At 35.0% G+C, this 68,392-nt stretch overlaps 1 pseudogene; it reads right to left on the bottom strand.

Moving 5' to 3' along the window:
• Positions 1-32,262: 32,262 nt before the first annotated feature.
• LOC149559104 (pectate lyase 1 pseudogene) lies at positions 32,263-34,281 on the bottom strand (annotated as a pseudogene).
• Between the last annotated feature and the right edge of the window lie 34,111 nt (positions 34,282-68,392).

The following is a 68,392-nucleotide window of genomic DNA, read 5'->3' as shown; positions in this document are numbered from 1 at the left end:
TGTGTTACTCGTGGTCAAGCTTGTGATGTGGCTTTTGGTGGGGCTCCTATTGTGCCTCATTGTAGGGCTTGTCATGGGGATCATGTTGCAACTCCTAGTGTGTCTCCAAGTTGTGTAGGTCTTGGTGTGGCTCCTCTTGGAGGTCCTACACTTGCAACTCCTGCTAGAGGTCCTACACCTACAAGTCCTATTGCACCACCTCCATGAATCGATATTGATGCATTATTTGCATTTTTAGAGAAGGAGGTTGCTAGATTACAATAGTCTATATTGTTCTCTCATGATGGTCTATGTAGAGACATATATGCTACTATATGGAGGAGTTTATAGAATTTGACTAGTAGATTTAGAGCTCACCATTTATTTACCCCTAACATATTAGCTTCCATATCTAGGGAGCTTAGCGTTGAGATTTTAGGAGATGCATCTTTTGATGATGTCAAGAGGGTAGATCCCAAAGATATCATCAAATGACATCTCTTTCCATCATATGAGTGTTCACACAGTAGGGTGAGAGGCTACCAAGTTACAAATTGCAGAGATCCTATTATTGCTACCATAAATATCTATCCTCATTTTTTAGTTGCACATTATCATTATCCTCATAATGACTAGATACCTCTTTATTTTGTACAATAGTTGTATGTTGAGTTCTACATAGGGCTCAACATCAACTACTTAGACATTCTAGATTATTATAGACAGGGGCATGGTCAGATTGTAGATTGTGCCCTGTATCACAGTGCACAACATATGACACCTCCAAATGTGAGACAGTTCGTTGGATAGAGACTACCTCTAGTGACTCTAGCACATGTGCCTATTGTAGATAGAGTTGTCATTACTTCCTAGAGGGGAGAAATTGACAGTATTGGACACATTGCATCTATAGTTGCTACTATGACATCTACTTCTCTTGGTCATTATATTCACAGTCGACGGAGTCATCCAGGTCAACCATCTTTAGAGGCATCTAGTAGCACTTTAGGCACCTCCTATAATGAAGCATGTAGAGCTGCTGGATTACTAGTACTAGGTGATGTTAATTATCTTTTAGGATAGCATACACATATAGATTTATCACTATATTTTTTGGAGGATCTATTGCACAGTATCAGTTATATTTTAGATACATAGGGGATGCCAGTTCACTTAGTGATGGATGCCATTAGGCACCATTAGAGCCCCATAGTTCCACAGGCATAGACCACACCAATGATAGAAGATACACCTATGCATAGCTCATAGCATTCTGCACCAGGCTCATGACACTACAAATGGATTCAACATATGAGTTGTAGATGTTAGGATTATGGCTGAGGGCCTTGATGAATTTAGTGAGTAGTTATGAGGGCCTTCTGAGATTGATACCAGTTTGAGCATGGGATTATCATCATACATGGACATGTTATTTGGACCGAACACTTATTCTACACCATTATCCAGCCAGTTACATAGTCCACTTCACTCATCATTACTAGCAGTTGGAGATTGTGGTGCTGAGGATGGTTCAATATGTGTCAAAGTTTCAAGAGATGATGTTAGAGTATTAGGATGCATTGATGTTTTAGGAAATAGAGGTGCATCGATAGATGATATGATGAAGTCTGCTTCAGATCATCCTCCACGTCTGGAGACCCAGGTACACACACAGGCGCACACACACACACACACACACATATATATATGTATATATATGTACATATATATATATATATGTGTGTATATATATATGTACATATATATGTATATATATGTACATGTACATATATATGTATATATATATGTACATGTACATATATATATGTATATATATGTACATGTACATATATATGTATATATATGTACATGTACATATATATACATATATATATGTATATATATGTACATGTACATATATATGTACATGTACATATATATACATATATATATGTACATGTACATATATATACATATATATGTACATATATATATTTATATATGTATATATATATGTACATATATATATTTATATATGTATATATATGTACATGTACATATATATATGTATATATATATATGTATATATATGTACATGTACATATATATGTATATATATGTATATATATACATATATATATATGTATATATGTACATATATATATGTATATATGTACATATATATATATATATATATATATAATTTATTTTTAAATTTAAATATATGAAATTAAATAATTCAGCTCAGATAGATATTAAATTTAAGAACTATAATAATCATGTAGGCACAGGTTACTAAGCACATGATTACATCTAGTGTTGGGTCAGGGCATGTACATTGGAGAAATGATTCTATTGAGGCACCCAGTAGTGCTCAGCTACAAGTTTCAAATAGTTTGTGAAGTTATTTATGTTTCAAACTAGATATATGATATATGCACTCATATTTTTTTTGTGTGTGTATATGTGTATGTGTGTGTGTGTGTGTGTGTAGGGCTCAATTGATGTGCCTCGTCCATAGGATGTACAGGAGACTTGATTAGAAGGTCATTCTATTTGTATGCATCTTGAAGGGTTCGTCTAGTAGTAGTAGATTTATAAATTACATGCATGTATTTATATATTGGAGACTTACATACACATGTGTATTTGAGTACCTCGATGGCATACATACATGTTTCACTATTTATTTGACTATTTAGTACTTCAGTACTTCACTTTTTTATATTTTGTTACATGTATACATGTTTATTCAAGACTTACAGTTTGCATTATGTATGCATTCCAATATCTAGTCTATATTAGATGTAGATGTTTATTCTTGAGACATACATGTATGTGTATATTTTTTAAATTTTAGTAGAACATTCTTCATCAATTAGATTATAGATTTTAAACTTCAGATTTTATTGTGATCATTATAAAACTTTATTGTGAACATATTTAAACTTTAGATTTTAGATTTTATTGTGATCATTATAAAATAATCAAATAATCAAATTTGTTAAATCAATTAGTACGAAGTTAGAGGGATACATATTTGTTAAATTAAATTATCAATTAGCAGGGCTAAAGATAAATATTAGTTATATGTGGATAAAAATATGCTCTAGAACTAGGTAAGCTAGTACATTATTTTAAACAAAATTACAAAATATAATATTTAAAAACACATTAGTAAACTAATTTAAACTAAGAGTATGACCCTACAATAAACTAACATTAATATTTAGAAACTAATGATAACTAAGAACTTAAAATTTTAAAAACACATTTAATTCAAGATGAAATTCAATAGTTTGAAAAGAAGTTGATAAAATATTTTTTGCAAAAACGTATAAAATTATGTTTGATACATATCTATCTAATGATTGTGTAAGTTTTGGACAACTAACTTACATAGATGATGCCTATTTAGATTAAGTTATTATTAAATTCATCCATGGTATGCAATTAATATTATTAATTTATATAGTTTTTTAATAAACTAATGATAACTAAGAGTATGATCATACAATTAAAAACACATTTAATTCAAGATGAAATTCAATAGTTTGAAAAGAAGTTGATATTTAAGAATTCTAACATATTAAATCATCTTTGATACATATATATCTATGATTGTGTGAGTTCCATCTAACTTGTATAGCCTATTTATATTAAGTTGTTATTATTAAATTCATCCATGGTAATTGATATTATTAAAATATATGTACATTTAAAAAAACATTAATAAACTAATGAACTAAGAGTTATGACCTTGTACAGTAAACTAACAACTTTAAATTAATTCAAATTATTATAAAATAAATCGCAAAGGTCAGTTCAACCATGATGTACACTTATAACATGTAACATCTTCTCATGATCTTCGCTTCCTAGTCTCCACTTGCGATGTACACACTTATGTTTGACTAGATGTAGACAAAGCCTAGTAGCAATGACCAAGTAGTTGTATTGTAAAACCTTGTTGTTAAGTTGATAATAAACAAAGTGTATTCCATGTTGGACTATGTTATCTTGCTTCAAATATGTTCCCTCTATCACAACAAAACCTTCACCACAAATTTAAATATTTTTAAATTATATATATATATATATATATATTCATTCATATGTGTACATGCACACATGTATGTATGTATAATACCTATGGGGAATAACATTTCATCACTTTCTTGGAGATCATATAACTTTTTCCTCTCTACAGTACATCGCAATGAATAATAATTGATACCTTCATGATTTCTAGGCTCAGCAATCACTGCAAAGACATCTCCTGCATAACAAGTATACATACATGTGTATAGTATATATAAGATAGTTCAAATTGATAATTAAATAGCATGTTGAAATTAACTAACAAGTTGAGATTAATTTTTATGATACTTAACCACTTTTACCATCTAGAGATATGATTATAATCATTGGAAATCAATGGAATATCATGAAAATTTTCATCATCTTTATCAAATATATCGGTAACATCAAGTGGTACTGAAATCCATGCACCTGTATATCCATATGTTTGATTGATGCATTCTTGATAGACTTCATCAATGCAACTATCACAAAAACATGAGTATTCTCTAGTCTTCAATATCCAATTGCAATTATCTATACTCATGACTGAATGTAAGGAAAGTTTCTTTTCTATCCTATTGCAACCATGCTTGGTTTTTCTATTAACAGTTGAAAGTTCATTAAATTAAAAATATGGACAAATTAAATTTAAACTTCAATGAATTGAAAGATAAAACTCAACAATAAAATTTTATAACTTAGTTTCATAAAATTTAAACAGATGTACACATCCATATCTGTTATCTCCCAAAAGACTCTATATGGTACCTGTTGACTTGTTGTTGATGATGTCCTAACCTTGTTTGATGCAAAATGTGTCTTACACCATTCAAAAACATCATGTGCATCATTCATGCAAACTCCTTGATAATTAATTTGATACTTTTGCATAGCACATTTGATGAAAACTCTAGTACCATCATGTTCACCTTTTCAATGGCGACTCTCAAAAAAATTATGTATGTGTTTTATATTCTCATTGCGATGATATCTACATAATGCATAAAATTGTCTAGATGATTTGAACTATGCGGCACATCCATCAAACCAAACATAATGTCTATCAACATTTATGTTTCTTTGTTTCAAATAAGAAAAGAACATATTGAAGTGATGTTCTACATAGTGAATGTCATGTTCTTTATCATCACTTATATAAAAATGATATTCCTTTTTAATTACTTGTGCTTGAATTGTACTTTGAACACCATCCAAATATAATTGTGCATGTCTATAACAAACATGTACCATAATAGTGACCTACTTATAAAAGAAACAATCTATTTGAATTGCTTTCTGATGAACAAAGGAATAATTCTCTACAAATCAACAACCAAAACAATCATCCCAAGTGGGAAATTATCTCTCAAAGTTTGAAACTATTGTGCGTGCTAGTTTGCAAAATATGTATGATGAATATAAGGTTGAATCAAATTCTTAAATCTATCCATAAGTGATAGAATAGGTAACTCCTCTTCAACATATTCCAACCTTTTTGTCTCTTTCCCCAACTTTGTTTCATTCTTCACATAATTGTAACTTTTGCAATTAAATTTTTTTCTTACATCAATATTTTCAATTTTCAAAGGAAATAGAGCCAATTCACCAAATGTTTCACATAATCCTTTGATGCAATTTATTTGATCAACTGGATCATCTATTTTGTCACATAGAACGAATGATATAAACTCAATTCTCCTACTAGGAGGAGCAACATGAAAACCATATGTGTCTTCTAAAAACTTTTGAAATGCCTAATAGTGGAGATCAAACTCAATATGATGATGACAACATGTTTCAAACACTTTGTTTGACCTCACAAACTATTGCTTCAACTTTTCAAATAATGTTTGCCCAACTTTTACATTAGGATGTTCACTACAAATAGACACATATAACTCATGTTGTGTTGTGTCCAACCAATGTTTTTTATGATTTTTATATCAACCAGATGCAATCCTATGCCTGATAACATCTCTGCTACTCAAGGACAAGTGTTATCAATCCAAAATGATATGACTAATTTTTTTAATAAGTCTTCAATCCTATTAGAATGAGGTGCTCTAAACATGATTGTCCAATTGCCCTCCATAGTACTATCATCCATAATTAATCTTTTCTTAATATATTCTCTCATTTTTTTCCTACTACAACCAATTTTAGATGAAAATGAAGATATTTGTCTATTTTGAGGCATATTCTTATTTACAACAGACATCAACATCACTTTTCTTGTCATAGACTTATCTTTAGCTTGAGAGTATTTTCCTATGTTTCTCAAACCTTGTTTAACATTTTCAATCAAATCAGTTTACATGTTAGAAAATCTTCTCTTCTTTGATGCTGTGTCTACGCCTAACGATTTCAATGCATCTTGCAACTTCTTTTGTGTAAGCAAAAGTGAAAGCAACTAATCTTGTTCAACGGTTTTAGTGTTATCAAATTTAGTCATAATTTCTCTTATCTACTTATTCTTTGACCTTTTCTTAGACAAACATAAGGGTTGAATAGTAGCTACAAGTCTTCTCAATTTATCCACATCCATTTTAAGTAAATGATCTAAATTTGTATGAGAAATAAAATTCTTTTTAGATTGAGCAATATTTAGGAGTTCATCCATACCACTTCCTGCAACTAATCTTGGCCCTTCTTTGACTTTTATTACTAGAATTTCTATAGGGAGCGATCTTGAGCCTTCTCCAACATTCATTGTTTGAGATTTTGTAGGGAAAGATTCTGACCGTTCTCTGACTTCCATTATTTGAACCTCTGTAGGGAGTGATCTTTAACCTTCTTCAACATTTATTATTTTTAATTCCATAGGGAGTGTTCCCGATCTTTCTCCCATATGCACTTCTTCTACTTCTATTGAGCATTTTTCAATATTTTCTTCACATTGTTGATTATCTACAAAAATTTACAAATAAATCAAATTAGATTAAAAAAAAAAAAGATTGAAACATAATTAAATTTAAGACTATAAAAAAAAATTAATATATATATAATTACATACCTTGCTTAATTCGATGATAATTACATACCTTATTTAATATATATAATTACATATGTTGTTTAATTTGATGGTAATGTGCAACAATCTTCTGAAGATTTCTTTGTTCTACTTCATCGGATCTCTTCCTTGGATATTTGTTTTGCCTTCCTTTCTTGTTTCACATTATAAAATCATTAAAAAAAATTTACCACTTGCCTCAAGATAATTTTTGTGCAATAAATATATAAAAATGTTCCCTGGTATGGCTTCATAGTATGGCTTCACATTATTTTAAAACTGACCTATCTACTGCTACCATTTTTTCGAATGTTGGCACAAACATCAATAATGTGATATGTTTAGGTGAACATGTTAAACTGAATTTTTAGTAGTCAAAAAAATTAGGGGTGTGTGTTTGCTGTGAACACATGTTCACAGTGAACCCATAAAATATTTCCATAGAGAACATGTCAAATTACAAATTTTTTACCCTCTTTTCTGAAAAATATTGCCTCTTTTGATGCCCAAAATTGAAAATGATTAATCTGCTACTGTAAAATAAAAAATACCAATTTGTGCTATTGGAAGCAAGCTTTCCAATGACTATAACTATAATACAAATGATATTCATTAAGAATTTCAAATATGATCTTAACTCAATATAGGTTCATTACTAATTGAACATCAACTGACTTCGACACTTCCAAAAAATTAGTCAATTAGGTTAATTTTTTTGAAAAATATCTAAGAAATAGAATATCGAGATAGCTTTCTATTAGAAAAATAAATAGATTTATCATAAATTGAGTTCAAGTTATTTGTGTGAAAATGAATGTACATCTGAAATACTATTGGTGTCACTTTAAAACTTCATAAACTATACAATATTCAACCAAATTGAATCAAACCAAATGCATCTCTAAGATATTGATGTTACAAATCCAACACTGAAAGAATTACCTCATTATCTTTTCTAGAAAAAAATTTATTTGTGTCAAATGGACTATCACTCTTTAAAATATTGAATTTTACCATGTACCACTTTTTCGAAGGAGAAGAAAAAATTGATATAAATAACATTTTTTTTAAATTAAAAAATATGGTTACAAAGTATGAATTGAGTACTACAAATCACTAGTTGATGTCATCTTTAAATTATTCATAGTTTTAGAGATATAGTCACTCAAACATGAGATTTATTTCAAAAATATTGATTTTAGTGTCAAAATTGATCAAAAAGTGAAACCCATTATTGTGGGATCACCCACCTACCTAATATGAGATCAGCATCTCCTTGCATTGGTCGTTCTTTCTTCCCTTTTCTTGAGGTAGGATCTAACTACTTGTTATAAATGCTTTCGAACAACTAAGATGGGGGGGGGGGGGGGGGGGGAGGGCTGAATAATTTATTCAAGGTCCAAATGTCCTATTCAAAGTTTTCACTAAGTATAGTGAGCACCATTAGTAACATGCTACTCAATTCTCACTCTTCTAAAGTGACACTCTATGAAAAGCCTTCCCTATTAAACGCTTACAACACACTACTAAATGTGACCTTGTTGGAGGATTTAACCACCCTGATAGAAATGGGCCTAGTTAGAGGACTTTAGAACATTCACTTGGAATGCTACCCTATTAAAGGATTTACAAATGGATGTTAGGCCAACCTAAGTCCATAGCATTTTCATATCTAATACAATTGCTAGAGGGTATTAGAAAATCTTGACCTAACTACAACATACAACTTAACTTTTAGATCTCAGATCACTTCTCAACTCATACCATTGTCTGGTCTTCAATAACTGCAACTCTGACAGCTTGTCCTCTTTTCAAGCTTAGTCTCCTTAAGTCTCCATGCTCAATGTACCAGTGCAATCATCTCTTCATGACCACTTCTAGAAGTAGAGCCTCTGTGATCTTCCTTCTCCTAGATGTCTTCTCCTTGACATCCTTCTAACCACTTTATAGTTTGGCACTTATGCAGCAATAGTGTCAAGAACATTTGCTTCTTGGTCTATAACTCCTTAAATAGAAGTCTTGGAGTTCCTTTCTCACTCGATTCTTCCATTATTTAATTTCAATTCATATGAATTAGCTAGGATTCATTGCATCTAACCCATATTTTGTTTCCTCTAGAAACTTCTTGAATAATCCTCTTAAATTTGCCTAAAAATAGTTTACATAGAATTATGTGCAACCAACTCATCATCCTTATCTTCCAACTTGTTCACAAACTTCAAGGTAACCTCTTTGTCACCTCAGATTTGGTGAATCTTCATCATTTGAAATAATATAGTAGCTCAGCACTATTGAAATTTTGGTGCTCAGTACATACTATGTTACTCAACATCAACTATGTTTTTCCTAATGCTTGGCACCTAAAGATCACTCAGCACCAACTAATATTTTTCTGATGCTCGACACCTGATCTTCACTCAACACCTAAAGCTCACTTGGCACACACTAGAATTTTCTATTACTCAGCTCCAACTGAGAATTTTCTTGACTTAAACTAACTTGCTAGGCACCCACTAATGATCTTTGTTTGAGCTTTGTAGCCAACCTTGTTACAACTTCTTCCTCCAATGTTTCTAAGTGTGAATAACATCTATACCTTTGAGTATGTTATCAATACATCATATAACCGTTATCTTAACTAATCCTTGCATTCATTACAACATCATAACTCAACCCTTCTCTTAGGTGCTCTTGTTACATCTTGTTGATCAAATCATCTTCATCAATCAACTAAGTGATAGTACTTGGATCTTATAAGAAAATGTCATTCCTATAAATAGTAGGTTTGACATCAATGACAAAACAATGATTGAAAATAATAATATTCTTACTTTGTAACAATCTCCCTCTTTGATCTTCAACAATGAGCTTTTTAATCAGATTTCCAACAATCTCCCTCTTTGATCTTCAACAATGAGTTTTTTAATTAAATCCAACAATCTCCCTCTTTGATCTTCAATGATGATTTTTTTAATCAAATCCGACAATCTCCCTCTTTGGCATTGATGGCAAACCAAACTAATCAACCATCAGACTAAACTATTTAACCAAATGCTAACTAGGTTAGAACAATAAGTCAAATGCCAAAAACTAATTGTATTACCATTAGTTCTCACATCTCCTTCTTCTATCTTGATTGCTTCATTTTTTCTTCTCCCTCTTAGCTATTGTATCCTTGTCCTTTATTTCTCTCCTTCTATATTGCTCATTTTCTACTATTCTGATCAACCTTTTCCTTCTATCTTCATTTGATTAGTACCTCCATCATACATTTGATTACATGCTATTGATCAGTTTTTGACAGTGTCTCCCTCTTTGAAAATAATGCCAACGATGTAGTGCTTGCCCCTAGTTCGCATTTTTGCTAACATTGTTGAACTGTTTTAGGGCTAGTATTATGTTGATGGTTTGTAGCACTGTTTTGAGACTATCAAATATTGTGCTATGGATTCAGTTGATATGTGATGAGATTACTTGGTACTTTATATTTCATGTATGCATGATGATTATTCAAGTGATTTTAGTTATTGATGATTAGTAAGATGATTTATTATCACATGTGTTTTTTTATGGATACTTACCCCATACTTGCATGTGTATAGTGTGCATGTTTGCTATTATGTATGGCATGTTTGATATGGTTAAGTAAGGGAGTCGTAGTCACCTGCTAGTCGGGATCTACACGATGCACCACTTCTTGCCATTGCCTTTTTAGTTTAGTATATATTGTGCTTGTACATGTGTGGGTTTATGTAGGTTGCAGGTATCGGGCATCGACTTCCCTGAATTGTTAGGATGAGAGTACCCTATCACATCATCTCAATGATAAGAGAGGGGAGATAAATTCTCAAGTCCAAATCCCAACCCTTTAAGCCATTTGTCCTAAATAGAAAATTAGGACAAGTATCTGAGTTGAGTACCCTCCAAATATGTCGGATAATGTAATTCGTGATATTAACCCTTGGTTTGATTTTGTATGTATTTTGGCTATGATGGTTTGCCTATTTTTACCTTGAGAGTCTTTGATGTATTTTCTATTAATTAAGCCTAATTAAAAGATTTAATTAATGTTTTAATTTAATGGAAAATTAATATGATATTTTAATATTTATTTTATTTAATTAACTGGGAAATTAATTAAATAAAATAATTAAATTTGAAAATAAAAGTTTAAAGTTTAAATTTGGAATGTGACAATATTTATTTTAATAATAATATATATTGGAGTTCATTTTTAAATAAATGACTAAATAATATTATTATTAAAGATAATAAATATTTTAGCAATTAAGTTTTGGAAAATGAAATTTAAAAGTGGAAAATATATTTAAAATTATTAAAAGATTCTAGATTTCATGTGATTAAAATATATATATTAAGACTTAAAAAGTGGAATTATTAAAGTTAGTGCATGAGATTTAATAATAAATAAATTAAATTGGAAAGACTAAATTAAATATTATATTAATGATTGTGCATTATTTTAATATTTGCTCACATAGGAGTTGGCAAATTCTCGAGAGTTGTCATGTAGACAACACAAAAGTTTGCACTCTAAGAATGCACTAGTTGTCTACACTTAGGAGTTAGCATTTTATTTGAGCACATGGTGTCTACAACCTTAAGACTCATCTAGAAGGTTGGATAAGACTCATACTTGGTTGTCATGCTTATCTTCTAGTTGTTTCTAGAGACACTCTAGATGCATCTTAGAGGCTTTTAAATAGAGGCTCTCCTAGTGTGTTTGTACAAGCCTAAATGAAAGCTTAAATGGAAGCTACAAGCTACAAGCTAAAATGAAAGCTTCAAAGCTTACATGCATTGAGAAGCTCATATGATTCTACATGCTCATATATTTTTTACTTGCTCCTATGCTTCTTCTAGCACTTCTAGTCACTTGGAGTTTTTTGGTTGGCTTGGATCTTGGAGGAATTGCGAATGATGGAGAAGGAAGGGATTTTCTATGGACTTCTGAGGCATGGAAAGTTAGCATCAGTGTCCAAGTGCACTCGTGATATTCTCATATTCCCTTTTCACTCTTTCTCTTTTTGTCTTCATCATGTCTGTTATATGTGTCTGAATCTTCTCTATGTTTGAATATATCATTTGATATTGGAATCTAGATATGTATGGTTGCAAAGAAAACAATAGAAAACCCTAGATCCAATTAAGGAAGGAATTAGATTTGAATCGAGTTTGGGTTTAAATTAGAATCAAATTGATAAATAGATTTGAAAATGGTTTCTAAATCTATTGTCGAACCTATTAGAAAAAATTAATGGTTAAATTTAGAGAACAATTATTTTAGAAAGAAAACTCTTAATTTATAGATTTAGAAAATCTTGTATATGTTCTCTTTATATAAATCTGCATATATGTATATATAATATGTATATATACATATATGCTGTAATAATTTAAAATAGTCCACATATATATATATATGTATGTATGTATGTATGTACATATATGTATATGTAGATACACATATACATATATGTACATACATATACATATATATACATATATGTATATACATATATATATATATATATATATATACATATATATATATATATATATACATATATATATATATATATATATACACATATACATTTATATTTAAACTGCAGTGGAAATTTATTAGTTTGGTATCGCATAAAGCGTTATTGAAAAATGCTATTTAAAACTATTTTTTATAAACAAAATATATAAAGCAACTTTTATGTGTTGGGGTGGGTGGGGTTTATACCCACCACACCCACTCACCTCTTACCGGCGGTCTCCCTTTGCATTAGCACTGCGATCGCAGTGTACCCGACTGCAGAGGTTGCGACCGCACAACGACTTAATAGCCCGGCGATGGCATACTGTGCAGACCTGCAATGTATTCACACTATTTCAGCTTGCAGTGGTAGTTAAATAAAAACATTTTTACAATATGATAATAAAGTCATATGAATTCATATGAGATTTTAAGATTGTTTAATATTATTAAGTTTAAATGGTATAGTAATACAATGCGCCGGTAGTAATATATGTATATATTATTTAATATATAAACATTCGCTAATTAATATAAATATTTGTCATTTATAAATATTAGATGTTATTTAATATTTTAATGTTAATTATTGTTAGATTAACAATGTTATCATTTTTATTTAATAATAGTTTGTCAACTATTGTTCAATTGAATTGAGATATTGAAAATCATTTGATTAATGGGAAAACTATTATCATAGATTTATAACTTGTTATTAGTAATTAACAAGTTATTATTAATTTATTAATGAGTGTAGTTGATTTTATATTACGAAATTATTGATTATCAATTGCTAATAATGGAGTGGCTAATATAGTTATGTAATTGTTAATATAGTTATAATTAATTAATCTTTAATTGTAACGACTATCAATTATATAGGTTAATTGGAAAGAGATATTAATGTTTAAATGATATTCATCAAATGGTTGAATGAACGATGAATCCGATTCAAATATTGATCATTGTAATTAAATAATAAAATTATTAATGAATAATAAGTATAATTAGTTTTATATAACTACTAATTAATTCAATTAAATCTTAATGTTAGGAGATGGTTTTAGGGATATTGATTGATGACACTGATTTTGAGGAAGAATGCAAATGTTATAGGCAAGTAATTATTTTCAAGGAAATTATAAATTATTTATAAGTCTTATCTTAATGATTCGTGTAATGGGAAATGTTTCTTAAGGAAGCTATATTTAGTCACTAATGACATTGTTGTTAGCAAATAAAGGGAATCTGCTATCGTGAATTTATTTTAATATAACTTGTTATTAGCCATTAAATTATTATCAACTCAAAATGAAATATAGTTGATTATCAATAATACGGGTTTGTTAAGAACACGTTAGTATACTTTTAAAGAAAGATGAATGTGGTCATTACAGAATTATTATTAAGATTTTGAATATAGCTTGTTATTAAATATTAACAAGTTATTATTATTGAATTATTAATATGATCATTTGAGTATTGAATTATAGTTGACTTTTATCTTAAAGAATTCTAGTTAGTTACTAGTCAACTGACATTAATTAGAACGTTGCTATGATTATGTAATTATTAATTAAATCAATTAATGAGAGTTAATTAGATTTAATTAATAATTAAGTTATGTAATAGAGATTTAATTGATATAATTCTTTTAGCGAGATTGTAAAAAAATTGATATCAAGTTGATATTAGAACTATGATATTAATAATTAAGTTATGTAATTATTGATTAAATTAATTAATTGGAGTTAATTAGATTTAATTAATAATTTATGAATTAAGTTTTAATTGATATGCTAATATCATTTTCTCTAGCGAAATTGTTAGGTATTTACATCAAGGTTGATAAGTCGTACTCTTATGGCTAGAATAACGACTTTAGATATTTTAATGGTGAAGACTTCGTAATATTTAATTGAGAACTATTAGAATGTTGATAGGTCATGGATGGTGTACCTATGTTAATTGATTGATTAAATTGATCATTTTAATAAAATTTATAATCTTCTTATTCAAAGATTGATAATTGGCTTTCTTATATTTTAACGATTAATGATCCTTGATTTATGTTGGAAGTTGAAGTAACATTAAAGGAGAGTTAATCAATTAGAATATGTATCATAGTTAAATAAAGAGAACAAGTTAATTAAAGGTCAAAGATGATCAGTTTAGTGAATAATTATCCTTGAGTTATTCTTAGAAAGTTATTTTGAATAATGAAAGGATAATGCTATCGGGGAAACAAATGGGTGTACGTGTAGGTCAAATGGTAAATCCTATACACTTGAAGTATACTTGCAAATAGATAACTAGAAACCTCTACACTTAACTCATCCATGTGATATTAGTAAACCAAAACATGTGTTCGCATTGTGTATTCTCTGTGCTATTTGTTTTGGGTTTTTGGGTTGACTAGTGTTGACCAGTCCTAGGTTGTTACCAGAGGCTCAGGGTTATGAGATGTGATGGCATGTTGATTTTATTTGGTCTCGATCTTTATAAGCCCAACCATGGTAATGTGATCGTATGCTCTATGAAATGTTTGTATTACTAATTGTTATTGTTCATCAATCTTCATGTGTGAAGCTGAGATGTATGTGTATGAGACAATTGAGCTAATCATTTTTGAGTCATCGATCAGTTATCCTTGGATTATTTTCTAGTCACCATGATGGGACTAAAATGTGGATTTATTTCTTGATGATTTCATGTTGTGACATGTTTGACTCAACCATTTTCGAGTCTTCGATCAGTATGATTTTGAGATATTCTTGGTTACTTGTTGAGAACCAATGGATATTGTGATTTATTTTGAGATATATTTTGGTTATTGAGAACCAATGATTATTATGATTATCAGTGATGCTTTCAGTTGCCAATAGAGAACTGTTGTGGTCATGATTTTCTATGGATGCTTTTCCAAATCCTCATGGAGATTTCATGATTCTTATTATGGATATTTGATGCTTTTATTGTGGATATTTGATGATTTTTTTTATGGATTATCTTTTGGATTTTCTTTACAGTCACTTGTATAGGATTGTGGTGATTTTATGATTACATCAGCTTAGGGTAGGTTATCTACTTGTAGTGTCAGGAAGTGGCTTGCAATGGGGGCCGGGGCCCTAAGTGGCTGCCAGGGAAACTCATTGTAAGTTTGGTTAATAAGTGATAATATTTACACACTAAATGGAGATTAAATGAACCTAAAAAGATAATTGTTTTGATGTTCTTGCCCATGCCTTGAGTGCTTGTACAGACTAGGATGGGAGTAGAGAGAATGCATGGTTGTGACCTTGCATTCCATAGTATGCCTCATCAGTATGAGAGGATACTAGTGGCCGCATGAGATCAGTATAGACCTGTGGAGTTTAGCTAACTACTAGGGTAACTTGTACGTGATAAATGCGATGACACTTTCCCGCTTGCAGAGTAGGTTTCCTACATGTCATTGTGTGCCTCTGGGAATTAGATGTTGGTTTTGTGTGATGAAACCTTTGCGTTAGTATGCTTTTAGGATTCCTGGACTTATAGAGATTTATACTTTGTGGTTTTGATAGCCTGTTTGGGACTTGAGATTATCTCCTCACCATGGTGGGAGTGGACCATTTAGATTTCACGCGGTCGGGTGGTAGTGTTTTTTTTTCCACTCTTATCATTTGAGATCCGTCCAAGACACTGTGTCTGGAGTATTCTTGGTTGGTATTTATCTTCATTCTGTTCTTGGATCACTATGATAGATGATATACCTTATGATGGTTGTATTTATTGGTATGATTCTTATATTGATGATTTGCATATGTTAGATGATGTTATCTTATGCTTTACTTTATATGTTAGTAGGATGTTTTTAGGAGTGACATTCCTACTATGATAATACTGATGATCTCTTCGGTGCTTTGGAATGGTACACACGGAGGGATGGCTAGGATCCATGATGGTCTAATGATGCTATTAACGGTTGGGAGGAACCATGCACTTAGTTATTTATGTTTGTGATATATGGTTATATTTTATGATGGATGTTTATATCTTTTGTGATGATGTATCATGTATGACATGTGGTTTCATTTACTTTAATTTCATCATGGATTAATATTGGATGTTGATGTAATTTATTTACATAGATGTTTATTCTTTTAAGCCTTTCATACCTTGTAACATGTACAGTGGATGAATGAGCAATCTAAAATGTAATTACAAAAAAGGGACACATGTATATTGTTGGATGTATCATTGTTATTTCACAAGGATGTGATGTTAGATGAATGGTTGATTTAGATGTAATTCAACGTTAAGGGATCTTTAAAGAATGTAATCTTTTATGTTATGTTTACTTTTAGTTGGATGTTACTATTGCTTCCGCAGATGTTATGAATGGTTTTACTTTCATGTTTAAAAAAAAATGTTTGGCAAACTTTAGGTTAATTCTTTGGATCCCTTGGCGGGGCATTACAAAAGACATATTAGCATCTTAATATGCAAGTGTAGCTTTTGTAGGTTCATTCAATTTCTCCCTTTGTCACCCTACTTATGACTGATTTGGAACTTTAGCACTTCAATTACTTTAGGCATGAATCCTAAAGTGGATATCCTCTACATCAATGTGTAAAATCTTCTACATTCATCTCATCTGATGCAGGGTAGTCTTGCTTTTGCTTCAAGTAGCCTTGGCTAGGGGTATCACCACTAACTTACCTCTAAGATACTCAAAAGAATCTTTAGGTAGTTCTTTTGTGAAGATGTTAGCAATCTGCTCATTTGACCTAACATATTCCATCTTCACTTGTTTGTCTTCCACCAACTCTCTTACATAGTAATACTTGATTACAACATACTTAGTTTTAGCATTCATTATAGGGTTCTTTGATATGTTGATAGCACTTGTATTATCACAATAAAGTATCATAAGCTTAGTTACCTCTTTCTTCATACCTTGAGGCAATTGTTTGATCCATACAATATTGGTACAATTTATAGCAACTGCAACATATTTAGCTTTAGCAGTGGACTTTGAGCTGCAACTTTGCTTTTTGTTGGTCCATGTAATCAAACTTTTTCCTAAAAAAAGTGTTCCACCACTAGTGCTTTTTCTATCATCAATGTTACCTTCCCAATCTGCATCAGTTTAGGCTTTGAGTTCAAATTTTTCACTTCTCTTGTAGTACAAACCAAAGTCATCAGTTCCTTTCAAGTACCTCAGTATTCTCTTTACTTCCATTAAGTGATTTTGTCTTGGATTTGCAAAAAATATTGCCACTATTTTAATAGCTAATGCTATGTCCAGTCTACTATGTACAACATATTGCAGCTTTCTAGTCATTGATCTATACAATGTCTGATTCACTTCAGTTGATTCATCATTCTTAGATAGCTTATGTCCTATTGCCATAGGTGTGCTATCTTGTTTTGACTCTTCTAATCCAAATTTTTTGAATATCTCCTTGATATATTTGTATTGGGTAACAAATATGCCATGTTTCAATTGATATACTTGTAATCCAACAAAGAATTTTATTTCTCCAAACATTGACATCTCAAAGTCATGCTTCATTTGATCAGAAAAATCTTTTCATAGAAAATCTTTTCCTCCAAATATTATATCATCAACAAAGATTTCTGATATCAAAATTTCTTTACCTTTTTTAGCTTTAATGTACAATTTTTTGTTGTCATCTATTCTCTCAAATTCTATCTTCACAAGATATTTACACAATCTCTCATACCATGTTCTAGGTGCTTGCTTCAATCCATAAAGTGCCTTGTGTAGTTTGCAAACCATATCCTTGTTTTTTTCACCTAAAAATCCCTCTAGTTGTTCTATGTAGACTTCCTCTTCCAGTATACCATTCAGAAAAGTAGACTTCACATCCATTTGGTAAACTTTGAAACCTTTGTATGCAGTATATGCAAGTAATGTTCTTACTACTTTCATTCTTGCAACAGGGGCAAATTTTTCTCCATAATCCAATCCTTCTTGTGCATAGCCTTTGCAAACTAATCTAGATTTATTTATTGTTATCTCACCATTCTCATGAAGTTTGATTCTAAACACCCATTTGGTACCAATCACATTCTTATCAGCTAGTCTAGGAACTAGGGTCGAGGTTTTGTTCTTCTCAATCTGATCTATCTCCTCTTCCATGGTTTTATTCTAGTCATCATCTTGTAGTGCATCTTTCACTATTTTAGGTTCAACCTTGCTTAGTAGACATGATTCATTCCTCAATCTATTCCTTGTCATTGTTTTAGCATCCTTGTAACTACTGATCTAATTTGCAAGGTGATGTCTTCTCAGATACTTGGCTAATCTTGGTTCTATCTTTCTTTCCATGTTTGATCCTTCAACTTCAGAGTCATTTTTTTCTTCTTCATCTTGCACTTCATCATTCCTCTCATGTATATTATTTTTAGAGTTAGAATGTGCATTTTCTACTTTCTACAACTTAGCTTCTGAATGCAGCTCATCATTCACTAGTTGAGACTCGACAGATACTGAAATTTGTTGCTGATTTCCAACTTGATTTGCAACATTTTCTTCAACAATCATTCCTTCATAGAAGTATACAAATGATCTATAATCCTCTGATTGCTTAGTTTCATCAACCTGAACTTCTGTATGTTCACCAAAATTTACATTTGCACTATCCACAATCTTGTTAGTGTTAGTTTTCAAACACTTATATACTTTTCTTCTAGAGAAGTATCCAAGGAATATGCCTTCATCACTTTTTGCATCAAACTTGTCATTTCTAGTGTCTTTAAGAATATAGCATTTAGAACCAAATACATTGAAATGTTTAACATTAGGTGAGTGATCATACCATAATTCAAAAGGTGTTGCATTTGTACATTTCTTGACTTGAACTCTATTCAGTGTGTAGACTACAATGCTTACAGATTCTCTCCAGTACTTTAGTGAAACATTTTTCTTCATCATCAAGGTTCTAGCGCAGTCAATCACTGACCTATTCCTTCTTCTAGCAATACCATTATATGGTGGAGTTCTTGGTGTTGTTGTTTTCCTTTTGATACCTTTGTCATTATAGAATATTTCAAACTCTTTTGATGTGAACTCACCTCCTCTATCTAACCTTAGGCATTTTAGGTTCTTTCTTGTTTCCTTCTCAACTCTATCCAAATACCACTTAAACATTTGAAATGCATCAGATTTTTGCTTTAAAATCATAGCAGTCATCATCCTGGAATAGTCATCTACAAATAGCATTATGTATCTCTCTCCTAGGTAGCTTTGCACTTATATTGGACCACATAGGTCTATATGGACTAACTCTAGTACTTCCTTAGAAGTGTATGTTTTGCTTTTGAAGCTAGACTTTTTTTTTTTTAGCCAAAAGTGGCAAGCCACTATAATATTTATTATTATGATTCAACAAGGTCAACTGGGAAAGAATCAATGAAGAAAACCCAACATCATCCCTAATGATTACATAAAATTGTATATTTTGAGTAAATAATTACATAAGGTTATCACCCATCAAAATGCCAAAATCTGAAGATAACCCACTCTAAACTTTTGCAAAATATAGATACAAAAATTTTGGCATAAAGTACCTAGACATAGAGCTGCGAAAAAAAAGAAGGGAACACAACCTTTCAATTTTTCTTAGATAAAAATACAAGCACGAATAGATGATCCAAAACCAAAAATAACAAGGGGAATTCTGAGGCCAAGTTACATTGCCAAACTGTCTACAAGCCAATGTAGGTCAGAATTGACCGCCCCAATTGAATCCCCAAAACTCTGTTCAATTGGTTGCAGATTTACTGGTGGTGTATTCGACTGTACAGAATTTAAAATTTTTTGAAGCTAGACTTAGTCATCTTCCCTAGTTGACATTGTTTGTACATTGTATTTTCAGGTTTCTTTAATTTGGAAAACCCTCTAACCATGTTCCCTTTGCTAATGTTGATTAGATTATCAAATTTAACATGACACAACCTTTTATGCCACAACCACACATCATCAAGTCTAACAACAAGACATGTTGCATCTTCCATATTTAGGTAAAACATATTACTCCTAGTTTGTTCACCTTTTCCTATCAAATTTCCATTAGTGTCATAGATTTTAGTAGTTTTGTTTCCAAATTCAAGTTTGCAACCTACATTTCCTAACTGTGACACTCTCAACAAGTTGTAGTTCAATGCTTCAACATAGTATGTATTATCACATGAAATCTTCTCTGTAAGTTTAATAGAGCCTTTTCCTTTGATTTGACATGGAGCATCATTTCCAAATCTAACACTATTTCCATCATATTGAGTAAAGGTAATGAACTTACTTTTATCTCTTGTCATGTGATGTGAGCATCCACTGTCTATGGTCCACTTGTCATTCTTGTTCACATAGGTAACCAATGTTGTTTTTTCATCTTCATTTTTATTTTATTCATCCTTCATGGCCACATAGACTACTTCTTCATCATTTTCATTGGAATCTTCTTCAACAATGTAGCATTTCTTACCTTTCTCCTTGTAATCTTTGCTACCATCTTCTCTCTTGTTCTTGTACTTATTTCCTTCTTTGTAGTTCTTCTTCTATGTACTTCTACAAGAAATATGACCTACTTCATTGCAATTAAAATATATGATAGGGAGCTTACCTTTGAATTTACCTTTACCTCTATAGAATCTCCTAGCCACTACTGCTTTGAGCTGTTCCACATCTTCCTCATCTATGCTGCTATCACTAGATGCATGTTTTCCCTCTCTTCTCTTTTTTCTTGATGTCTCCTCCTCAGTGTCTTTTATTGTCATCTTGGACTTGAAAGATGATTCAAGGTTCTCAGGCCTGTAGTTATCAAAATTGGATAGTTCAAATGCAGTGAGTCTTCCCACTATTCTTTCAAAGGTTAGTTTGTTTCCTTGTACACACCTTGGCTCTTGGATGGCTAAAACTCTAATAGCATAGATAGGGAGCAAAGTTCTTAAGTATTTTCTAATGATAGTTTCTTCTTCCAATTGACCACCTAGACTTCTTATTGCACTCACCACTTCTTTCATTCTTGTAGTATATTGAACAACATTTTCATCTTCTTACATTTTCATGTCATGAAAATTTCCTCTTAAGATTTCTCTTTTTTCTCTTTAGACATTTTGATCTCCTCCATAGATATCTAGTAAGGCTTTCCACATCTTGAATGCAGTCTCACAATCTTTGATTTCATCATATTCTGCATAATTGAGTGTAGAGGCAATTTCTAGCATTGCTTGATTGTGCTCCTTTTTATTCAAATGATTTGCAGTAAGAGGTCCCATTGGATTTACATGTTCTATTCCAATTGAGGTTTTTTCATAGCCACCTATTGATCCAAGGTGCAATTTCATCAGACTCTACCATGCAAAAAAGTTGTCTTTATTGAGCTTTGAAACTTCTCTCTTGAAAATTTTGATCTTTCTACTTCTAGTACCTTGAAACTAAATTAACAGATGGCTTTGATACCAATTGTTAGAAATTCTTTAGAATAACTGAGAAGGGGGGGGATTGTGAATTAGTTATTCAAGGTCCAAATGTCCTATTCAAACTTTTCACTAAGTATAGTGAGCCCATTCAACTATTCATTCATCCAAGATTTAACTTTTCTAATCAAGAAGTTACTATAAATCAACATGCAATCATAATACCTAAGAAATCAACACATAACACAATGATTTACATGGAAACCCAATTTGAGAAAAACCATAGTAACATGCTATTCAATTCTCACTCTTTTGAAGTGATGCTTTATGAAAGGCCTACCCTATTGAAGGCTTACAACACACTACTACATGTAACCTTGTTAGAGGATTTAACCACCATGTTAGAAGTGGGCTTGGTTAGACAACTTTAGAACATTTAGTTGGAATGCCACCCTATTAAAGGATTTTCAAATGGTTGTTAGGCCAACCTCAGTCCATAGGATTTTTATATCTAATACAATTACTAGAGGGTATTAGAAAATCTTGACCTGACCACAACATACAACATAACGTGTAGATCCTAGATCACTTCTCAGCTCATACCATTGCCTGCCCTTCAATCACTACAACTCTCACAACTTGTCCTCTTTTCAAGCTTAGTCTACTTGAGTCTCCATGCTCAATGTACCAGTGCAATCATCTATTCATGACCACTTGTAGAAGTAGAGCCTATGTTCTCTTTCTTCTCCTAGATGTCTTCCCCTTGACACCCTTCTAACCACTTTTTAGTTTGGCACTTTTGCAACAATAGTATCAGCAACATTTTCTTCTTGATCTATGACTCATTAAATAGATGTCTTGGAGTTCCTTTTACGCACAATTCTTCCATTCTTTAATTTCAATTTATATGGATTAGGTAGGATTCATTGCATCTAACCCATATTTTGTTTCCTCTAGAAACTTCTTGAATAATCTTCTTGAATTTACCTAAAAATAGTTTACATAGAATTCTACACCACTAGATCATCATCCTTATCTTCGTCCTTGTTCACAAAATTCAAGGTAACCTCTTTGTTGGCTCAAATTTGGCAAATATTTGTCATTTGAAATAATCTACTAGCTTGGCACTATTGAAATACTAGTGCTCGGCACATACTATGTTACTCGACATCAACTATGTTTTTCCTAATGCTCAGCACTTGAAGATCACTCGGCACCAACTAGGATTTTTCAAATGCTCGACTCCTGATCTTCACTCAGTACCTAAAGATCACTTGGCACACACTAGAATTTTCTATTGCTTGGCTACAACTAAGAATTTTTTCAGCTTCAACTAACTTGCTCAACACCCACTAATGATTTTAGTTTAAGCTTTGCAACCAACCTTGTTACTACTTCTTCCTCTAATATTTCTAAGTGTGGCCAACCTCTATATCTTTGAGTGTGTTATCAATACATCATTTAACCATTGTCTTTATTGATCCTTGCACTTCATTACAACATCATAACTCAACCTTTCTATTAGGTGCTCTTGTTACATCTTGTTGATCGAATCCTCTTCATCAATCAACTAAGTGATAGTAGTTGGATTTTATAAGCAAATGTCATTCCTACAAATATCAAGTTTGACATCAATGACAAAACAATGATTGAAAACAAAAATCTTCCTACTTTGAAACAATCTCCCTCTTTGATCTTCAACAATGAGCTTTTCAATCGGATTTTCAACTATCTCCCTCTTTGATCTTCAACAATGAGCTTTACAATCAAATTTCCAACACTACTTGGGTCCTCCCTTTTCTTCATCCAATCACTCTGAGTCCCTTATCCATATTGAAATATCTTTATCTTAGATTCTTTTATCTTATTTATTGAATTTAATACATATTTAGAGATTCCAAAGAAATCCTAGAGGTTCTATGATCTCATTAATCCAATTAGGGACATAGTGTACCTCTAATGACCAATCACAAATACAATGCATTCTTGCTAGGGCGCTATTTTGGGGTCATTCCTTGAGTCCAATGTCCTAGTAGTTTTGGGGTGTTAACTCATAGGCGGGTCAACCTACTTGAGTTAATCAATTTAGAGCCTTTTATAAACCCAACATTTTTCTCCATTTCATCTATTGCAATTGCATATGCACAAGGACTCTCAAGCACTCAAGTTCTCAAGAATTTAGTCTTCAAACATTCTTCAAGAAAATTCCTCCATTGAAGATCAAGCATTTAAGAATCTAAGAAATTGAATGATTTTATCTTCAAGATATCATCCAATCTATTCAAGGTTCTTTGTTTCATCTTCTACATTGATTCATCTTCATTTTCTTAATCCAAATTAGTTGGTAAATTATGCACATTACACTCAATTTGAGAGATCCTATTATTGTAAGGTAAATTTGTAAATTTACTTTACATTTATGCAATTAAATTATTTCATTTCAAATTTAACTCCTAAACTGGTATTTGACTAAGGAAAACCCTCCATCAAAAAAAATTTGTTACAGGTCACAGATCTCCAATTGGAAAATAGGTTGTACATCAAATACCCTTTTGATCTTTCTTCAAAATTGTGAAATCAGAATCAACATTGCACGAATTTTATAGGGTCAAAGAGGTTAACCTTGGAATCAATGTGACACAAGGTCACCCTTATCCATTGAAAACACCCCTATTAGATCACTAAACAATTTCTAGATTTCAATATTTTAGGCCCAAATCTAGTGTTACTTATCAGTTTTGAACAACACAAAAAGCATAAAATTAGATCTATAAGGAATTTTCTTTTATCTTCCTTATCATTTCATCTTATCTACTTATTTTATTTACTTATTATCGAGCTTCCATTTTACACAATGATTAACAGTAGGAGTCCTTTTGAACTCCTCTCTTGAAGAGCTAATTTGGGATCAACTCCAAGGTTCTGAGTGATCTTGCAACTTACCGAAATCTACTCAATTGAAGATAAATGGGTTTTTTCATGAGGAATTTTTGGTCAAACTAATTTGGATAAGATATGTAACCTTCTATTTTTCAAGTAACCACAAAAGATATTTTAGTATTTTTTTTTTTATAATGAATGCAATCTATAAATGAAACTATATGAATTCCTAATTAACCAAGTGTTAGCAAAGAAAATAATAAAGATAAGATAATGAGAGATTAAAGAATATAACTTGAAAAGGAAATTCCTAATGGACATAAACCATAGTAACAGCACATCTGCAAGTTAAATCTTCAAAATGATTAGGTAGGAAACCAATAAAAATAGGAGTAGTGCTTCCTTAAATCCACTGATGCAATTGTTGATAGGAATTTAGTAAAAACTAAAAGATGTTTCACTTCTCATAAAATCACAAGGCCACATAATGTATGCTCATGCGAGACAAGAAGCTATGTAGGAACAACAGGATGATCTCTTTTCCAACTCAATATGCTAGCTAAATTCATCAACATGCGACAAACACCAAAACTAAAAGATCGCACAATCAAATCAACACAAAAAAATATTGGATCCATTATTATTTATGAAAATAAATTGACAAAAATAACACACTCTGGCAAGAATATCTACACTCAAAATGAGAGCACCAATGACATATATCATTTCATCAAAATAATGGCCTAAAGTATGTATTACATCCATGTATTTATCAGAAATCATCTCCTCCCTTTGTATTAGGAGAGAGAGTTCTTAAAATTCAACTCATTATTAAAAAACTAATAAAACAAATTTAATTATATAAAAACTAACTCTCCAAATGGTGCTAAGTAGATCTTCACCTTTTTTTATATCAATTAATGGGTGCATGAGCCTTTACATGACTTAAAACAATTAAAGAAGTAAATAAGAAGAAAGAAGTTGTAAAACAATTTGAGAGTCACTAGAAACTCTAAAAATAGAACTTTGGCATTCTTTGAATGTTTCTAGGAGTTGAACTACTAACACAATGTATTTCTAGTGCATGGAAAGCTCTAAACTAGGAATTTGTATTTAACTGTCGATGCACTATTACTTTTACAAAATTGTCAATATGCCACTATAAATAGTGCACCTGTGCACCTTTCTCACCTATGCACCTTGAACACCTATGCACCTTCAAGGAATTTGTGCAAGGTGCTCAATTCACCAAAAAATCAAAGTTTTTTTTTTTAAAAATGGTTTTTGAGTTTTTCTTAGATGAAGTCTGGGAGCACTCTTATATACTTATTTTTCCTTTCTGATGCTTTATACTATTTTTATAGCCAAACATTTTCATAGACTTGAACTCTTTCTGCTTCTTCTATCTAAACTACCCAAGTACAAATTTTGAATCTTATCATTAATAGTTTCATAGGATGAGGAACTTATTCTAGTTCATGTGTCCAACCTCTGTATTTTTAATCTTCAGTGTAAATTCATGAATCAAAACTTACATGTGACTCCTTTGAAGGTGGACATTACCAGCCTAAGTAAGATCTCTATTACTATTGTAACTAAGATGCTATGATAATTTGTACAATTGTGTGTTATGCGCCACACCTTTGTGTTATGTTCACTTGTGCACCTTCATGTTATACACATCTTTATGCACTGTGAAGTCTATTTGATGCACTATGAAGTCTATTTGTTGATGTTTTGTTCTCTCTGACTACTCGATCCTTCCTAGTCAAAGACCAGGTGATCCATATTATCCAAAATGATGAAATGTTTGAAAAAAAGAATCATATCTTTTTTTAACAAGCTTTTCTAGGCTTTTCTTAATAGCTTTTCCAGATGTCTTCTTCTCAAAATTTCAAGTTGAAAATTTCATCTATCTCTTAGACTGGGAAGCCAAAGGGTCCCTATTTTAGAGACTAAAATTAGATTTCTAGCACTTCTTTCCAATGGTGTAAACGGTTTTGAATTCTAAGCTATAGATCATAAGTTATGACCTCAAAGAGTTATCTAATACCATGCACATTCAATACCATGGATATCTTTCGTGCTATGGATAATTATGATGTCAATTTATCTACACAAAGAAGCAAACATTAGTTATATTATGTTAAAAAAACCTAAAGAGGACTCCACAAGACTCGGACTGACAAAAAAATTATTCAACACTAGTCAAAACAGACAAGACAATGGATTTTTCCTCCCAAAAGCTAGTTTTGTGCACTAGCACACCTTGGAAGGTGCACTAATTTTCCTTGGAAATGGTAAAGTGTGTAGCTACACACTAGCCAACATGTACACCTTGACAAGGTGTGCATTATGAGGGGGTTTGGAGTTCCCACCTTTGCAAGTGTACATCTTTGAAGGTGCATACCTCTGAGGGTGCCCACATGCACATGTGCACATCACCAGAGTGGGGATGAAGTGTGCATTTGCACACTTGGCACACCTGTGCACGTGCACAAGTGTGCACTTTAAGAATGTGAAAGTCTTAAACTTGATCTTTTTATCTATGTCTAATTTCTCGACCATTCTGAATCAAAGACTAGGGTTTGATCTAGACCTAAGGGAGGGTCCAAAATAACTAAGGCTTTGGACTAGATTCCTCATAGAGAATTTTGAAACTAAGGGGTACCCATTTTGTGACTCAAAATGGGTTGTGCATTGTGAGGCCACAACACATATCTATCCCTAGCTTTCATTATCTTGTATGGATCTCAAGGACTTTTGTATCTTTTCCCATCTTTTACCCCACTAGATCTAGCTTATATTCAATTCTCATTTATCACTTGATTAGTACTAATATTTCTAGATATAGTCCTCTCAAATTGTGATTGAAAGGATTGATTTCCTTGACTCCCTCTTTGAGTTGTGTATGTGTGGTAATGTGATGAACTTAGGGTTTCATATCCTTGATTTACATTTCCCCCTTAACGCCTTTACATTCTTTTATATATTTCAAGATGGAAATGAAAAAAAATAAGACTTTTACTTTGGAAAGTTTCATAACAATGACTCTTAACATTTTTTCTTGACCACCTTATGTTTGGGTTTAAAGACATGAATTGTGTCACATGCTAAAGGGTTGTATTAATAATTTTTGACTTATAATTTCTCTTTTTTTTTCTTTAACACGTCACATTTTATCCCATTCATATTATTCATTATCATTTCTAGTTTAATTAATATCTTTCTTAGTCTCTCAGTCCACCTTGTACCTTTATTCTATAATTAAATCATACTTTTATGTACATGATGCATCTCCACCACACTTTCATACCAAATATTTGTATTCATCATGGATTCTAATTGATGTCCTTTAAAAAGAACTTACACAACCTAACATCTAGTCTTCATGATATGAATTTTCACTTTCCATAGTGCAAAAGAATTTATCATTTCATTATGTTTAGTTAGTTGTTTCTTTTTCTAACCCTAGATCACCAATTAATTAAGGTAGCATTAGGCTATGTGCCCCTAGCATTTCATCATATTGAAAGTCATGAATTTCTTTCTCTATAATAACTTTGGTGGAAATTTTGGAATATAGTCTATATAAAAATCTAAAGATATCTCTTGCTTTTCTATATGATACCTTGGTTTATTTATTTTTTCCTATATGTTCTATATTTCAAGTCTCCAAATTATAGCCTTATGAATGTTTACAGTTTTTTAATAATGAAAATAACTTATCTATGATTATGTTCACTATGGTTAAGAAATGATGAAATTCAACCTTCTTTATATTCTTGTGTTTGTTTAATATAGATACTACTATCATATATAAATATTTTTACAAGACTGATGTTATGTCACAAGGAGACATCCCTTCCTAGACTATTACTAAATATGTGTAAATAATCAAAAGATATTCCACTAATGATTAATCTAATACTTCTAAAATGATTCAAGATGAAAAATATCAAAAGATGTGCACTTAATGAAAATGATTTCCTTTAAATACAAGTATAATAGTTAATACATAACATAGATTGAGTTCACATTTTAGTAGAAATGATAATAAATGTCACTACAACATTCTCACTATATTCATAGAAATGAACTATGACATGGAAATAGTTAACCTAAATGCTCAAATGAAAATATACAATGAATGGAATAGGTGAATGCATCAATATACCAAATGATGTATTGATACAGGAGCATCTTGCATGGGAAAATTATTGGGAAAAAAAAATTTGAAAAAAATATTGAAAAAAAAAAGACAAAAAAACTTGTGGAGGAGAGAGAATGTGACGAAAATTAGAGGAGAAATAATAAAAAAATAAAAAAAGGGAAAAACGAGAAAAGAAAGGAAAAAAGGAATTTCTATTTTCAAGGTGCATAGGTGGCATAATAGAAAAAAATAAAAAATAAATGGTTGTCATTCCATTTATCGAGGTGTGGGTAGAATTCTAGAAAGCTATGAATATTGTAGAAAGTTGTGGATATTGTAGAAGGTTATGGAAGTTGTAGAAGGTTGTGGAGGAATTCTACAAGGTTGTGGATAAGTCATGCATGGGGTGGTAAGTGCCTATTTAAGTAAGGCATATGAGCATTTCTAAATGAAGCTCAAGGAGTAGCTTGAGAAGTGGAAGCTCAGGAAGTAGAAGCTTTGGAAGGAAAAGCTTGAATGTGTGAAAGTTGGAAGGTGAGAAATTTGGAAGGTGTGAAAGAGAAAGAGGAAGTGAAGAGTGAGTTTTCCTGAGTCTATAGATAGAGCGCCAAATGTGGGGCAGTTTACAGCAGGATTGTGATGGACTTGTGAGTGTTACAGACAAAGCGCCGAATGTGAGGCAGTTTACACTTGGATATTGGATTAGGTTTGTGAGAAGAGCTAGTGGCTACGGTTTAGAAACAAGGAGGTTGCTTGGTGGCTTGCAAGCACAAGTTGAGATCTTAGAGGTTTCTACCAAAGTGTGGATCTGGGCTAGCTTGGGTTTGGATTGGATCTTGAGAGATCTTGTTGCATTCTTTGTCATGAGTTGGTAAGGGTGGTGTGGCCCTTTGTCAGTGGTATCAGAGCATACCTTCATCAAGTGGTATCAAAGCATACCTTCATCAAGTGGTATCAAAGCATACCTTCATCAAGTGGTATCAAAGAGGCCCATCATCAGTAGTATCAGAGCAGTACTCCATCAAGTGGTATCAGAGCAAGAGTTCCTGAGTGTACAAGCAGATCGCCGAAGTGTGAGGCAGTTTGTACCAGGACCTTGGTTGGGAAAAGTTTATCAGAGCTTTTGGATTGCAGATCTGTTGTCCTAGACTTGTGATGTGGTTCCTGATTGTTCATGCGAGGTGGCAGGTTGTGATCTGACTTGCAAATAATTTGGTTTTCACAAGGAGCATAGGAAGGATTTGTTGCAGAGGGTTTACGAAGATCTTGGAAGATGGCTCCAAGAGGATTGGACCCTAAGATTATTGCCAAAATCCATGATATAATGGAGAGGAATTTTTCTAAGATGCTTTCTCGGTTGGATGCTAGATTGGTTGATCAAGCTAAGAAGGTCAAGGTGGAAGGGGATGGTTTTGCTGATCAGTTTGTGGAGCATTATGCAGAACCTGCAGAGCAACTAGAGGTTGTTGCTGAAGATATTCCTAATGTTATCGATGTTGGGACAGATGTTGGTTTTCATGATCAATTGGTTGAGTTTGACATGGAGACTACGGAGCATTTAGTTGTGGATGATTTGGTTGATGTTGGTGGTGATTTATATCTTGCAGAGCATCTTGTTGTGAGCAATGAGATTGCTAGTGTTGAGAGTTTGGCATGTGTATATGGAGATCTACATGTGGCTGTTGATGTGGGGTTTGTTGCTATGGGTGTGAATTCACTAGTTGCTGATGTGGATGAGAGTTTTCTATTGAAGCATTATGTTCAGTTTGTTCTTCGGAGTGAGCATGCTAATTGGATGGTTGAGATGTTGGTGTAGAAGATTTGCAGGATGGTTTTGTTGTCTTTGTTGAGGTGGAAACCTTTGCTGAAGATGAAGATGGTTGAAGACCTTTCTTTTGGTGTCAAAGTGTGGGACACTTTTCTATCTACCAGGGGAGTCTGATGTAGGAGCATCTTGCATGGGAAAATTATTGGAAAAAAAAAATTTGAAAAAAAAAAAAAAAATTGTGGAGGAGAGAGAAAGTGACGAAAATTAGAGGAGAAATAATAAAAAAAGGGAAAAAGGAGAAAAGAAAGGAAAAAAGGAATTTCTATTTTCGAGGTGCATAGGTGGCATAATAGAAAAAAATAAAAAATAAATGGTTGTCATTCCATTTATCGAGGTGTGTGGGTAGAATTCTAGAAAGTTATGAATATTGTAGAAAGTTGTGGATATTGTAGAAGGTTATGGAAGTTGTAGAAGGTTGTGGAGGAATTCTAGAAGGTTGTGGATAAGTCATGCATGGGGTGGTAAGTGCCTATTTAAGCAAGGCATATGAGCATTTCTAAATGAAGCTCAAGGATTAGCTTGAGAAGTGGAAGCTCGGGAAGTAGAAGTTTTGGAAGAAAAAGCTTGAATGTGTGAAAGTTGGAAGGTGAGAAATTTGGAAGGTGTGAAAGAGAAAGAGGAAGTGAAGAGTGAGTTTTCCTAAGTCTATAGACAGAGCGCTGAATGTGAGGCAGTTTACAGTAGGATTGTGATGGACTTGTGAGTGTGTAGATAGAGCGTCGAATGTGAGGCAGTTTACACTTGGATCTTGGATTAGGTTTGTGAGAAGAGCTAGTGGCTGCAGTTTAGAAACAAGGAGGTTGCTTGGTGGCTTGCGAGCACAAGTTGAGATCTCAGAGGTTTCTACCAGAGTGTGGATCTAGGCTAGCTTGGGTTTGGATTGGATCTTGAGAGATCTTGTTGCATTCTTTGTCATGAGTTGGTAAGGGTGGTGTGGCCCTTTGTCAGTGGAATCAGAGCATACCTTCATCAAGTGGTATCAGAGAGGCCTGTCATCAGTGGTATCAGAGTAGTACTCCATCATGAATAATTAAAGACAAGTGTATAGAGATATGTGTTAATGAAGATAGAAAAATGATGTAATGGAAAAGAGAAAACCCCTCATAGGGTTGTGTCATTCATTTTTAGCTGCATTTATAAAATATTCTCCCAGATAAACATATTGTATAGATCTCTATAAATTATTAGTACCATTTTTATGCTAGGTGACAATTTAATCGAATGTTGATATGCAAACCAAAATGGAAATTTATGGGATTGAACTAAGCATCTCATGAAACCTTGAAAATGTCAATTGTGCAGTTAATAAGGGGCACTCTTTAAAAACCAAAAAACCTAACAAACTTAAAATATGACTAGCAAGGTCTATTAGGTGAACATAATAAGGCCCTTGCATCCTTTGTCAAATGTGGTACGAATTTTTCCTTTACAATCGGAAATCTTTCATTTCTTCTATACATTGGGATTTTTTCCCCTCACCACATTGTTCAAAAAATGCTCCCTTAAAAAATAAATCATGCTTGGATCTCCACACACTATGTGAATTGTCTTTGTGCTGAGTGACTTGCTTCTTTGTATAGTCATCTGGAGCCATAAACACATTCCCTTGACTCAAAATGGTGGGATTCGCACTTCCTCCAATAGTGTATATTCCCCATGGCTCATAGTAGTTGTTCACCACATGAACATACCCTAATCTAGCTCTGTTGTGTCCATGTCAACAAAATGGTTGTTAGATTTTACATTTGAAATTTATCTTCTCACCAACATTGGAGGTAGAAAAGACATTTTAATTACCTAGGCATTCGTTGCATGAGCTCAGGTCCAAAATGATTGAAGGCAATTGTCACCCTCATGTGTTTATCAATTAGATCTAAATCACTATTACCTAATAACATCACCTATGATTCGCAATAGAACAAAAAGTTACTATGATACCTGATAAGAAACTGCACGTGCTAAAATTAGAATTTAAACATCACATTACATGCATTTCAAATGTCTTAAATATTTAATAGTTAAACTAGTCAATCACATACTTGAAAATTTTTATAGAGTGAAACAAGAAAATCATTAATTTACTAATATTTTTAATACATATAATAAATATATAATAAAATTACAATTCAATTTACTATCAGAATTCAAAATAATACTAGTATTAAACTATGACACTTGTTATTGTAGAAAGATAAAGTACTATTGTGCAATGATCAAATACAATTTAACGTTCGTAAAATATCAATTTAAACAAACAAATATAACTAAAGATCTCTACATTTTATGCTTTAGTATGAACTCTAAAGAGCTCTACATTTTACAATTTAGTATTTAACTCTAAACAATTTGTGGAGTGGGTATTTATCGCAATTAGCAGTCGATGCTTATTTCTAGACCCAATTTTTCCTTGGAAACATACATGGGTTAACATGTGATTTCAGAGGGATTGTTTAAAAAATCAAAACTTAGAGACTAGTGTCATTTTGGGTAAGGCACCCAAAGAAATCAAAGCAATTGAAGAATGTTCTTCATATCGGAATCTTAAATCATGCTTAAACAGCTGGCTCTAAGTTTTGATTTGTTCAAATAACTAATCAAAATCTTCTAACTATACTTTTTAAATAATTCACAATGCACTATTATATCAGGTTAACCGTCCAATCAAATCAAAAGTTAGAAAATGTTTGATGAAGCTAAAACAAATGGCGCATTCATTTTAGGGTTTTCAAGCTGCTCACCTCGTTGTGACTGAAAAAGCGGTTGTTAGAAACAGTGACGGCAGCAGAGCCAAGAGTTACATCAACGAGCCCATCCGCACAACGAGACATAGTGTTATGATCAATCCAAACATCCCTCGACCTCTCAATAGATATGCCATCACCATCTTGTGGGTAAATGTTGACAGTCCCTCTCGCCTTCGAAATCAGAACGTTGCCTGGCGAGCTTGGCCAGGAGTCATGAATGTTCAATCCATGAATTATAACGTTCCTCACATTGGACACACGGATGCAGGCCCCATTACTGATGGTTACACGCGCGCCCCTTCCATCAATTGTGGTGTGACTTGAAACAAAGAGGGGTAACTTAAGCTGTATCTCCATATCTTTCGCAAAAACAATCTACACTGCTCCACGAAGCATTGATGCATGTCTCAGCGTCCCTGGCACCGGATGTGAAGGGTTGTCATCAGAGCTTGTGACGGTGTAAATCATTCCTCCTTTTCCTCCATTTGCTCCGCTCCCAAACCCCACTGCACAGTCTGCGAGTTTCATTCTATTGTGCTCCCAATTGGGGTCTTTTCTCCAGCACTCATCAATTACATTGTACTGGGATGTCGCCAATGAAGCCTCAAAAGTAACAAGAGCGAAAACCATTGTTACTATAAGGGTGACCATCATGGAACTTTTCAAGGTACAATTGAACATATGAAAGTTCAGAACTAAAATACAAGAAATAGATTCTCGTATTGTTGGAGAAAAGATGTCAGTTAACAACTTTATATTAGGGTTCTCAGTTAGGAAATAGTATAGCTAATTGTGTGTTGAGGAAACAGTTGCAACTGGAACTACGCAGAATCACACATTGACATTTCTTGTGGAAATATGCTTGCCTTCATCTGTGCAGAGAAATTTGCGGTGCTTCCCTATTCAGGATTGTTAGTTGTAATCAAGTGAATATAATTCAACGGTTATGTTGTGGTGCATGTGCATTTGAATGCCAATTAAATTGGAAATTGTTCCCCCACGTAGATTCATATCGGACAATGATGTGACATCGAGAAGGTCCTCGTAACTCCCAAAAGAGTTAAGTCAGCAAATGTTACTAGTAAACTATTGAAACTATTGAATTCATGAAAATATACCATTTAATTGTCGAAGAACTTTTAGTGTATATATATATATATATATATATATATATATATATATATATATATATATATATATATATATATATATATATATATATATATATATATATATATATATATATTTATTTGATGAATAATCTTTTTCTATCAATAATTAATATGCTAAGATTACAATTCACAAAAAAGGGTCCAAGAATACAAGATCACCTCGCGAGAGTTCACGATCATGAAAACCCCAATCATCTTTGGGATTGGGGGGCAGGTTGGGAACAGTCCAGTTGTCATTAGCAGCAGTAGCAGCAAATCAATGGCCTGGACAACATCCTTAATATCTGGCCGCGGAGGTCAAATTGCCAAATCTAGCTGAGGCCATTTCGTAGAGACCACTTGCTAAGCACTAGGAGGAGGAGCCGAGGACTAGCCAATGCCACCATGGAGTAGGGAAACCGAGTGGTGCCTCCATCCACCATCACCACTGCTGGGAGAGCGGTGGCAGGTAGGAAGCCTAGGAGCACAGAGTGTGCGAATAGAGGCCTAAGGAGAGGCGCCGCTGGCGGTGGCTTCTAGGTGTCAAGGTATCAACCAAGGCATCTGGAGGTACCCTGGCAATAGTACAAGGGGCATTGCCCCAATGATTACACAACTCTTGCAGATGAGCCACCTCCAAAGCCACCTTGTTTGCTTGAACTATGCGAATAGAGGCCTAACGAGAGGCGCCACTGGCGGTGGCTTCTAGGTGTCAAGGTATCAACCAAGGCATCTGGAGGTACCCTGGCAATAGTACAAGGGGCATTGCCCCAATGATTAAACAACTCTTACAGATGAGCCACCTCCAAAGCCACCTTGTTTGCTTGTATCTGCATAGTAACATTATTACAAATGCACTCCTTAGTGTACATAGCAATATTAATATCAAGAAAAGTATGAGTGGAAAGAACGATATTTCTATCTTTCCACAGAGTGAACAAAATCTTCATCATGAAGCTATGCCTGATGTAGGTAAATTTTCAAGGTATTCTAGGGGAATTACCTAAAATAGCCTTGTGCCAAGAAAAGGGTTCAAGCCTAAATGACATAAAGAACTCATGAATCCAGTGCTAGTAATTTTGAGCATGTCTACAAAACCAAAAAGTATGCAAGAAAGGCTCTGGTTGTCCATAGAAATGGCATCTAGGATCCGAAACCCCAATATGCTTAAGCTAAGGCCCAAGGGAAAGACCTTGAAAAGCTAGGCACCAAGTGAAATGGGCAATCTTTGATTTTGTAATAGCACTCCAAATAGTGTCAAAGCACTTTCTCCATTGAGAAAAAGAAGATTACAAATGTCATCTCTGATTGAGGGTATACACCATCAGCAGATGGGGAGAAATCCATCTATAACCCAGACTTGGTTTGTAACTGGTGAAAGGAGTGTCATGATACCACTTCCAATCATGCAACCAAGGTCTAACAGATGAAATACCCACTTTATGAATTAAGTGCACTACAATTAAATAGAGCAATAGGTCAAAAGTCTATTAATTTGAACTAGCAAGATGGTACTAGACTTGCATATCTTCCCAAGATCTGAAACTCATGTAAACCCTAGAGAAAAGATCTTTCGAATTTTTGATGCCTCGCTTGAAAAAATGTAGAGCACTAGCACCTTGAGTCTTGGAAATGGGAGTACCTTGGATGGCAAACAAGGGAGACCACCAAATGCTCTCCTAATTCAAAGAGAGTTCATTATGGAACTCATCACCAGACTAGTGAAGCCAAGCTTGATAGTTTTCCATGCTTTCCATATGCTCTTGATAACAAAAGAGCCCTGTATGAGCACAGACTGTCACATGATGAGGAGGGTGTGAAAGCCAATGCCCTTCCATATAGGTTGGTTGATAGGAAATCTGGAAGAAATGCAATGCTGAACTAAAATCTTCTAGGCTTCATCTCTAGTGATGTCACGAATAATCCATTTGGCACATACAATAAGGCCTTGCTTTTGTGTGGAAAGTAGGCTGAGGCCTCTAGATTCTTTTGGAGACAACAAAAATCTCAAGCAACTCTATGAAAGTCATGATGATCGAAAGAAACCTAGAGAAAATCATGAAGCAATCTTTCCAATTTCTAATAGGAGGGCTTTAGAAGGAACCCAAGATGAAGAATAATAGACATGAGTAGCCACAAGAATTTTTGAGAAAATCTAGAATTTTCCCACAGGAGAAAGTGGTTTTGTAAGCCAATAATCTAGCTTCTTGGTAATCTTGGCAAGCACTACATTCCATAGATCAATAGACGAAGCTTGAAAGGAAAATGGAATGCCAAGAAAGTAGAAGATCTCCTCATGAGCAACCCATTTACATTCAAATTGGCTGAGCCAAGGTGGCACTAGCAAGAAAGACTAGCGATAGAAAAGCATTTTATGCCATTAAATAGCAGAGCTAGAGGGTTGACAAAAAGTGACAAGGCAAATTAAGGCATTTTTGATGATTTCTTCATCCTCCAAAAGAGTGAGAAAGGAATCATCAAAACAATGGCCATTGATCAACTGGAAAGATGATTCTGGCAAAGAAATGCCATGAACCAGTCTTGAAGACATAGAGTGGGCTAGCAAATAGCCAAATCCTTCAACAAGAAGAACATAAAGTGTTGGAACTAGAGGGCAACCTTGCTTAATGGAACAATAAAGCTCAAACACATTGGATTGGGAATTATTGATAGTAATGCAAGCATTAGCATCTCCAAAGAGCATTTCCATAGACTACAAGAAGTCGGGACCAAAACCAAGAGCCTAAAGCATAACCAAGATAAAAGGCCATTCAATGTGATCATAGGCTTTAGCAAAATCAATCTTCGAAAAAATAATCAACTTCTTGGACTTGTGAGCCCACTCCATGCCTTCCTAGGCATCAATAATATTGTCCAGACTATATCTGGACTTGATAAAGCTAGTTTGCTCAGGTCACACAATTAAAGGCAGGAGGTGGCAAATTTTGAGAGAAATTACCTTGCTAATAATCTTATAAGACACATGTAGATGGGTAATGGGCCTCCAATTGCAAATATCTTCTAGATCTCCAACTTTATGTATGAATATAATGCTTCCTTTTTTTATAACTGCTCCTAATATTTTAGAATCTTAGGCTTCAAGATAAACTTTGTAGAGATCGGGACCAATATGCTCCTAGAGGTGTTTGTAAAATTCACAAGGAAACCCATCATGCCTAGTGGATTTATCATCAGCCATGGAGTAGACTACCTCTTTAAGGTCGTAGAGGGTAACAAGTTGGTCATAAAAAGCATATTGCTCAACTACTAGGTGGTTTGGAGTAATAGAGATACACTTTTTGAGAGCTTCCTCCTGAGCAACCAAATTACCCTGCGAAGCAAAAACATTCTCATAGTGATAAAAAAAATGCTTGCAAGATCTCAGGGAGATTGGAGAGAATATAAATGTCTTATTTAATTTTTTTAATCCCAAGATTGGTATGACAAGCTCAAAGAGCCTAGAAGAAATCCTTTGAAGCTTTATCTCCAACTTCTAACTAGTGGAGATGAGCTTTGATTTGGGCTCCTCAAGTGGCACAAGTATCTACAATCTATTTATCATAGAAAAGTTTGGAAATCTAGATATGCAAATCCACATCAAAGGGATTAAGGGTGAGAGCCTCAAAAGTTTTTTTGAGCATGAAAGAAGTGGAGTCATAAGATAGCTTTCTAAAAATTGCCAACTACCACCCATATTTTTTGAGCACAAAAGAAGTGGATTCATAAGATAGCTTTCTAAAAATTGCCAACTGCCACCCATAAATGCACAGAAAGAAAGGAGTTCTGGTAATGGCATCATTCCAGCATTGGATGCAATGTATCTAGGAATGCGAACGTGGCTTCAGATTCTAGACATGTAGGATATGAGCAATAGTGGAAGCATGCATCAACATAGATGTGTTGAGGAAGAATTGCTACTTGACAACTTTCTAGACAATTGTTTGTCATGATATGACAAAATAAATGGGATAGTGGTCATATAACATTACATCTAACAAGAGAATGATAGGTAAATCATGATCCTTAGGAAAGGAGAAAAAATATTGTGTAGTAATCATGACATGATTGAGATGCTTTAAAATGCAGTTAGAGCTAGCTCAAAAGTTGGACCAAGTGTGCCAAACCCCACTATCTTGGTGGTGATTAGTGTTGGGATTAAAAAGGCCTAATTTAATGTGCATTTCTATTTTGCATCACCCAAAAAAATACACACGCAAGAACATTCCAAAAACTATGTCATAGGGATTTTGTTTATCAAATGCCCTTTATAGATTTTCTTCTTGTTATTTATGGGCTTGTGAAATCCAAAAACTAAACCAGAAAAAATTTCATCACCTCTAACTGCAACCACCTCCTTTCAATCCTCCACCATTATTTGGAATTTGACATGCACCACCCTTTGTCTTTTCCTATTCCCCGTGCTTCTCTTCTACTTTGGATGAGCAATATGGAAATCCAACTCCTTCCTTCCCATCCCTTTATTAAAATTGCCAATTTACTCCACTAGCTTGGTCCATGCCACTTTGATCTAGGCCTTATAGGTATCTTTGTCAACCCATGTTGGCCACCAAAAAAACCCAAATTTCTCCCATTTTCTGCCCTCCTCTATATTCTCAAAGTATTCACTATAGTCAAAACCCTTTTCTAGCTACACCCTTTCTAGCAAGGAATCAATCCCAAAAATCAAGGCTGCCGAGAATGGCATCTTCATTACCCACTTGTCCTCTTTCTCAAGAAAAGCTAACACTAGACCCCAAGCCATCACCATCACTACTATGTCGACATTGATTTTCCAATGGTGGGAAGAGTTTTGAAACAAATCCCCACCATTTCATTCACTATTTCTACAACACCTTGCATTGAGTACTTTAGTAGTAGTTTCAAACTCATATTCTAAACCAAGCCAAATCTTTCTGCTACCTATTCTCTTTAAAAGTAAAGGTAGATTCGATCCTTTTTTCCTTTTCTATCACTTTCAATACTATTTTGATTTACTATTTAGAATGTTGAAAGGGACCTTTTTTAACTCCTCTATTTAAAGCTTGTCAATAGTTTCCTTTCTTATAAATCTTCCCAACACCACTCTCATTAATCATGTTTTTTTTTTAATGTTTGTGCATCCAAGTTCATTATGAGTTCATTTATTATAGATCTCCCAAATTGTGTTCATTTTTCTTTATTGATAGTCCTTTATGACATCATTCACCTTCCATTCCCACACCATTACATAAGACACTATCCTCTAAAAGAATTTCCCTTCGATACCCCATCAAAATTTACTTTCATCCAGCCTTTTGCTGGAGCTTCTCAATTTGGAGATTCCCTCTTATTTTCCTTAGAAGAATACTTCCTCCTCATTCCTACTACCCCAACTTTAATTATAGGCCATTATTTTTTAATAGCTCTATCATAACTCATAAACACACATTTTGATAAAAAAAATTCCCAAACACTACAGCACTAACAACTTCTATTGAAAGGTCAATCCTTTTCATTAGCTAGTCAATATCCTTTGACATGTCTTGAAAAGTCCTCCTATTCCTCTCCTTCCACACTTCCCAAATGACAATTGATGGACTCACCCACCATACACATTCAAGCATGTGTCTCCTCATCATTCCTTGTCATGAGGTAAAGAAAGCCTTGAGAGAAGGGCTCCATGGTCCAAACCACCCCAATTTTCCCTGAAGATGACTCCAGCATTTAGCTGCAAAGTCAAAATTCAATAGTAGATGGTCAACGCTTTCCTCCTTTTTTCCACACATAACACTTTTTTTAGGACCCTAAAGGCCAAATTTCCTTCTTCTATCCTTTGTTAGGATTCTGCCTTATATTGCTAGCCATGAAAAAGCTCCTCCTTTTGGAAGTATTTCTTTATTCCAACATAAATCCCCACCTTCAAAACACACTTCCTCATTATTGTCAATTATTTCATAACCAAGTTTAACTGAAAACTTACCAGATGTTGTACACCAACTTATCCTATCTTCTCAATTAATGATGCACATTTTTCTTCTATTGAAAATCTCCCTCAAAGATTGTTGTTGTCCTTTAGAAAGACTGTCAACTGTCCAATCTTTCCACTCGCATTCTTTACCAAGGATTCCCTATTTTTGCACAACATAGTTATTTACATTCTTTCCCCAAAAATCATAGAATTTTTATTTCACCTCTCTATCTGCACCCTCTTCATCTAGAGATTTATAACCATTCTAGGATTCCTCCCAAAACTTTGCACGATTACCATCACCTATGACCCATGAAATATGGTCTGTTATGACATGCCTACAAGATAAAATAAAGTTCCAGATTGATGAACCTCTTATTGGGTTTTGATTTTTTAAAATCCTTATGTTTTCATTTGAGTCTAAATATTTGGCTCTTAGGATCTTAACCAACATTTGATCTCTATCGGTTGAAATTTTTCAAACAAACTTAGCACCTAGGGAAATTTTCATAGTGTTCCAATCTCTAATTCCACCTCCTCCAGACTTTCTTGGTCTATGAATTTTCTCCCACTTAAGTAATGGCCATTTTTAATCCTCTCCCACACCACTCCAAAAGAATTTCCTCATATTCTATTCCACAATATTAATCGCCTTCCTTTGGATTTTTAAGCACATCATTAAGAAAATAGCCACTATTGATATAACTAATTTTAGCATCAAAATTCTACCTATAGAAGATAGCCATTTACCCTTCCATCTATCCATTTTCCTAAAGAATTTTTTGGCCAGAACCTTCCATGCTTCACTTCAATTTCTCCCTTGAAATAAAGGGATCCCCAAATACCTACTTGGTAAACATCTCTATTTAATATTCATAACTCTATCAATTTCTATTCTTTTATGAAAAGGAGTGTTAAAGACAAAAATTCAGACTTTGCCCAGTTAACCTTTTTCCCAGAAACTTTCCCATAGATTTCTAGAGTCTTTCTCATCAGTCTTGCTTCCTACTATGAAGCTTCTCCAGTTAAAAAAGTGTCATCCACAAATTGCAAATGTGAAATTGGATATACACCTGTAGCCACTTTAACCCCTTTCCAAACTCCACACACTCTTTTTTCTCTAATCTGTCTCCTTAGAACTTCTTCCTGAATTATAAAGAGGAAAGGGGATAAAGGGTCCCCTTTCCTAATGCCCTTTTCAAATTCAAATAAACCTTGGGGGCTTCCATTTACTGAAACAAAGAATCTGACAGAGCTAAGGCAACCCTTCACCCACTTTATCCATTCCTCATTGAAACCAATTTTTTTTAGAACTTTGAACATAAATTCTCTATTTACCTCATTATAGGATCTCCTTATATCTAGTTTCACCGTTATTTTGCTAAGTTTTTTTATTTTTTATTGAATGGATCATTTCATGAGAAATTACCACTCCTTCAAAAATAGATCTTGTTAGAGAAAATCCACTTTGTTCCTTTGAGATGACATCATTGAGAACCAACTTTAGCCTATTGGCAATCACCTTTGAAATGATTTTATATAGGATATTGCACAAAGAAATAGGTCTAAAACCCTCAAAGGTTCCACACTGTTCTTTTTTTATAACTAAAGTAATAAAAGTATTATTTATATCTTATATAACAAACCCACCTCTTCTAGACTCTTTGATCATCTCCCAAATTTCCTCCTCTATACAATTCCATAGTAATCTGAAAAATCTCCTTGTAAAGCCATTTGGTCCTTGGCTTTTATATTTTCCTAAACCCCATAAATCCTTTTTGACCTCCTCTCTTGAGACTTCAACACTTAACATTAAATTCTACCTATCTATTACACAAATTGGAATGCACTCCAAAATCTCCTCTGCTAAAACCTACCCCTCATCCTCCACCCTCCCTCTTCCTTTGAAAAATTCTACCACCTCTTGCTTTATCAACTTTGGATCACTTAGCACTACCTCTTGTACACTCTTGATAGAGAAGTTCTAATTATGAGCTCTTCTAATTTTAACTGAGTTATGAAAAAACTTTGTGTTCCTATCGCCCTCCTTCAACCAAGTTTCTCTAGATTTCTGTCTCCAAAACACTTCTTCTCTCAATAGGATTTCCTCATATTATTTTTTCAACCTCTTTTCCTCTTGGAAAACCTCCTCATTCATCCCTTGTAGAATTATTTATTTATTCAAAGTTTGAAGAGATCCTTCCAATGCACCTTTTCTCTTAAAAATATTTTGGAAATACTCTCTGTACCAGACCTTTAGCTTACCCTTTATATGTTGTAACTCCTTAAAATATTTGAAAGCCTTATTACCTTCCCATACTAGGGCCTCTTTCCACCATTTTTCAACCATCTCCTTAAACCCATCCACCCTTAACCACATTGTCTCAAATTTGAAAGGGCAACAATTAGGAGCACATTCTTCTTGAATTCTTAGGCTTATAGGAAAGTGATCTAAACCATAGATAGGTAAAATCTCAGCTTCTACCAACCAATACACCCTTTTCTATTCCCCCCTAAAAGGAACCTATCAATTTTTTCAACTATATTAACAAATCCTGGCCTCCTTTTATTCTAGGTGAAATTTCCCTTATTTAAAGTGAATATTAATGAGACAATTTTAAATTACAAAGGTAGAAAAAACTTCTTGTTTGGTCATTTTCCACCCCTTTCCTCCTTTTTTTTTCTTTTGGGTATAGGATAGCATTGAAGTCCCCCCAAAAATAGTATTTTCATCTTGTAGAATTTCTAAAACATCTATTAAAGTTTTTCATAATTCTCTTTTCTCTCTACTTTGAACTGGGCCATATTCATTAAGAACATTAAATTCATATCCTAATTTTTTAAAGGTTACTTTAATCCATTCCCAATTCTTTCCCATCTATATTACAATTCTAGATACTATATCCATATTCCATAAGACACAAATCCCTCATGAAGCTCCCTCTATTATAGCCCACTCACTATGACATCTTCCAAACCTCCTCTTCACACCTTCCACCTTTAACTTTTTTTCTTGCACTAAGACCACATTTGGTTTTGCTTGATCAAGACCTCTCCTGATCAAGTGTATTTTGTTAGGGGCATTACATCCCTTGACATTCCATGAAAAAATCTTCATCCTTTCTAGGAGGGGTTCTTCTCCCTTCTTGATTTCAATTTTCTCTAGCCCCTTACACTCCTTGTAATTTGGATCAATGTTTGTAGAGTTCTTCGTTCCCTTTTTTGGATTTCCCCAATTTGGGCTTTATGAATTTTAGTTCCTATCTTTTCAATGGTTCTTTTTTCTTTGAGGGCCATAGTCTCCTCTACACTGAAAAATTCTTCTCCCCCTTCAACCTCCCTTTTTGAATCTTCCTCATTTGAAATTTCCTCCAAGCTTGACTTCCCTGAGCCTTCTTTCATGTTTTGAATTGGAGAGATTTTAATGTGTTTAAAAATCTCTCCCATCCCTCTTTCTTCCTCCCCTTCCATAATTGATTGATATCCTTCATCTTCCTCCCACCCTTGATGCATTCCCTCTTTCTTTTCAGATATCTCTTCCTCCCTTACCCCATCTCATTTGGGCATTTGAGCTTCTTCTTGGTTAGTACCCTCACTTTGTTCTCCCCTTACTAAAGCCCTACTAACAACACCATCATCCACCATTGGCCCTTTCCCCTACTCTTCCCCTAGTCCTTCACTTTCATGTATAATGCCCCTAGATGAGTGTCACCCCCATATTTTTTTGGTTGTAGTGACTATTGGGAGACACTCCCATTAACATCTCTAAGGTCATTCTCCTATTCCACTCCATACTCTCATATGACACTTTCCAAATTTCTTGACAATTATTTTCTTTTACTTTTAACATCATTGCATTTTCCACCTCTACATTATCCCTTTTTTAAAAAAAAATCTGCCATATCTTTCTCCTCTTCCCTTATTTGGGCCATCTCTATCACCTTATAGAGTAACCTTTCCTCTTCTTTACCTTTATGACAACCTTCTTGCTTACAACTTTTTGAATCATGTTCCTCACATAGACATAACCTACACACCATTAGACCTTCTTCCAAAGACACTGGTTGTCTCTAGACTATTGATTCAATGAAGATTTCAACCATTTCAAGAAATGGGTGGTATTCATTCCACATTATGCATAATCTTGGGAACATTTAAAGAGTTTCTTTATCCACCATTTCAACAACCTTAATAAATGCGGCTACCTTATTTCCAATAGTTTTATAACAATGTTCCTACCTATTATTTCTTTCGCAAGATCAAAGTTTGGGACCCATTTTTTCATATAAAACCCAAACCCTTCCAGAAAATAAGGGCCACTATTCATAATCCAATCTCTAGCTTGAGCCATTTCCACTATAATCATGCAAAAGCCATTTTTGAAACTTTTGAAATCTTTCACCTTTCCCCACTTCTCATCACAACAAGTTTTAATCTGTCCTATTGTTGGCCATGGTCCTCCCCTTTCAAGAAAAATACATTTCCCTCCAACAAATCTTTCCTCTCCTTCATAGGACCGCTATCGAGCACCACCCTTTCTACAATGCATCTTGCAATTTGTTATTCCTCTATTAGTTGCTTCTCTTGGTTTTCCACAGTCTGTGGTTTCCTTAGTCTTTTGGCACTATTTCCAAAAACCACTTACCCTCCAAGATTGATTCATGTGAATCTTGGCATTGGGTGATTTCTTTGGCCATTTAAACTATGACTCTCTTTCATTTTTCCATTTGCCACCATTCTATTGTCCTACTCTTTTCCACTAAAAACTTCCTTGAAAGTTTTGGCTCCCATTTTGCCACCTCCCATTCCTATTCCTCTAGTAGTTCCTACCTTTATGTCTTCTAAATGACTCTAAGCATCCCCCATAATTACCAAAACTTCCATTATTTTGTTAACCCTCTAGAAACCTCTTCTAGAAACCATTCCTCTAGTGCTCCACCATCCTTCGATAGATTGATTTGTTGTTATCAATGTTCAAACTAGACCATTCAATAGTTTGGTGTCAATATTTACCATATTTTAAATAGGTACCTATGAATATATGTTTCTTATTAGAAGCAACTTGCTCACTAATGTCAACTTTAGTCAACTATTTACCTTGCTTTTTTCCTTACTTTTCTTTAGTCTTCAATGCATAGTGATAAACATTTCCAACTGAACTAAGTTTCAACATACTCAATTCACTCAAAAATAGAATTTCAAAACATTCACATACCTTACAACCTTTTTCTTGGAAGATTTATGATGTCTAGATCTGATATGTATCTTGTAAATTTCTTTTGTATAATTCTTCATAGACATGTAATCCTTCAAGTTCTACAACTTCTCAAGTAAATTCAAGTACATTGCATTTAGTGTTGAAATTGATCCTTCATTGTACAAACCAAGGGTTTCCATTTACTAATCTAAGTTTCATTATTATATTCTCTATCCTTCTGAAATTGTTTCTAGAACAAGGCACCATGACCTTTCAACTTAGTCTTTTCTAACCTAACTCTCTACAAATATGTAATATTTTCAAGCTCAAAGTAATCCTTAGGTTCATTAATATAATCTCTTGATTCCTCAGAATCTAAAGAATCAGAATTATTTGATAATTCCATTTTATGAATCTTACCAACTTGTGTTATAACCTTCAATGATCTTAGATATTCTACAAGGATCTCTACTATTGGTACATCAAGATCTTCAATAGCTTTAACATATTCATCTTCAGTTTTAGGATTTCTTCTCAAGTTATTCGTGACATTTCAAATCTTGTCTCTCATATCAGCTATGAATTCTTCTAACATATGTCCCAATTTCCTAGGTTTCATTCTTCTAAGTGACATACTGAATAACAACAAGGCACAATTGCCTTAAATATTACCGATCAGTCCACCAACAAAGAAGATCAGTAACAAATCAAGTTTTACAACTTCTCAAACAATTCAAGTATATTTTCTTTAGTTATGAAATTAACTTCAATCTACAAACCATGGGTTTCTATTTACTAATCTTAGTTTGATCATTATATTCTCTATACTTTTTTAATTCTTTCTAGCACAAGGCAACAATACCTTTCAACTTAGTTTTTGCTAACCTAACTCTCTATGGATCTACAATATTTTCAAGCTCAAAGTAATCCTTGGGTTCATTAATCTAATCTATTGATTCCTTAGAATCTAAAGAATCTAAATTGTTTGATACTTTCATTGTATGAATCCTAGCAACTTGTGCCATAACCCTCAACAATCTTTGATCTTCTATAGGGATCTTTATGTGTCATACATCAAGACATTCAACCATTTGAACATATTAACATTAATTGTAGGATTTCTTCTCAAGTCATTCAAGTCATTCCAGATCTCATTTCTCATCTTAGCCGTGAATTCTTCTAACATATGTTCCAAGCTCCTAGGATTCATTTTAATAGGTGATGAAGTTCAAACCTTGGTGGTCTTAAACCAACAAGGAAGACCACATCTATAACACAACTCCAGAAAAACATGAACAAGCCATGTGCATTTGATAGGCATAACTAAGACCTTCCACCTCACAAGCAAGGAATTCAAGTCTTTCCAAGCTCACTAAGCTTAACCACTAATGGATCAGAAATAATTAGATCCAAACAATCTCTGATAAGTCACCAAAAACATCAACCTTCTATCAACAAGATCTAACCTTCAGTTGTGACAAGTCCAACCAGATCAAACCACACTCTAATACCATCTGATGCAGTAAAAGGCATGTTCACCTACAAATGAGATAACCAAGCCTCCAACAAATACAACAGAAAAAAAGTATAAAGAGATTTAATTGAAAATAACCCATTTTCTAAACAATAGACCTTCATATACATCATTGAATACTCATAGATTCCACAACTTGCATTCAAAATGACAAGCAATATGCCAAGTTGTATGGCCTTCTTGGTTATAATCAATTATATTCCATATTGTAGACCATACTCAATATTCTTGAGCTCTACCTTTTTTTATCAAGTGTAACCACCAAGATGTTACTTGACTACTTCGTACTAAGACTCAATGAAATTGCATATTTAGCCATGAGGACACACAGACCAAATTTGAGGTTATAGTGTCCAATAATAAAACATGTATTATACAATTTTAGAGTGAGCCTCACTTAAATAATGACTAAATACATAATAGATGGAGTAACATTATGTAGCCTCTAGTATAGGTCAACACTTTGACCAACTATAGAGATCCAAGAGTGGGTAAGCTAACTCTAAAATATAGAATCTCACCAAATCAAATACCAAGCATCGTATGATGAACAATATAGAAAATCAGCAACCAAGAAGATGATAAAATTTATTTCATTTTGAAGTGGGATTTCTTTAGCACCTTATTTTTGAAGTTGATACAATTTATTTCTTATTGATGAGATGGAATTTTTTAAGCCTTATTGTTCTTTGAATGGAATTTTTAAAATATTTTTTTGGCCCATTGGGATGGTAGTTGAATACTAAAACACCCTTGTAGTATAAATGAGTGGTTCAACATACACATACCAAGTTACACAAGATGGGGTAGGCAAGTAGATCAATGATCCATTTGCTACTAAGGTTCTTTGCCCCAAGTTATTGGCCCACTTGCTGACAAGCCCAGGTACTTTGTTGAATATTTATTTTTCATCCTATTGATTTCTTTTATGGAATGAGCTCATGATATTATTTGTTTCTTTTTGAAGTAGAATTTCTTTTGCACCTTATTTTTGAAGTTGGTACTGTAGACACCTAAATTTGATTACACTGCTTTGGTAATCTAATTTAGCCATCTCTAAAGGCATCATTAATTAAATTCTTATTTAATTAATCCTTTTCCATCCCTAGTTGATTAATTTAATTAATCATCTATAGTCCTAATTGATAAATCAAATAATCTATTATTTATCAATTAAATCCTTTTCTCCTATCTAATTCCAAAAATCCCCATTTATTAAATAAATCTATTTGATAAATGAAATCCTCAAATTTAAAAACCCCTAACCTATCTCTAATCCTCCATTTAGCCTAATCCACCCCATCCACCCATACTAACCAAGCTTAGCCACTAACTCACCCACCCTCATTAATGCATCCACTTGCACATCTCTAACATCCCTAAGCTAATCCTAAACCCAAGCCTAATCCACCCCCTAATGTTGTCACATTCCTTAAACAAGTTTAAGACTTTCCTAATCCAAACCAAAGTCTCCCCTCAAAAAACCCAACCACTAAGTCATGAGTGCTCTTACAAAACATAAAGACTCTTACAAGCCCACTCATGACTCTTACACCCATCTTCCACACTCTTCCCTCCTCCACACTCATTCCTCTTACATCCCTCTTACATACTCAACCCCACTCATCATGCCTTTAACCAACCCTTTACCCTACCCTCTCACACTCATCCTCCTTGTGAATAGTGTCACCTTCCCATTGGTGCTAAACAAGCACAATCCATGTGCTCTCCTTTGAGTGCATCCTAGCCCTCCTTAAGCCTTCATCCATCTTTGCATCTAAGCCCTCCATCCCTCTACCCCTTAGCCTATAAATTGAATCCCATCCCAAGCCATTTCATCAACAATCTTTGAGCTAAAGTTACCATGCTATTTTGAGAACCAAAGCCATCAACCATACCCTTATAATGCCAAATTGAGAGCTCACAAAGCTACCAATTTGCCATTACCCATCTCCATTGAAGCAGCTTTTGAGAAGCTTGAGCATACATCCACAGCAAAAGGACACATCTACAGAATCAAGAAAGCATGGAGTGCTTTTTCTTGTGAGGTTTGCACTTCTTGTTTTCTTTCTTTGTCTAAGCATATATGTGAATTTAGTTTTTGGTTTGTGAATGTTTACTTTATTTGTTAATGTTCTTTGCATACTAATTCTTGTTCTACATTTTGGCACGCCCGGTGGGACCCCACTATGGGTCATTTAATCATCTATTTTCATCTATATGTCATTTTTTCTAACCATCTAATGTTTGTTTTTGTTTGAGTGTGTTGTGAGGGTGTTTTGCTTGTTTTTGCAGGTTAAAGAACGCACTTAGGAAGAAGAAATACCATCTTTAAAAAAATCGCATTTTTCAACTTTTTTCGCGCAGTTTTGGCGTCTGCAACCTGTTCTGTCTGCGAAAATCCACGTCTGTGCAAATCGACGTCTGCAAAGATCCATGTCTACGCAAATTGACGTCTGCGAAAATCCACATCTGCGCAAATCGATGTCTCCGCCACTGCCAATCCAAATTGTCATCTGCAAAAATCCGCATCTACGCAAATCGGCGTCTCTGCTTGTCACCTATTTTTTGTGCCACAAATCTGTTCTGTCGTCTTTGAATACTAGCGTCTTTGTATTTCAGTGTCTTCGTATTTTGGCATCTTTTCCTACTTATGTTGCATTTCTATTTTAAAATCTTTATTTCTGTAGGATTTAGATCATTTTAAGCATTTTTACGCGTAGAAAAAATAGCAAAAAAAGTTTTTAAAAAATTTCCCATAGTTAAGCTCTCGTTTTTGAAGATTTTGGCTAACTAACTAAATTGCTTTTTTTTTGTTGTCTCATTGCAGGTTGGAGCACATATGGAACCACTAACCATGTTTCTTGCAGGTTTTCATGTTGCTAAAAAATGAACTTGAATGCTTAACCATTTGTCTTTGAATGCATGTTGCTAAAAAATGAACTTGAATGGTTAAACACATTTTCCATTGAATGAATGTTGCTCAAAACACACTCTTGAATGCCATGGATTAAAATCAACTTTCCTTGGAATGCATGCTTAAAACAGCAAATCCAATCTTGAATGCCAAGGATCAATTAACCATTGAAATATCAAACACTTCATTTGGAGCTTCTAAAATTGAACAAAACAAATCTCTTTTCCACATGCAATCTAGGTAAAGTTTGATTTTTGGACATTTAAGAAACTTTGTTAAGTTAAAATACAAATTTACAAAAATCAATTTGAGTAGTTCCTTGGACTCACCTCTTTTCTAATCACCCATCAAATATTAACCATTGGTTGCAATCTCAGCGCCATTTATGGGGATGGGTCTACTTGAAAAAGGTGTTAAATGTTCCACAATCTAACTCACTCACTTGGTCTTTGAACATTTGCTTTAACTTTATCAAAATTCTTAAATGGCCAAAACTCTAGATTAAATCGATCACACTTCAAGTTTGGGCACTAAAATTGAACAACAACTGACGTAGAGAGCCTCCAGGCGCGTGCTTGAAATCGAATCTCACACACTTTTATTTTGGGCTTAAAATAAACTCACACTCAATCTTGAATGCCCTAAAGAAAATTAATCGATACTTGATGTGGAGGGCCTCCGGGCGCGTGAGTTTGCTTTTGTTGACCCTAACTCTTCTTATTGTTTGCATTCTTCAATCGATTTACTTTTGTTGGCGCTTCAAGTTGGAATTGAACATTGTCTCTTAAACATGAGTGCTTGCAAAGTCTAGATTAGCACACATAAGAGTCAGTTGGTAAAAGAACAAGTGTGTTTTTTAGCCCAAGGTCATCCAAGTCTTCTCTCCCCTTGTCATCTTTCGAGGCCATCTTGGGTGCATAAGATTAGGATCCAAAACTTTGTTTCTTTTTAGGAGGCCTACTTGGGGATTTCATCACCCCTTGGACGACCTCAACTCCAGCGTTCTGGCGGAGTATAAGAATCGGGAGGTGAATTGAAAGACACCTCTCTTGGGATCAAGATTTTGTCATTCGGGCTAAGCCTCAAGGAACTTTATACCCTTGAGAAGTGAAAGAGGAGAAGTGGGTTACCGCTCCTCTCGGCTGTGTGACATCCTTTTGGTCTCATCTACGGATTTGGGCCTCACGTACCTTGCGTCTATCGAGGAATCCCTAACTAAACCAACTGTCAACCTTGCAGAAAACCATCTAGGATGTTAATGTGTTTGGAGTGACTGATCGAAACATTTGTAGAACATACACACTCCTCAGCACAAGTATCACATTCTGAGAACCACAAACTTCTATCTGGGTGTTCCTATCTATTGCTTGTTTTTATTTATTGAATGAATGTTTGCCAAACTTGGTCAATCCTAGCTTAGGGCACACTTAGCGTAGTCACTGCCTATTTTGGAAGTTGAACAAGTTGAAGCAAAACAACTGAGATTTTTCCCAAAGCCAAGCAAATTCAGGAATTTATGTCAGAACAACCCAAACCCAAACAGAAGTTTCACAAGGTCAAACTCAAGCCATCTCTAGCATACCAAGAACTTTCAGCCAAGAGAAAAGAAATAACACCAAGCCCACGAATTGCCAAACTCCACAAAGGAGAGGACAAAGCTACCGACGAAGCACTTCAAGAGGCCTGGTTAGAGCGCACCATCAAATTTAGCCAACATCCAGGAGTTAATCCTGCTTACGCCTTACCAACTAGGCATGATTTCTATGATTAGACACCCTTGTTTCTCCACATCTTCTTGGATAAGCTTCACTTTAGAGTCATCTTTGTAAAAAAGCCAGCCATCTTAGGTTATCCCCTTAAGCATTATTAGCTAATCCATCTCATTTAGGATCATATCATCTAGCTAGCAATCAAAAATCTGCACATCTAAGCTTTCAAAATTGTTGTCACCTTGCTAAAAGTTTGCCATTCCTAAAATCTTCCAAATCCACCAATCTCACCAAGGTTATCCCTTTGACAAAGCTTTGTCTAGGGTAATCTAGCTTTGTCACTTGTTATCCCTCATCACCTTGAGCTAAAGGTTGGGATCTGCAAGTGGTCAATCTCATGTTCTTCCTAAAGGATCATCAGTCTATCCTTAAGTTGACACAATCACCACCAAGCTTGCACATAGGAAAGCAGACCTTTTGCGCTTTGACAACATATCTTTGAAGTTAGAATCCCCAACCCAATCCTCCTTATGTTTTTTCATATAGATTTGCCTCAACCTAGGAAATCATTTGCATAGAAAAGCCTTCCCCCTTTTGCATCCATCAGCATTATTGCATCTCATCCCTAGGAGCATTTTTCATGCCACCCGTCACTCGCTTAGCCAAGAAGAAAGAAACAATGGAGCCCTATCATTTGGATCGAACAGCCTCACCCCCCTTAAGCACTCAGCCATCCTTCAGCCCAGAGCAAGCTATGCCATCACCTACTGACATTGAAGCTTTCATGAACCAACCAGGAAATGCAGTATTGGTAAATGCCATTATAGACAAAAACAAAGAAACAATCATGGCTAATTTTCAGAGGGACAATGTAGGAACCTTTGACTTTGGAAGACCCCCTCCATTATCAGATCCATCTCACCCGTTGTTTGGGTAGCTGCCACCACCCATAGGCTCTTATGATCCAAATTATCCTCAATATATTCCAAAAGAAGAGCCTCTAGCCAATCCATATGACCCAACAGACCCAAACATACCATCATCCACCCAAGTTGAAATCTCCATGCCGCAAGCCAACCCAGCCACCACCACTCCATCCTTGGTTCATACCTCTCCGCTCCAAACCCCCTTTACTCAAAAGACCTCACCGTTCACCCCCTTCACTATTGCTGCTGCTCCCAAACCTAGCCTTCCAAATCCACCCATCTCCCAAATTAGTGCTAGCATCTTTGGCCAACCTCAGCAATATACAACAAGAATGCCACCCATGGGGCCAAGTAATCAACCTTTCATCGCCCCCAGCTTGTTCACCACAGCCCAAAGTACAATCCCATCATTTCCATTAAGTCTTGGGAGCTCAATACCACCAGCTACAAATCCACAAGCTACTACGTTCACTCCGCAAAGTGATCAAAACCCACAAGCTACTGCCAATCTTCTACCAAGCTCCCAAGTGACCCCAGCTCCCACCACCACTCTACCAAGCTTCCAAATCCAGCCACAAAGCTATCAAACCCCATCAGTTCCATTCCCAAGCTTTCAATTCCCTCCACCACCAACTAATCCATTACCTCCAATTACCAACTACTTTTCAATGCCACTTCTAGGAGGTAATCCACCACCCCAACCAACCACCAATTATTTGCAGATACCATCCCAAATGGGGGCACAACCCACATATATTGGTCAAACCCCACAAGCCCTCTGATCCTTTCCCCAAGCCTCACAACCATCTTATACCTTACCTCCACAAAGCAATCCATTTATCCCACAGCCAGCTTATGTTCGTCAATCCCAACCTCAAGTCCCATATCAACAGCAAGCCTCGCAGCACATGCAGCAATATGCGCCACCTCCCCCTCAACAACCTGTCATCCACCATGCAGCTGCCCAAACAATGTACAATCACTATCAGCAAATCCCTCACAGCCATCCATATTTAGTGGCCCCATCCAGCACATACCTACCTCAAGGCACTCCTACATTGGGGGCACCCCAACCATCACCTATCAATTCAGAGTGGGAGCAAATGAAGACAGCTCTGAAAGCCATCCAAGAAGGGAATGATCCAAAGGCATTCAAGTTTGAGAATGTGTGTCCTTACCAATTTGACAGAGCCATTACCACGACACCATTTCCTAAACACTTTGAGGTACCTAAATTTGACAAATTCAAAGGAAAAGGAGACCCTGTCACACATATCAAAGAATTTTACATGCATTGCCAGGACGTGGCATACAATGATGTCTTCCTCTTATGCCTTTTTCCCAAAAGCTTGGCTGGACCAGCTCTTGAATGGTTTTATAGAATCCCCTATGGCACAATTAAAAACTTTGCTGAATTATCTGAGGCATTTGTAGCTCAATATGCCCATCTTGTTGAAACAGAGCTATCAATAGTTGATCTTTTCCACACCAAGCAAAAAGGTGGAGAAAGCCTTGCCAAATACCTATAAAGATGGCAAACTCTTACCACCCGCATATCCTGCACCTTGCCAGAACGCCATGTGGTGAAAATGTTTATTGATAATGCACATCCTAGCTTGGCTCACCACATGACCATAAACTGTTTGCAAACCTATAAGGATATCAAAGAGAAAGGAATGATTCTTGAGCAAGGACTCATCAAAGATGGTGTGGTAAAGATTTACAAAGAGGCCAACCAAAATTAATCACATTCCAATGACAAGTCTAGGTATTGGAACAAAAAAAAGCATGTTGCAACAGATGGGGTTACTGACACCAGACATGTGAATATCGTTGGTCCTTCTCAAAACCAATCTAACCCACCATATCAAACAAAAAACCAACAAGCTATCAATTACCAACAACAAAATAACCAAAGCTATCAAAACCACAATACAAGACCCAACTTTCAAGGGTCTAACAATCAAGCTAATGCCATCAATGTAGCTGCAGGGCAAAAGCCCAGATTCCAACCTGCACCTAGAAACTATACACCCCTTGATGAGCCATTGGATGTTATTTTTGAGAAATTGGCTAAGGAAAGCCTCATCAAATTTCCTCCTACCCAGCAAATTGATCCAAGCCAATCCAAAGCTGTATGGTACAAGGACAATGAGTATTGCAAGTTCCATAGGGTAAATGGTCACACCACCCTCAGATGCATGAAACTGAAAGACTATGTGCAGGACCTCATTGATCGGAAGGAAATCACTGTTGGTGCCCAAGCCTCTCCAAATGCAGGCTTACAGATTTATCAAAATGCTTTTCCTCCACACAACAACCAAAATCCTAGAAAAGCACCTATCCAAAACAACACCAACAACCGCCAGCCAAACCAACAGCATGGGAAGAACAATGACCACACTTCATCCTATATAGACTATGGTAGCCTTATAGGTTGTATATTTGAGAAAGAGCCTTCTGTCAATGTTATCAATATCCGAGGACTAGACAATGAGTGTGCGGTCACCACTTGAAGAGCGTGATTTAACATCGTAGGCCCACCAGCTTCATCAGCACCATCAGCTCCATCAAAAAGCCAGTACAATATCTTGGAACACCATAGGAACATGCCAGCCCAAATATCCATTTTAGACCTTCTCCACACTAGTCCTGTGTACAAAGACATCCTTGACAGTGCTCTCATAGAATCCCGTGTCCCTTCTGATATCAATGCTACTAATTTTCGTAATCTTTTTGGACACCTTTCATCCTTATGTGCCCTATCTTTCAAACCCACCAACATACCCGCGGTTGAGCCAGATCACACCCTTCCGCTTCGCATAGCCATCATGGTATCCAATTTTTCCGTGAAAAGAGTAATGATAGATAATGGATCAGCCTTGAATATTTGCACCCTAAAATTCATAAAACAAGCTGGGTATACTGAGGCAGATATGATCAGTGAGGTTATCACCATCAAAGCTTATGACAACTTGGAAAGGACCACAGAAGGGACTATTTTGCTACCAATCAAGGTTGGGCCGATCATCCAAGAGACAGTTTTCCATGTTGTTGATCTAAACCTACCATTTAACATCCTCCTCGGTCGCCCATGGATTCATGCTATGAAGGTTGTTCCATCCACCTACCATCAATGCATCAAATTTCTGCATCAGGGCACTGAGGTAACCATCCATGCCGATCCAGAACCCTTTGCTTACTGCAATGCGGTTGAAGCTTCATATACAAACCATTGCCCTAGAATAGACATTGGCACATCCATCGCCATCTCATCCCACACTTATAATGATGCAGAAACCATCCTTGCCTCCACCCTATCTACTGTAAAGATCAACAACAAAGGCTGTGGAGAATATAGTCTATCAGATGCATTTGCTGTCAGAGCAATCTCATTTGATCCACATACCCATGGACGGCCAACATATCAAAAAGCTAAGGAGATTCCACCTCCTTGATACAAATGGTTTGGTCCAACCACCTTTGTGTCCTCAAAAATGCCTCTTCATGAGGAGCTCACTCCAGATATCAACAATTGGTTACATAAGGATGCACCTCCAAGAAATCAAGCATGCCTTGATCACTTCAGCCAGAAGTATCCCCAACAACATAAGCTCATCACTGAAAAATGGAACTATCAAGGAGGTGGACTAGGACCAGAAGAAAGGGGCATGCAATGTCCCATTGAAGCACATAATTGGGAAACGAAGTCAGGTCTTGGCTTTGGCATACCCACAACTGGGGGCACCAACGAGAACGGTCACGCTTTTTCGAACATCCACCGCGACCTTGTCAAAATTGAAGACATTCCTAAGGAAGTTGAAAAGAGAGCCTACGACGATATCCCAGACCAAATCTTCCTAGGAGACTCTGTTCTCCGAGAACTATCCATCCATCTCATTGACCTACCACTTGCTCATCCACAACTCATAGATTGGGACCAACCAAGTGTCATACATATTGATGAGTTCGCATCAGAGGAAGTGCTTCTAAGATTCATGGGAGCCAAAAATCCTCATAAGAAGACAAAGCCAGATTCTGCCTACATCTACAAGCTAGATCCCAAGGGGTATTTTGGAAAAAATCCCCAACCTAGTTTCGATACACCCAAAACTGAAACTAAGGTAAATCTGGGACTAGCTAAGGCAGCGAAGAGAACCCCTCAGCAAGAAAATACAGAGCCACAAGAAGAACATGAGGATTTAGTATTGCCTCCTCAAGATAATCGACCAGAGGTGTCTTCTATTCTAACAGAGGATACTAGAGAAGTCAACATTGGTTCTTCAGAGATCCCTAGAATTGTTCACATTGCTGCATCCCTATCACAAGACCAAGCTGACCTCCTCTTTGAGGTTTTACGAGAGAACATTGGCCGATTTGCATGGTCATATCAGGACATGCCAGGACTTGATCCAAAGCTTGTAGTTCATCATCTTGCAGTCGATCCAAAGATCAAGCCCGTAAGACAAAAGCTTAGAAAAATGCACCCCAAGGTGGCATTAATAGTCAAAGCTAAACTAGAAAGAATGTTAGCTGCTAAGGTTATCCGACCTATCGACTACTCAGAATGGATCTCCAACATGGTCCCTGTCACTAAGCCTTCTGGTGACATCAGAATCTGCACTAATTTTAGAGATCTTAACAAAGCTTGTCCAAAGGATGATTTTCCCTTGCCCAACATAGATATGATTGTAGATCTTATAGCTGGACATGAAATTCTGTCCCTTATGGATGGATTTTTTGGGTATAATCAGATCAAGATTACAGAAGAGGACCAGCATAAGATAGCATTCACTACCCCTTGGGGAACCTTTTGCTACACCATGATGCCTTTTGGCCTAAAGAATGCTGGGGCTACTTATCAAAGAGCTATGACAGCCATTTTCCATGATCTTATCCATAGCATTTTGGAAGATTATGTGGACAATATCCTAGTCAAATCTCACACCTTCATGGATCATCTTGCTGACCTAGAAAAAGTCTTTGATAGGTTGGACCAATATCATCTCATGCTAAATCTCAAGAAGTGTGTCTTTGGGGTCACATCTGGCAAGCTTCTAGGCTTCATAGTTTCTAAACGGGGTATAGAGATTGACCCCAAAAAGGTCAAGGCTATCTTAGACATGCCTCCTCCCTAGACACTGCGACAGCTTCGCTCTCTTCAGGGAAAACTTCAATCTATTTGGCACTTCATCTCCCAACTTGCAGATAAGTGTACACCATTTTCACACTTGCTAAAGAAAAATGAGAACTTCAAGTGGGATCTTTTATGTCAGCGCAGCTTCGATCAGCTCAAGTAGTATCTCACCAATCCCCCTATCTTGGTTCCACCAGTTCCTGGTCATCCCTTGATCTTGTATATATCAGCAACACCTACTGCTCTAGGGGCACTTCTAGCACAACATGATGATTATAGCATAGAGAGAGCCATCTACTATATCAGTAGAACCCTAGTTGGTTATGAACTCAATTACACTCTTATGGAAAAAGCTTGTTTGGCAGTTGTTTTCTCAACTCAAAAGCTTCGCCACTACATGCTAAGTCATACCATCCAACTAGTCTCTAAGATTGATCCTCTCAAGTATATGCTCTCTAGAACAGCACTCACAGGTCAGCTAGCAAAGTGGGTTATGCTACTAAGTGAGTTTGACATCCAATATGTGGACAGAAAGGCAATCAAAGGGCAAGCTATAGCAGATCACCTAGCTAATGCACCTCTAGTAGATGCATATCCTTTGCTCACAGAATTTCCAGATGAGCATATCTGCCTAATTGAAGAATAGCCCCCATGGAAGCTTTATTTTGATGGCTCATACACCTCTCATGGATCAGGGGCAGGAATATTATTAGTTACACCTCAAGGAGATTACATTCCAAAAGCCTTCAAGCTACAATTCTCTAGCACCAACAATATAGCAGAATATGAAGCTCTTGTAGCAGGATTAAAGATAGCTATAGAATGGAATATCACTGAGTTAGAAATCTTTGGCGATTCCCAACTCATCATCAAACAAGTCTTAAATGAATATCAAACCAAAGATGAAAAGCTATTACCCTACAAAGAGCTAGTTGATCAGCTGACCCAGCATTTTACAAAGCTTCAATTTACACAAGTGCCTCGAATGCAGAATAAGGTAGCAGATGCCATGGCCACTATCGGCTCGCTCTTGGAAATTCCACAAGAAGCTATGCAGTATGAATTTTTAGTTGAGTAGCTCCTCACACCCGCTTATGCAAATGAGGATTCAAACTGTGTTTGTATCTTGGTTGGTCCCCAATCCCCTTGGTACCATGAAATTCATGCTTACCTTAATGATGGTATCATATCCCCTCACCTCACACGCACCCAACACCAAAACCTTATTCAAAAATCATCCCGCTATGTTATCATAGCCAATACCCTATATCGTCAGGGTTATCATGATACCCTCTCTCGATGTTTAGATGAAAATGAGGCCGCGATGACATTAAAAGAAGTACATTCCAGACTTTGCGGTGCCCACACGAGTGGTATTGTCCTAGCACGACAAATCCTTAGAGCAGGCTACTATTGGCCTACCATTGAAGAAGACTCTTGTGACTTTGTCAGAAAGTTTCTCCCATGTTAGCAGCATGCAAATCTTGTGCACGCTCCAGCACAGGATCTACAACCTATTGTACCACCTTGGCCTTTTGCTTGTTGGGGCCTTGATCTAGTTGGAACTATCACACCTCTCTCATCTGGTGGACATAAATGGATAATAACAGCTACAGACTATTTCACTAAGTGGGTGGAAGTAGTCCCCCTAGCCTCAGCTACATGAGTTCAAGTCTCCAAGTTCATCTTGTACCACATTGTTTGCCGCTTTGGCATCCCATCCACCATCTTCACTGACCACGGAGGTAACTTTGAAAATCTCAACATGGAAGAATTATGCACTTCCCTCTGCATCCATCACCACTTTTCTAGCCCATATTTCCCACAAGGTAACGGCCAGGCAGAGGCGACTAATAAAACCCTCCTCAAAATCCTAAAAAAAGTTGTCAATGATTTCGGCTGTGATTGGCACCTTCAAATAAATCCGGCTCTATGGGCCTATCGAACTTCCTTCCATACATCCACAGGCACAACTCCATACTCCCTAGTCTATGGTGTCGAAGCGGTATTACCTATAGAAGTTGAACTTCCCTCACTATGCATATCTTTGTGAGGGCAAATCTCAGATGAAGAATACAGAGTAGCTCGACTCACCCAGCTAGATCTCTTAGATGAGAAGAGACAACAAGCCTATGACCATCTCACAGTTTATCAAACTCGTCTCAAAAGGAATTTCAACAAGAAGGTGCTCCCATGACACTTTCAGCCAGGTGACATGGTCCTCAAATAAAATATGAAAGTCCAAGCAAATCGAGAAAAGAAAGGCAAGTTTGAACCTACATGGCTTGGTCCCTATGTGGTTACTGCCTCCTTTGGCTTCAGAGCCTATCAATTATCTACACCAGAAGGAGAACTCTTGAATGATCCCACTAACATCATTCATCTCAAGAAGTTCTATGCTTGAAGATCCTTGGTATACCCAGCTTTTGAAAAATACAAAAAAAAAAAAAAAAAAAAATAGTAAAGAGAAATAAGTGTCCAATGGTAAAAACTTGGCAATTCAAGCGCCTTGGATAGGTACCTTGGTGAAAACTTGATAATTCAGGCGCCTTGTGTGCTAAAGAATAATCCATTATCTATCACTATCCTATCCCTCATCCATCCACCCACCATCCCATAAAACACCTGCTTGTTCCCTTGGTGTTCCAATCAAATATCCAAAATCTGATGGAGCTTGTCAATACCTCCTGTACAGCTTGTAAATCTTGTACCAAAGCTCGTATTATACCTTGTAAATCTTGTACCAAAGCTTGTATTATACCTTGTAAATCTTGTACCATACCTTGTATATATCCAAATCTTGTCCAAAGCTTGTACCATATTCCAGCTTGTAAATAATCTTGTATCCTAGCATGTATCCTATCACATGCACACACAGAATCCCATTTTCCTTAAGCTTTTCACAAACCATCTACCTATCCACCTATCAACTATTATAGACATCCCATCCTTCACAAACATTTCCATCTCACAAAAAACCAAAACATGAACAAACTTGTACATTTGTAACATATCTTGGTCTGTCAGCTTGTACATCCTCTTTAGCTTAGTATCATTGTATCTATCTGACTTTCGTGTTAGTTCATCCTTGGTCAACATCTTGCACACATCGCACACCTTGGTTAGGTATTCCAATGCATCTTTTAGCTAGATCTCCTGTCACCAAAGTGTTATCCTTCTTAGTTCAGCTTGCCAGACCCATCACTCATCCAGATCCATCAGCTTAGGTGCTCTCTAATAGATTCTTGCAGGATATAGCTTTTCTCATGTCTGATCTTGGTCCGTTAGTACCTCGTCCTACCCATCTCGTTGTCAAACAGTTCTCTTTTGGATTTTCACTTTCTTTTGATTTGGGATCTTCCCTTTTGGGTCTTGGAATATCTTTTCCAAGAAATCTCCTTGTTCCCTCCTCAAGGTTGCCACGATCTTCCATATCATGGTATGCTGCAAATGGGGCAATTAGAGCGTAAGGTCTTGATCAGGTCTTTTGCTTGTTTTCTTTTTCTGTTTGTGGGTTACCTAGTGTCGTTTCCACTCTGCTTCCTCTAGGATTCATGTGTGATACTGGGGCAATCCTTGTGTGTTTGTTTTGAGTCAGTTTGTCAGTCCTCTGGACGGTTGGTAAAAAGGCCTTGATGTTCTTGGTAACCCTGGCAATTAACCAACAGTCCTATAGAAAATCTAGTGCTCAACTACATGGTAGTACTTCTCTTTGAAGTATCCCCCCGCTCAAAAAGCTTCAATGGATTCCCTTCATCTCCATTATCCCCCATCCATATCCTACATCTGTCGCTCCTACCCAAGCTTATGCATCAGTATCTCTTTGAATCACTCCTCACACTTAGCTTTAGGGATCCACAATCCTAGTCTTAGGGATCCACCAATCAAACCAATCCACCAAGCCTCATCTTTCGAGATCCACAATCCTAGTCCTAGGGATCTCTGAAACCCATCTTCCACCAATCTGACTCTTTGAAATCTTGTTGCATCAGCTTTATCATTCTATCATCCATCTCCCTACCATGGATTCCTTTTATAGCACACCGCTCCTCCATCTCCCCCCACCCCCCTAATCCTGGAAAGTCTTAAGCTTGCTTTACTATTGTGCCTCTGATTTCCCTTTATCATTCTCCCATAGTGAGAGTTTGAGCTAATTTAGCCCCTTCTCTTCGCCAACCTGCGTCTCAGCTCGTCTCAATTTCTTTTACTTTTCAAGAAGTCGTCGAGCCTCATTTCTCTCCCCGCCGCCTTCTTGAGGGGGCATCATCTAAGTCTAGTCTCTCCTCTTCTTATCTGAGACTAGGGCAACCTTGTTGCTAAAACATCTTCCTCGTGTCATCTGAATTCAAACTTCTTTGAAATAGTGTTGTTTCAACACTATGTCAAAGAGGGGCAAAATGTAGACACCTAAATTTGATTACATTGCTTTGGTAATCTAATTTAGCCATCTCTAAAGGCATCATTAATTAAATTCTTATTTAATTAATCCTTTTCCATCCCTAGTTGATTAATTTAATTAATCACCTATAGTCCTAATTGATAAATCAAATAATCTATTATTTATCAATTAAATCCTTTTCTCCTATCTAATTCCAAAAATCCCCATTTATTAAATAAATCTATTTGATAAATGAAATCCTCAAATTCAAAAACCCCTAACCTATCTCTAATCCTCCATTTAGCCTAATCCACCCCATCCACCCATACTAACCAAACTTAGCCACTACCTCACCCACCCTCATTAATGCCATCCACTTGCACATCTCTAACATCCCTAAGCTAATCCTAAACCCAAGCCTAATCCACCCCCTAATGTTGTCACATTCCTTAAACAAGTTTAAGACTTTCCTAATCCAAACCAAAGTCTCCCCTCAAAAAACCCAACCACTAAGTCATGAGTGCTCTTACAAAACATAAAGACTCTTACAAGCCCACTCATGACTCTTACACCCATCTTCCACACTCTTCCCTCTTCCACACTCATTCCTCTTACATCCCTCTTACATACTCAACCCCACTCATCATGCCTTTAACCAACCCTTTACCCTACCCTCTCACACTCATCCTCCTTGTGACAAGTGTCACCTTCCCATTGGTGCTAAACAAGCACAATCCATGTGCTCTCCTTTGAGTGCATCCTAGCCCTCCTTAAGCCTTCATCCATCCTTGCATCTAAGCCCTCCATCCCTCTACCCCTTAGCCTATAAATTGAATCCCATCCCAAGCCATTTCATCAACGATCTTTGAGCTAAAGTTACCATGCTATTTTGAGAACCAAAGCCATCAACCATACCCTTATAATTCCAAATTGAGATTTCACAAAGCTACCAATTTTCCATTACCCATCTCCATTGAAGCAGCTTTTGAGCATCTTAAGCATACATCCACAGCAAAAGGACACATCTATAGAATCAAGAAAGCATGGAGTGCTTTTTCTTGAGAGGTTTGCACTTCTTTTTTTCTTTCTTTCTCTAAGCATATATGTGAATTTAGTTTTTGGTTTGTGAATGTTTACTTTATTTGTTAATGTTCTTTGCATACTAATTCTTGTTCTACAGGTACAGTTTATTCCTTATTGAAGAGGCAGAATGTTTTAAGCCATATTGTTCTTTGAATGGATTTTTTAAATATGTGTTGACCCATTGGGTTGGTAGTTGAATAGTATACACCCTTGTAGTATAAATGAGTGGTTCAATGTACTCATGCCAAGTTACTCAAAATGGGGTAGGTAAGTAGTTTGGTGATCCATTCACTACTAAGGTTCTTTTCCCCAAGCTATTGGCCCACTTGGAGACTAGCGCCTACTTTTTTGAATATCTATTTGTCTTTTTATTGATTTCTCTTATGAAATGAGCTCATGATACTATTTATTTATTTTTGAAGTGGACTTTTGTTTGCACATTATTTTTGAAGCTAGTACAATTTATTTCTTATTGACTAGATGGAATGTTTTAAGCTTTATCGTTCTTTGAATGGATATTTTAAATATTTGTTGGCCCATTGGGTTGGCAGTTGAATGGTAAAAAGCCCTTGTAATTTAAATGAGTGGTTCAACATACTCATGCCAAGTTACTCAAGATGGGTTAGGCAAGTAGATCGATGATCCATTCAATACTAAGGTTCTTTGCCAAAAGCTATTGGCTCACTTGGTGACAAACCCCTACTTTGTTGAATATCTATTTGTCTTTTTATTGATTTCTTTTATGAAATGAGCTCATGATACTATTTATTTCTTTTTGAAGTGGAATTTATTTTGCACCTTATTTTTTAAGTTGGTTTAGTTTTTTTGTTCTTGATTAGATGAAATGTTTTAAGCCTTACTATTCTTTGAATGGATTTTTTAAGCATTTGTTGACTAGTTGGGTTGGTAGTTAAATGGTAAAACACCCTTATAGTATAAATGAGTGGTTCAATGTACTCATGCCAAGTTACTTAAGATGGGGTAGGTAGGTAGATCTATGATCAATTCACTACTAAGGTTCTTTACCCCAAGATATTGGCCCGCTCAGTGACAAGCCCCTACTTTGCTTGATATCTATTTGTCTTTGTATGATTTCTTTTATGGAATGAGCTCATCTTGTGTGTTATTATTGGAATTGATAAATTTTGTGATTTTTGTTGAGATCGATACATTTTATTTTGAAATGGAATAATTTTTAAACTTATTTTTTAGTGAGTACATTTTATATATTATTGATGATGTGGAATTTCTAAGTCTTATTGTTCAAATGGATATTTCTTTTGTAAATTTTTTGATCCATTGGTTTGAAGTATTTTATGCTTCATTACTTGATAAATTTTGTACCTTATCATTGAGAGTTATAAATTTTAATTTTAGAATGAAATTATTTTTGTACCTTATTGTTGAAGTTGATACAGTTTATTTCTTTTTGATGAGATGGACTATTTTAATCCTTACCTTTTGAATGGATTTTTAAAATATTTTGGACCCATCAGGTTCATAGTTGAATGGTAAAACACCCTTGTAGTATAAATGAGTGGTTCAATGTACTCACGCCAAGTTACTCAAGGTAGGCTAGGTAAGTAGATCGACAATCCATTCACTACTAAGGTACTTTTTTCTAAAGCTATTAGCCCACTTGGTGACAAGACCCTATTTTGTTGAATATCTATTTATCTTATAATTGATTTCTGGCACAAAATGAGCTCTTCTTGTTTCTTATTGTTGTAATTAATACATTATATGGTTTTTTGTTGAGATTGATTCATCTATTTTGAAATGACATCATTTTTTTTTGCTTCATTGTTTAAGTAGGTACATTTTATAGAACACTGATGACGATTTCTTACCTTATGTATGCTCTTAATCACAAGATTAGATAAATTCAAGTTAGACTATCTTTCATCCTTACTAACCTTAATATTAAGTTCTACTATCCTCAAATTGAAAGTCTTTTAAAGACCTTGTTCCTTTTCTTTTCCATCTTCCTTATCCATCAAATACATCTAAAAAATTTTTTTACCATCTTGCTTAACCATAGCATTATTCTTTATGTAATCATATAAGACCCCTCTATCAAGTTGCCAAGGTCTTCCAAGTAGAACATGATAAGCACTAATGTCTACTACATCACACTATACTCCATCCTTAAAAAGTCCAATACTGGAAAAAACCAAGCATTGTTCTCTAACTTGCACCCAATGATCATTTTAAAACTAACTAATACCATAAGGAGTAATATGTTTCAATCTTCACAAATCATGTTTCCTAACCATCTCTTCAGAAAAAATATTATTAGTACACCCTCCATCTATAATAACTTTACAAATATTTCTTGTAGACTCACAAATAGTTTGGAATAACTTCGTTCTTTGGATGAGTTCCACATACTAAATAACAACAAGGTGAAACTATCTCAAACCTTAGTGATCTATCAACCAACATTGTAGACCATGTCTATAACACAATTCCAAGGAATTCAAGTCTTCCCAAGCTCACCAAGCTTAACCATGATCAAATCAGTAATCATAAGACCCAACCATTCTATGATAACTCACCAAAAAGATCAACCTTATATCAACAAGATCAATCCTTCAGTTGTGGCAAGTCCAACTAGATCAAAACATGCTTTGATACCATTTGATGCAATAAAAGGTAGGTTAATCTACAAACAAGATGACCAAGCCCCCAACAAATACAACACAACAAAAGTAAAAGGAGGTTTAATTACAAATGATACATTTTGTAAACTTATACATCATTGAATACTCATTGATTACACTACTCACATTCAAAATAATAAGTAATATGTCAGCTTCCAAGGCCTTCTCGATTATGGGAAATTACCTTCTAGATTGCACACCAAACTTATTAATCTCAAGCTCTACCTTCTTTATCATGAGTAACCTCCAAGATGCTACTTGACTACTACCTACTAAGACTCGAGGACATTGAATATATATCCATTAGGACACATAGGCCAACTTTGGGGTAACATTCTCCAATAATAATAAAATTTTATATACAATATTAGACTAACCCTCACTTCGATAATGACTAAATACATAATAGATGGAGTAACATTACACGACTTGAGGTATAGGTCAACACTTCGAGCAACTTCCTAAATTTGATAGTGGCTAAGCTAACTCTTAAAAATAGAACCTCTCCAAATCGAATGCCAACCATCGTAGGAAGAACAACGGAGGAAAACAAAAACCAAGAAGATGATACAATTTATTTCTTTTTGAAGTCATATTTCTTTAGCACCTTATTTTTGAAGTTGATACAATTTATTTCTTATTGATGAGATGCAATGATTTAATCCTTACTATTCTTTGAATAGATTTTTTAAATATTTGTTGACCCATTGTGTTTGTAGTTGAATGGTAAAACACCTTTGTAGTGCAAATGTGTGGTTTAACATACTCACACCAAGTTACTCAAGATGGGGTAGGCAAGTAGAACAACGATCCATTCACTACTAAGGTTCTTTGCCCCAAGCTATTGGCCCACTTGGTGACAAGCATGTACTTTATTGAATATTTATCTTTCTTTCTATTGATTTCTTTTATGGAATGAGCTCATGACACTATTTATTTTGTTTGAAGTGGAATTTCATTTGCACCTTATTTTTGAAGTTTGTAAAATTTATTTCTTATTGATGAGATGGACTATTTTAAGCCTTATTATTCTCCAAATGTATTTTTTAAATATTTTTTCACCTATTGGGTTGGTAGTTGAATGATAAAACACCCTTGTAGTATAAATGAGTGGTTCAACATACTCTCGACAAGGTACTCAAGATGGTGTAGGCAAGTAGATTGATGATTCATTCACTACTAAGGTTCTTTTCCCCAAGCTATTTGCCCACTTGGTGACAAGTCCCTACTTTATTAGACATCTATTTGTCTTTCTATTGATTTTTTTATGGAATGAGCTCATGATACTATTTGTTTCTTTTTGAAGTGGAATTTCTTTTGCTCCATATTTCTAAAATTGGTATAGTTTATTTCTTACTGATGAGATGGAATGTTTTAAGCTTTATTATTCTTTCAAAGGATTTTTTAAATATTTTTTGACCCATTAGGTTGGTAGTTGAATGGTAAAACACCCTTGTAGTATAAATGAGTGGTTCAACATACTCACAAGAAGTTACTAAAGATGGGGTAGGCAAGTAGACCGAAGATCCATTCACTACTAAGGTTCTTTGCCCCAAGCTATTCGCCCACTTGGAGACTATCACCCTACTTTCTTGAATATTTATTTTTATTTCTATTGATTTCTTTTATGAATGAGCTCATGATACTATTTATTTTATTTTGAAATGGAATTTCTTTTGCACATTATATTCAAAGTTGGTACATTTTATTTCTTATTGATGAGATGGAATGTTTTAAGCTTTACTTTCTTTTAATGGATTAATTAAAAATTTGTTGACCCATTGGGTTGGTAGTTGAATTGTAAATCACCATTTTAGTATAAATGAGTGTTTCAACGTACTTATTCCATGTTACTCAAGATGGGGTATGAAAGGAGAATGATGATCAATTCACTACAAAGGTTGTTTGACCCAAGCTATTGGTGCACTTGGTGAGAAGCCACTTCATTTTTGAATATATATTTGTCTTTCTATTGAATTTTTTAATATTTTGGACTTGTTGCATTTGTAGTTCAATGGTAAAACACCCTTGTATATAAATGAGTGGTTGCCAAGGCACTCAAAATAGTTTAGGCAAGTAGATCGATGATCCATTCACTA

This window comes from Cupressus sempervirens, chromosome 5, assembly GCF_028749045.1.
Source record: "Cupressus sempervirens isolate cs-2001-9-10 chromosome 5, ASM2874904v1, whole genome shotgun sequence".
NCBI classification, from domain to species: Eukaryota; Viridiplantae; Streptophyta; class Pinopsida; order Cupressales; family Cupressaceae; genus Cupressus; species Cupressus sempervirens.
The sequence above is the reverse complement of the archived record's forward strand: the minus strand, read 5'-3'. Positions and strand labels throughout refer to the sequence as shown.